At 50.1% G+C, this 69,712-nt stretch overlaps 7 protein-coding genes across 7 annotated transcripts; 5 read left to right on the top strand and 2 right to left on the bottom strand.

The window, feature by feature from the left end:
* Nucleotides 1-24,232: 24,232 nt before the first annotated feature.
* EI90DRAFT_3001258 (uncharacterized protein) lies at nt 24,233-26,902 on the bottom strand. Its single transcript, XM_039056327.1, has 2 exons — nt 25,436-26,902; nt 24,233-25,389 (listed from the first exon to the last, which is right to left on the bottom strand). The coding sequence occupies exons 1-2, from the start codon at nt 26,861-26,863 to the stop codon at nt 24,727-24,729; spliced, it is 2,091 nt and encodes a 696-aa protein (XP_038910825.1). The 5' UTR covers nt 26,864-26,902; the 3' UTR covers nt 24,233-24,726.
* A 1,700-nt stretch (nt 26,903-28,602) lies between these two features.
* EI90DRAFT_3078262 (uncharacterized protein) lies at nt 28,603-29,217 on the top strand (the record flags this gene model as incomplete). The annotated part of the gene is made up of 1 exon (XM_039061766.1): nt 28,603-29,217. A coding segment is annotated over one exon (249 nt), but the record flags the coding sequence as incomplete, so codon positions are not given.
* Nucleotides 29,218-29,936: 719 nt separating this feature from the next.
* Nucleotides 29,937-31,871, bottom strand: EI90DRAFT_3147039 (uncharacterized protein; the record flags this gene model as incomplete). The annotated part of the gene is made up of 11 exons (XM_039065493.1): nt 29,937-30,012; nt 30,067-30,196; nt 30,305-30,483; nt 30,531-30,651; nt 30,713-30,833; nt 30,887-31,204; nt 31,262-31,309; nt 31,334-31,424; nt 31,449-31,556; nt 31,587-31,676; nt 31,804-31,871. 11 exons carry the CDS (start codon nt 31,869-31,871, stop codon nt 29,937-29,939), a joined length of 1,350 nt encoding a protein of 449 aa, XP_038910823.1.
* Nucleotides 31,872-34,313: 2,442 nt separating this feature from the next.
* EI90DRAFT_3078231 (uncharacterized protein) lies at nt 34,314-35,174 on the top strand. The gene is made up of 6 exons (XM_039061765.1): nt 34,314-34,464; nt 34,521-34,559; nt 34,622-34,705; nt 34,759-34,774; nt 34,831-34,934; nt 34,985-35,174. The coding sequence occupies exons 1-6, from the start codon at nt 34,377-34,379 to the stop codon at nt 35,026-35,028; spliced, it is 375 nt and encodes a 124-aa protein (XP_038910822.1). The 5' UTR covers nt 34,314-34,376; the 3' UTR covers nt 35,029-35,174.
* A 32-nt stretch (nt 35,175-35,206) lies between these two features.
* On the top strand, nt 35,207-36,002 carry EI90DRAFT_3078220 (uncharacterized protein). Its single transcript, XM_039061764.1, has 5 exons — nt 35,207-35,514; nt 35,574-35,726; nt 35,785-35,844; nt 35,891-35,906; nt 35,930-36,002. Exons 1-5 carry the CDS (start codon nt 35,485-35,487, stop codon nt 35,953-35,955), a joined length of 285 nt encoding a protein of 94 aa, XP_038910821.1. The 5' UTR covers nt 35,207-35,484; the 3' UTR covers nt 35,956-36,002.
* Nucleotides 36,003-39,220: 3,218 nt separating this feature from the next.
* EI90DRAFT_3078201 (uncharacterized protein) lies at nt 39,221-40,345 on the top strand. Its single transcript, XM_039061763.1, has 3 exons — nt 39,221-39,726; nt 39,896-40,110; nt 40,146-40,345. Exons 1-3 carry the CDS (start codon nt 39,717-39,719, stop codon nt 40,293-40,295), a joined length of 375 nt encoding a protein of 124 aa, XP_038910820.1. The 5' UTR covers nt 39,221-39,716; the 3' UTR covers nt 40,296-40,345.
* A 2,567-nt stretch (nt 40,346-42,912) lies between these two features.
* Nucleotides 42,913-47,226, top strand: EI90DRAFT_3078182 (uncharacterized protein). The gene is made up of 5 exons (XM_039061762.1): nt 42,913-43,287; nt 43,342-43,487; nt 43,542-43,692; nt 43,747-45,402; nt 45,450-47,226. The coding sequence occupies exons 1-5, from the start codon at nt 43,117-43,119 to the stop codon at nt 46,938-46,940; spliced, it is 3,615 nt and encodes a 1,204-aa protein (XP_038910819.1). The 5' UTR covers nt 42,913-43,116; the 3' UTR covers nt 46,941-47,226.
* Nucleotides 47,227-69,712: the final 22,486 nt, after the last annotated feature.

Genomic DNA, 69,712 nt, shown 5'->3' with positions numbered 1-69,712 from the left:
CGCCTTCACCACGCTCTCATCCAGGTCCCTTGCTCCGTGGATCCTCTCAAGGATAGTCATCTCTTCTCCTTCTACAGAGATCGCCTCCGTTGTGCGGGTTTCGAACCAAGTTGGTTGGAGGAGTGTCAGCCCCTCATTGTCATCCTTACCTCTCGGGTGGTCAGCGTGGCGTGAGAGTGCATCCGGTTTCCCCATGAGCTTTCCTGGGCGGTGGATGAGGGTAAAGTGGAACTGAGAGAGGAAGAGTGACCACTGTGCTTGGCGCCGGTTCAGGCGCTGTGCGGTGCGGAAGTACCCTAGATTGCGGTGGTTGGTGTAGACATCAACCTTCTCCTCTGCTCCTTGCAGAAAATGCTGCCATTCCTCGAGGGCACGCACTATTGCGAGCATCTCCCTGTTGTACACCTCATAGTTGCGTTCCACATCTGTGAAGCTTTTTGACATGAAGGCTACCGGGTGGAATTCTCCATCTGTCTGGAGCTGAGAGAGGACAGTGGCGAAGTTGGAAGCGTCGCACTCGAGCTTGAAGTGGCCCGTGTCAGCGGGGAAGGCGAGGATGGGGGCGGAGGTGATGGTGTCTTTGAGGGCGTGGAACGCATGGTCCTCGTCTGATCCCCAGGCCCAAGTCTTTGTCTTGCAGGTTAATGCATGGAGGGGGTGGGCTATCTCTGAGAAATCTTTGATGAACCGGTGGTAGAAGTTGACGAACCCCAGGAAGCACTGCACCTCTTTGACCTTAGTTGGGGTTGGCCAGTTGAGGACTCTGCAGATTTTCACGGGATCCATCGCGACACTGCCCTTGGCGATGATGAGGCCAAGGTATTTGATTCGGGTCCGCTCGAACTTGCACTTCTCTGGCTTCAAGAAGAGCTTCCTTCTTTGCAGCATTTCCAAAACCTCATGGACAACCTTCCAGTGTTCTTCCAGGGTAGCAGTGAAGATCAGGATGTCATCCATGTAACAGATGACAACCTCCCAGTCGATGAAGTCTCGGAGTATGTTGTTCATCATGGTCTGGAACGTTGCTGGGGAGTTGCATAGGCTGAAGAACATGACGGTAGGCTCAAACAGCCCCCGGTTGGTCGAGAACGCCGCTTTCCATTCATCGCCGTCCTTGATGCAGACATTATTGAACCCCCAGCGGAGGTCTAGCGCCGAGAAGTACTTGGCGTTTCGGAGGCGCACAAGGACATCCGAGATGAGGGGGAGGGGATATGAGTTCTTCACCGTGATCTCATTGAGCTTGCGATAGTCCTGGACCAGGCGTTGTTGTGGGGACAACTCCGTGTACCGCAAAAAGTCGGATTCTGCAGAATTTGGTCACCAACATGCAGTACATATCCGCTGACGCTCCCGATACTCATTCTATCACTATCCAACACTCCATACACTCACTCCATATTTTTCCATATTTTCCCCATCATTCCCGACAACCCCAAGCAAAATTCCCACGCCCAACCATGCCGCCAATTTCACCCCCTCTCCAGACCTCCACACCCACACATACAACCCAGCCGTTCTTCTACCCGATAGTGATACTCTACCACCCTTCTTCACCCCCGGAGCATTTCCCAGAATGGCAATCGGATATCCGGATGGTTCAGGACGGAGTATACTCTCACGTGGTCTTGACAGCACCTGTCAATGGCCACATCTCAAGAAGTACTGCACCAAATGGGACGAATAGGGGCTCGTTGGCAAGCTGGAGACGAGGAGGTTGCTGACGGGAGGATAGGCGGGCGCTGTGGCGAACTGTTGCGGAGTTAATTTTCACAATTCCCATTTCGGACCCGTTGTCACATTTCCCCATTCATTCATATTTCTTTTATTGTTTCTTTGTTCCCAATTGGATATTCATCATTTACGGTTGCCTAACGGCCCGTTTACATTCCCCCAGCCCATTCATTTTATTTCAAACTCATATAAAATGGATAATAGCTTGTACATAACAAGTTAGTATTGAATAGACCCGTGAAGGGACAAGCAGAAGTTACATCCAAGTGGCAAAGACGCCATCCACGACCCTAACGCCCCCTCTGAGTTAGTTACCAACGTCTAAGACCCCTCTTATCATAATCCTCAGCCTTGACGTCCAAGAGAGACGTAGGTGAGTGTTTGTTTGAGGTTTTTGCAGACTCAGTAGCACCCACGGACCAAAACCCAGCCCAACAAACCACACCCGCGCACACTACCACCCTCCCCCTTCTCTCTGTCTCGAGTCTAGGCGATAGACCCGTTACAGTGTAACGACCCATCCTTCTTCTTGACGAAGAAGACTGGCGCCCCCATCAGGGACTTGGACAGCCATATGCGTCCGTTCCGCAGGTTCTCACAGAGGAACTTGTCTAGTTCCTTCTGTTCTGGCCTCGACAGGGGGAAGGTCCTCCCTCTCGGAAGTTTGGCCTCTGGTGCCAGGTCTATCGCGTGGTCCCAGGGCTTCCACGGAGGTAGCTGGTCGAAAGCCTCCTTCGAGAATACATCTCGGAAGTCCTGGTACTGCTCTGGCACCAGTGCCTCAAACTGTGCGGGTTCTGCCTCCGGCTTGCGGGCCTCCTGGGCCATCCGCTGCGACGGTGTCGTAGTCGCTCTTAGCTCATGTCCCCACCCCAGGGGAATGATAGCAGCGTTGATCCCATCCCTGGGCTCTATTGCGGGGTCTGAGTCGGCTCACGCTCATATCGACTGGCAGGATGTTGGGCAGCAGGACATGGTGACTTTCTGTCGTGTCCAGTCCACTTCCGGGTTGTGGTGTAGCAGCCACAAGTGTCCTATAATGAGGGACTGCCTCCCAAGGTTCACGATGGCGAAGCGGGCCTGCTCCATGTGTCACCCGAATGTCAAGAGGGCCTCCAGCTCCTCAGTTATGGCTCCGTTCTCATTCGGGGTTCCATCGACGTTGTGGACAGGGATGGGCTGGGGAAGTGGGGTCGTCTCGAGCCTGTGTTTTCTGACAAACTCAGGGCTCACGAAGTTCCCTGTAGCTCCGGAATCTAGGAGTGCTGACACGGAGATGCTGGTGAGGGACATTAAGGCGGTCAGCTTCACGGCGAGGTTGAGGGATCTGGGAGGCTGTTTGGACAACACGTAGATGGCGGGTGGCAGGACCGCTACCTCCGGCACCGTTTCTGGGGCTTCTCTGCCCTTGCTGGTTGAGGACACGTTTTTCCTCTTCTTCTTGGCAATGACTCAGTGGAATTTAGATATCGGCACTGGGTTAGGTGCCTCACAGTATCTACACGAGCTAGTACTATCACCTGCAGGCAGCCGGGGCGCATCCCTCACCAGTTGCCATCCTGAAAATCCTCTTGGGCCTCCACTTCCTGCCCTTCTCCCTCTGTCCCTGGTTCGTCTACCAGCTGTCTCCTCAGCCCCTCCATGAGTGCTCTGAGGTCTTCGGGGTGCATCCGTCTGGCTCAGCGGGTTTTCGGTTGGGGGCAATCCTGTGCGATGTGCCCTGGTGTGTTGCAATTGTAACACAGCCCGTTTCGCCTCTGGTTGATCCTCGAGCGGTCGAGGTCCATGGGTTGTGGCCCTGCTCCTGCTGCAGGGCGTGGCGCAGGGGGCTGGGGTGCCCCAGCGGCAGGTAGGGGGCGTGGCTGCAGGAGAGTGGTAGGGAGTGGGGGTCTCAGGGGCAAGAGTGGGGGCCTGGCAGGGGCTAAGCAGGGTTGCATCACCTGGAAACGCCGCCACTGGTTGTTGAGGAGGGTGGCCTCGCGTTTCCACTCAGCCCAGGTTGTTGGCATGGGGCGGAGGCGGTAAATGCTCTCATGGAGCCGGGAGTTGATCGCCTGTTCAAAGCAATCCACTAGCCCCACATCCCCTAGCCATGAGGTGGGTCCAAGGATCTCAAACTCCTGGATGATCTTATCCACAGAGTTGCTGCCCTGCTGCAGAGTGGCCAGCTTCTGTCTGGCTGTGGCCTCACGGTTCGGGTCCTGGAACATGGTGTCAAGTTCTGTGTTGAACTCGTCCATGGTGAGCTGGGGTGAGCCCATCATCAGTAGCGTGATGGTGCACTGCGTCGCCCACGCCCCCGCAGTCCCTCCCTTCATATAGGACAGGACAAAGAGGATCTGGGAGAGGGCGTTGGGGAATTCCGCTGCTCGGACATGGAAATATGTGCCGCATTCAGTGTCATATCCATACATACTCGATCCCGAACCAACTCCCGGACCTCCATCTTCACCACCTCCGGAGTCCTACCCTACCGCTGTCCGTTCCGATATTCACCTTCGGACCTGACACCACACCTCCCCTCACCCCTCATGCCACCTCCACCCTCCCGTCCCTATCTCCGTTCGCTCCGATACTCATCTCGGACCAAACATCACTCCTCTCGCTCCTCCTCCTACTCCTCCTCACGACACCTCCACCCTTCCGTCACTCTCCTACCCTCCTCCTGTCCGCTCCGACACTCACCTTCGGACCTGACACCTTTCCTCTCCTCTCTCCTCTCTCTTCCCTCTGACTCTCTTCTGCTGGCCCTCCACCAAGTTACAACCTCTCGCCACTGCCCCATACCCTGTACTCAGACACTGCTCGTACCTTCGCTCTGAGACTCTGTCATAGTTCCTACCTCGGACTTTGACTCCACCTCGGCTTTAGTCCATTGCATTGGTGACCTCATACTACATAAACACCATTGCCAATATTCCTCGGACTTTCAACCCCGCCTCCATAACCTCCATAAGCTCCACAACCTCCAAGCTCCACGGATCACCTTCGGCACTTTCGCTGCTTGTAATGTATCTCTCACGTTTTCCCCTCATCCCTATTTGGACTGCTGCTTCTTCCCATTCTAGCCAGTTAGTCATCATCCCCACTTCCCCTCATCCTCCTGCCCCTCTGGGTCTTGCCCTCCTTACCTCCTTTCGGACATACCACAGGTTCTGCCTTATGACCTTCGGTACCGCTCCACTTCAGTCTTCCCTTTGTTCCCGTTCAGACGCCTTCGTTCCGATTCGGATCCCCTTTGTTTCCTTGTGCTTTCACCCTCCCATTATATATATCGGTGCCTGTACATACTTGTTTTAGGCCTTAGTCTAAAATCGACCTGAAATGCCCCCTAGAGACTTCCTGCTCGCCTCCTATGAAATTAAGGACCAAATGGACAAACAGCAATGGCACAGCGCTCCGCTTGAGTCGCTGAGGCCAAGGTCCCTCCTTGCTAAGTCTCCGGTTCCCCTCCGGAATCGTCCACCCTCGCCCAGTTCTAACACCAACCTCAGAGCCTCCAATTTCCACAATCCCCTCTGATGGTCACCACCCCCTCATTTCAATATATTACCTATGCCTCTGTCAGAACCGTGCGAAGGTTCGCCGAGGGTAGCCGTAGGCGACCGAGTGTTGCCCGCTAGTGGTAAAGGCGTCCTACACCCGACCGAGCTTTAGCGAGGAATAAACCCCACCGATCTCGAGGCCGAGGCTACTTAGGCGAGTGAGCCGGGATTTCGGCTTCAACGACTCTAGGAGGAGCGTTGCGCCTCGTTCTCGACGCGGTCCCGATACTTAGAAGGTCAGAGGTCTCGCGGGGACAGAGGTAAGCTCTAGGGGGTAATTCTAGTTGATTTCGAACTACAGTACAGGCATTAGTTACAAGCCATATATAAGCGCTAGGGAACTGAATAAGGAATAAGTCGCCAGATCTCGCGGAGATTGCGGGCGGAGAAAAGAAGGTGGAAAACAAACAAAGAGCACGTGCTCAAGACAACGAAGGTCAAGCGTGACCTTCGCCGCGAGATGACAAGGTGCGGCGAAACATGGAACAACGGGTCGCGGCGCTCTGCGCCGCTAGGTCGTTCAACGACAAAGGGGAAAGGTGTTGTGGAGAGGTGGCGGGGAGTGGTTAGACGGCGACGGGCGGCGAGCGGAGTGTGCGGGGAGTGTTCGGGCGTGGGAGAAGGTCAGGGAGGAGGTCGTCTGGCCCCAGGGAACGCCGGGTCGTGACAGCCTCCCTAAGTACAGGACCCCGAAGGTCTCTGGACAGCTCTGATGTCCACAAGCGCACCCCCACCTCTGCTGGGCAATTTAGTTGCCTGCCCTGCAAGTCTACCTTCGGGCTGATCCCTCCATTCTGCTTCTGGGTTATAACCCATTAGTCCGTTAAACCCCATAACCCGAGTCATCAGTGATACTCAGTCAGCTAACCTGTAACTCCATTAGCTCCGCTCTGCCCGGCCCCTGCCATTTATGGGCCTGCCTTCTAGACTCCCCTTGTAACTATATATACATAACTTGTAGATACGTTACACCTGAGTGATAAAATCAACTAGAGTTTTCCCCCTCTTCTAGAGTTCCTTCTCAGTCAGTAAATCAGGGCACAGACATGTTACTAGGCACTGTCATATCCTGGAATCCCGACCCCGTACGCTCCCACCCCACTCCACCTTCCTAACAACCTCATCATCCCCTACACCATACCTCCCCACTTCCCAATGTCACCTTCCATCCCAACTGTCTCAGCTCCGGCCTGGACTTCAGCACATTAGCCCTTGGTCATCTCCATCCTGGAAGCTCGGTCCTGAGTCAGAACATTTGGAACCTCCGGATTTGCTTGGACCTCCCAATGGATCTCCGACATCTTGTTACATACCTCCAAACCCCTCCCCTCCTCATTTCATTTAGTGGAGTCACCCAACATTCCTCGGATACGTAACTCCGGCTTCGGAGCTACCCACATCCACCATCGAGCCTGATGTCGATTCAGCCTCTGGGCCGTCTGGAAGTAGCCCAGGTTATGGTGGTCAGTGTAGATCTTGACTTTCTCCTCAGCACCTTCCATGAAGTGCTGCCATTCCTCAAGGGCTTGGACAATTTCAAGCATCTTCTTATCGTACACTTCGTAGTTGCGCTCTACGTTGTAACGGGTCTATTGCCTAGACTCGAGACAGAGAGAAGGGGGAGGGTGGTAGTGTGCGTGGGTGTGGTTTGTGGAGCCGGGTTTTGGTCCTGGGGCACTACCGAGTCTGCAAAAACCTCAAACAAACACTCACCTACATCTCTCTTGGACGTCAAGGCTGAGTATTATACGTGAGCAACAATCTCAAGGGGGGCGTTAGGGTCGTGGATGGCATCTTTGCCACTTGGATGCAACTTCTGCTTGTCCCTTCACGGGTCTATTCAATACTAACTTGTTATGTACAAGCTGTTATCTAGTTTATATATGTTGGGAATGGAATGAATGGACTGGGGGAATGTAAACGGGCCGTTAGGCAACCGTAAATGATGAATATCCAATTGGGAACAAAGAAACAATAAAAGAAATATGAATGAATGGGGAAAATGTGACAATGGGTCCGAAATGGGAATTGTGAAAATTAACTCCGCAACAGTTCGCCACAGCGCCCGCCTATCCTCCCGTCAGCAACCTCCTCGTCTCCAGCTTTCCAACGAGCCCTTATTCATCCCAATTGGTGCAGTGGTTCTTGAGATGTGGAGAGGGGGTGAAATTGGCGGCGTGGTTGGGCGTGGGAATTTTGCTTGGGGTTGTCGGGAATGATGGGGAAAATAAGGAAAAATAAGGAATGAGTGTATGTAGTGTTGGATAGTGATAGAATGAGCATCGGGAGCGTCAGCGGGTATGTAGTGGGTGTTTGTGGCCAAATTCCGCAGAATCCGACTTTTTGCGGTACACGGAGTTGTCCCCACAACAACGTCCATGAAACTTTTGGACATGAATGCTACTGGGTGGAATTCTCCATCCAGTTGGAGTTGGGAGAGGACCGCACCGGTTGCAAAGTTGGATGCATCGCACTCGCGCCTGAAGTGGCTGTGGTCAGTGGGGAAAGAGAGGACAGGGGCCATGGTAACAGCTTCCTTGAGGGTGCAGAAGGCATTGTCTTCACTCAGGCCCCAGTTCCAGGCCTGGGTCTTCTGGGTCAGCCTGTGAAGGGGGTGTGCCTTCTCAGAGAAGTCTCTGATGAACCGGCAGTAGAAGTTTACGAATCCTAGGAAGGATTATACCTCCTTCACCTCGGTTGGGGGTGGCCAGTCAAGGACTCCCTGGATCTTTACTGGGTCCATCGTGACATTACCCTCCAAGATAACGAGACCGAGGTACTCGATCCGGGTTCACTTGAACTTACACTTTTCTGGCTTAAGGAAGAGCCTCCTTCTCCTCAGTGTCTCTAGGACTTCTCGGACGACCCTCCGATGTTCCTCCAGGGTGGCCATGAAGATAAGGATATCATCCATGTAACAGATGACAACCTCCCAGTCGATGAAATCCCTGAGGATGTCATTCATCATGGTCTGGAAGGTTGCTGGGGAGTTGCACAGGCCGAAGAACATCACCATGGGCTCGAACAGCCCTCAGTTGGTCACAAACACTGCCTTCCACTCATCTCCATCCTTGATCCGGACGTTGTTGAACCCCCAGCATAGGTCCAAGGCCAAGAAGTACTTGGTGTTGCGGAGGCGGGCAAGGATGTCCGAGATGAGGGGGAGCAGGTTCAAGTTCTTCACTGTGATCTCGTTCAGCTTCCTGTAGTCCTGGACCAGGCATAGTGACCCATCCTTCTTCTTGATGAAGAAGACTGGCGCTCCCATAGGGGATTTGGACAGCCATATGTGCCTGTTCTGCAGGTTCTCATGTAGGAACTTGTCCAGCTCTTTCTGTTCTGGGTGCAAGAGTGGGAAGGTTTTTCCCCTGGGCAGTTTGGCATCCGGTACCAGGTCTATAGCATGGTCCCTGTTAGAACCGGGCGGAAACAGACGACTCCGGAGTGGAATCGGAGACTTAGCGTGGAGGGACCTTGGCCTCAGCGACTCAAGCGGAGCGCTGTGCCATTGCTGTTTGTCCATTTGGTCCTTAATTTCACAGTAGGTGAGCAGGAAGTCTCTAGGGGGCATTTCAGGTCGATTTCGGACTGAACCAAAACGAGTATGTACAAGTGCCGATATATATAATGGAGGGGGCAAAAGCACAAGGAAAACAAAGGGTACCAAATCGGAACGAAGACATCCAAACGGGAACAAAGGGTAGAAGAAGCGGAGCGGTACCGAAGGTCATAAGGCAGGACCTGTGATACATCTGAAAGGAGGTAGGGAGGGCGAGGCCCAGAGGGGCAGGAGGATGAGGAGAAGTGGGGATGATGACTAACTGGCTAGAATGGGAAGAAGCAGTAGTCCAAATAGGGATGGGGGGTAAAGGCGAGAGATACATTACAAGTGGCGAAAGTGCCGAAGGCGATCTGCGAAGCTCGGGGGTTGCGGAGCTTACGGAGGTTACGGAGGCGGGGTTGAAAGTCCGAGGGATATTGGCAATGGTGTTTACGTAGTATGAGGTCACCAATGCAATGGACTAAGACCGAGGTGGAGTCAAAGTCCGAGGTAGGGACTATGACGGAGGCTCGGAGCAAAGGTACGAGAGGTGTCCGAGTACAAAGTACGGGACAGCAGTGGAAGGTCGTAACTTGGCGGGAGGGTGGCGGAGGAGTAACAGAGGGAGGAGAGAGGGGAAAGGTAAGGGAGGAGGAGTGGCAGAAAGGAGAGTTGTCAGGTCCGAAGGTGAGTATCGGAGCGGACGGGGGAAGCATAGGAGGGTGACGGGAGGGTAGAAGGAGGTGTGTTGCCAGGACCGGAGGTGAGTATCGGAATGGCAGCGGTAGGGTATGACTCCGGAGGTGAAGAGGGTGGAGGTCCGGAAGTCGGGTAGGGGTCGGGTATGCACGGATATGACAGTCCCTGTCAAAAACCCGAATCGTAGGGGTAAATGCATGAGTCCGAATGCAGGCAGGGCTCAACTAGAGGGGGATCCGAGAGCTCCGGTGGTGGACTGAAGCTTCTCCAGGAAGCCTGGTTCTGCTGGATGGTACAAGAGGCTCTAAGAAGGACGCGGCCTCAGCGACTCGGAGGGAGCGCTGTGCCTCCGTTACGTCTCAGTTAGTCCTTGTATTTCTTATGTCTGAGGTATCTTGTAGAACGGGAACGGGATTCACTCAGAGGGACTTTGGGTAGCATTTTAGTCGAGATTAGAACTGAGGAACTACAGGTTCTAATCTATGGGTATTTATAAAGGGGAATGGAAAGGACTTAGTCAAAGTCCAAATGACAATGGGACAACACCGAAAGGTCCCGAACGATATCTTTAACGGGGAACCGAGGTGTCAGACCATGGAGGGCAGAGTAAGCGGCCGGAAAATGAATGGGAACGAGAAATGGGTAAGGGGGGGTTAGCCAACTGAATGGTAAGAAGAAGATAGTCATGCTAAGAATGGAAGGTGACTAATAAGTGATGACATGAGTGAGATCACCGAAGGAGGTGGGTAACTCCGAAAGCGGAGTTGCGTATCCGAAGGATGTTGGGTGACTCAAATAAATGAAATGGGTGGAGAAATGGTTTAAGGGTGTGTCATGGGATGTCGGAGGTCTGTCGGGATATCAGAGCAAATCCGGAGTCTCCGAATGTTCCGACTCAGGATCGAGCTTCCGGGATGGGAGTGGGCAAGGTTTGGTGTGCCGCAACCAGACCGGAGCTGAGACAGTCAGGAGGGAAGGTGACTTGGGGAGTGGGGAGGCATGGTGTAGGGGATGGTGAAGTAGTTAGGAAGGTGTGATGTGGTGGGAGTGCGCGGGGTCGGGATTCCGGGATATGACAGTCCCAGGGCTTCCGGGGGGGCAACTGGTCAAAGGCCTCTTTGGAGAACACATCCCGGAAGTCCTGGTAGTGCTCTGGTACCAGCATCTCAAATGATGCGGGCTCAGCCTCTGGGTTGTGGGCCTCCTGGGTGTCAGGGGACGGACCCTGGGTCCCCATGACCCCTCTCTCTATAGCCCACAGCCCAACCCGTAACAGCCTAGTCTCAAGGCAAAGAGCTACTGTGGGTAAGAAAGTGATATAAACAAAGGGGCAAGTAGATACACTTGCCTACTGTGGGTAAGAAAGTGAGAAGAAGGTTAACTTCTCACTTTCCCACAGTGGCCCCAATATGGCGAAAACTTCCGGGGATACCCGGAAGTCACATGAGGTGGGATCCGGGGTCGGATCATGCGGTGCACGGAGCGTGCGGCGCAGGAAGTGCGCGGGAAGTGGAGCAGGTCCGGACGCGGGTCCGGGTCCAGGCTAAGTCAGGGTATGTGCCCTGACATCACCCTCCCTCTAAGCCACTTCGCCCCGAAGTGGCCCTAGTCCCCAGGTAACCCATCCCTCAAGTGGTTAGAACAAAGCAAAACAAAAAATAAAGCGGGTGGGAGCGGGAGCGGGAGATGATGTGGTGGTGGAAATGTAAAACTATTCTAAGTTAAAAAGGCGGCGAAAAAATAAGAGTTAAGTTAAAAAAATTAAACTAGTCGTCCATCGCCGCATATGCGGCGCTCCCCTAAGACTTGCCTGAAAAAAATTTGGGTCCTTCAGCACCCTCCATCATCTGCTCGCGACTCGGCGACCTCCAGCCTGCATCCCTCATCATCTCATGATGCCCCAGCTGCAGTCGTGTCGTCCCCGTGATCGCATCCGGCCTTGGGGCTGCGCCCGCTTCGGGTATGGAGGGTGGTCGTGCAGCACTTGACCTCTGGGCCATCGTCTGCATGCCTGCACTCTGACCTCTGGGCTGCGCTCCTCCGGGTATGCGGGGTCGGGGGTGTGGTAGCGCCGAGGTAGCGGCAATAGTGGGAGAGTCCCAGGGGATCCGGTAGGGTCTACACCCCGCTCCTCACCCTCCCTCTAATGCCACTTCGCCCCGAAGTGGCTAAACCTCAAAAACCCCCTCTCCCCCCTCCTCTGCACATGGTGGTCCGTTGCCTAGGACACTGGGCTCCTCTTCAGGGGTGGATGGGGAAAGTATGGAAAGGAAAAAATTTTTCGGGGTGGGTAGCGGGTATGCGGTAAAGATAGTCGGGCCCGAGACTGGGCCATGCGGGGTCGCGTGTGGAAAACAACTCTCCCCCAAGTGCATCTTGCACACTGGGGAGTCCGGGTGCGTGGACAGTGGGGCTACCTGATGTGGGCTGAGCACCACCCTCCCTCTGTGCCGCATTCCCAAGCGGTCACAGCAGGGGACCTTGGGCTCCTCGTCAGCTCCTATCCTTCCTGTCAGGGCCCGGCCTTTGTCCGGGGGCGGCCCTACCTCAGAACTGGACACTTGCGGTGTCCCAGGCAGCCAGGTGCTGGATCTTACCCCAAGCTCCTCGAACTCAAGTTCGTAACGTGACTAAGGGTAGGAGCCGAGCATGTTCCCGCAATGTGGAAAAGGTGTCACGTGGGTTAAGGCGAGTTGCTCGCCTTGACCCACGTGATTTTTCCTGCGGGTTCGTGTGCGGGCTGTAGTTGCGAAAGGTGTGTGAAGATGGGAGGATCAGGGAAGTGGGGGGAGGTCAGGGAAGGTGGTTCTGGGGTTGTATGGTCAGGTGTGGTTGCCCTGACACTTCCCTTCTCATGTCCATCCTCCATTGAAATTCTAATGTCAAACTCTCTCCTGGGTGCCCGGCACTGCAGGGAGTCGGGTCCATGAGCCATAGCGGGTCCGTGATGCGGCTGGGATACACAACCCTCCCTCTATGCCGCATGCCTAAGCGGCCGTAGCAGGGATCCTGGGCACTCTCACCAGCGGCATCCATTCCCTCTCATGCTCATTCTCCGTCATGAATCCAAAAAATGCGCTTGCGTGTGCATGCGACTCTCAGTCGCAAGTGAAAGCGGGGGTGGGTGGTCTCATCCAGGTTATCTTGGGCATCTGCGGTTACGAGGCTGGCAGCGGGTGGGTGACCCCGTTTCCAGAGTGCTTTTCGGCCAGTTCGTTGGCAGCAGTCGGGCGGCTTTGTCTCCCTAGCGCATTCAGCGAGGTGTCCGGGTAGCGGTGGGATAATGTGGGGGACCGGGTGGGTAGTCTCTAGTGGGTCATCATTCTTGCATCTGCAGTTACGAGGCTGGCAGTGGGTAGGTGACCCCGTTTCCAGAGTGCCTTTCGGCCGGTACGTCGGCAGCAGTCGGGCGGCTATGTCTCCTTAGCACGTTCAGCGAGGTGTCTGGGAAGCGGTGGGATGACCCTCAACTCAACCTCACAGATTGGGACACAATCTGTGGGACAGTGTTGCAAGGGGCTGGGATAGGGAATGAGAGTGTGGTTGTATCGCAGGTAATGAATGTGTAATGGTCTGGGGGAAGTGATGACGTGGCACGGCTGCCACTCGAAAATCGCGTGTTCAGCCCGTGCCCAGCTCCGACTCAGTCCGGGCTCTCATGGCCCATGCGGGACATCCTAGGTGGGCAGGGGCGAAGGTTGAAACCTTCTTCTGCTGTCAGGGGACGGACCCTGGGTCCCCATGACCCCTCTCTCTATAGCCCACAGCCCAACCTGTAACAGCCTAGTCTCAAGGCAAAGAGCTACTGTGGGTAAGAAAGTGATATAAACAAAGGGGCAAGTAGATACACTTGCCTACTGTGGGTAAGAAAGTGAGAAGAAGGTTAACTTCTCACTTTCCCACAGTGGCCCCAATATGGCGAAAACTTCCGGGGATACCCGGAAGTCACATGAGGTGGGATCCGGGGTCGGATCATGCGGTGCACGGAGCGTGCGGCGCAGGAAGTGCGCGGGAAGTGGAGCGGGTCCGGACGCGGGTCCGGGTCCAGGCTAAGTCAGGGTATGTGCCCTGACACTGGGCCATCCACTGCGAGGGGGTCATGGTGGCTCTCAGGTCGTGGCTCCAGCTTGGGGGAATGATCGCAGCATAGATCCCATCCCCAGGCTCCAGTGCAGGGTCCTGGTCATCCTGTATTTGTGGCTGTCTGCAGTAGGATGGGCAGCGGGACATGACAACCTTCTGTCATGCCCAGTCCACCTCCGGGTTGTGGTGCAGCAGCCAGGAGTGTCCTATGATGAGGGACTGTCACCCGAGATTTGCAACTGTGAAGCATGCCCGCTCTGTGTGTCGCCCAAAGGTCAAGAGGGCTTCTAGCTCCTCTGTTAGAACTTGCGGATTCAGACAACTCCGGAGTGGAATCGGAGACTTAGCATGGAAGGACCTTGGCCTCAGCGACTCAAGTGGAGCACTGTGCCATTGCTGGTTGTCCTGGGGGTCCCTAATTTCGGATCTAGCAGAGGGGAAGTCTCTTGGGGGAATTCAAGTCGATTTCGGACTGAGGTTACAAGTTACTAGGTACATTGTATATAAGGAGGGGTCCGGAATCAAAAGGAACAAGGGTAGGACAAAGGGAGATGGAAAGAGGAACAACACCAAGGGTCAAGTGTTTGACTCAATGGTGTTTCCCAAAGGAGGAATGAAGGGCCAAGGCCCAAGGAGGAAGGAAGGAGGATGGGAGTCGGGAATGGCTAGCTGACTGAATAGAAGGAAGCAGCAGCCCAAATAGGAATGAGGGAGAATAGCGGAATTGAAATGGACAATGCAATAGTTGCAAGGTCCGGAGTAAGTCCGGAAAGTCCGAACTCGGAAGTTAAACTCCGGAATATTGGCAAACATAATTAAATGGAATGAGCTAACCAATACAATGGGTATAAGCGGAGGTGGGGTCAAAGTCCGAGGTCGGAGCTAAGACCGGAGGTTCTGGAGACAGAGACGCAAATGGGATTCCGGAGCAGAGGTCCAGAGTCAGGAGCATAGGTGTTGCATACTCGTCTGGAAGGTGTCGAGGTTGGGGTCGGACCCGGAATGTTCCGGAGTCGGACCGAAGGTGGTGTTGGAGCCGGAGGTGGGATAACCTCTTGGGAGTCAGCAAGGAGAAGGTGATGGAAGGGAAGTAGGGCTCCGGAAGTCAGGTTCGGAGTTCCGGGAGCCCGGAGCAGAGGTCGGGATTGTATGGATATGACATCCTCAGTTATAGCTCCATTCTTGTTCAGGGTTCCATTGACATTATGGATGGGAATGGGCTGGGGGAGGGGGGTTGTCTCCAGGTTGTGCTTCTGGATGAACTTGGGGCTTACAAAGTTCCTGGTGGCTCCTGAGTCCAGGAGGGCTGATACAGATACTGATGCAAGGGAGGTCAGGGCAGTCAGTTTCACTGTGAGGTTGAGAGATCTAGGGGACTGTTTGGAAAGGACGTAAATGGCTGGTTGTCAGGGACGCGTCCGGGGTAGAGGGGGCCCGGGTGAGATGCCCGACACTAGAAGTCTCGCGGGGTGCAGAGCGGGCATGCGTACTGGCGGGCCCGGCTCAGGAGACAGTCCCTGGCCACATAGACTGAAGTGGAAAAGGGTGTTATTATTATTAAAAGGGGAATGCTATGCTACTTACCTGAAGTGGAAAAGGGTGAGAAGAAGGCTACTTCTTCGGTTCCCACTTCAGGTATCTTTATATACATGCGGCTTGGGTCACATGATGGGTGCCACGTCATCCTCACATACAGCTGTAGTCACCCGGGTGTCCCCATGGGGGATCCCGAGGGCGTCTGCTGTGGATGCGCGAGCTGGGCATAGCGGGGGGTCGCCCAAGGCGCCTGGGCTGGGCGTGTCGTGAGCACACTGCAGGTGGGTCAATGGTACATTGATAGAAGGAAAGGTCATCCATGTAGAATAAAGAGAAAGTGAAATAAGTGAAGAGGAAGTGAAATGAAGAAAAGAAAGAAGAGGAAGGGGGAGGAGGTAGGAGGAGACTGGGTGGCGGGGTACCGGGTGAAGTGGGGCCGGGTGGGGCCGGGTCAGGCAGGTGTGCCCTGACACTGGTGGGGAGACTGCTACCTCAGGTGTTACTGCCCTTGGGGTCTTCTCGTTCTCACAGATGGAGGATGTGTTTCTCCTCTTTTTCTTTGTGATGACTCAATGAAATTTTGGCATTGGTGTTGGCTTATGTGCGCTGCAGTATTTACACGAGCTATCTTCTACAGGCAGCTGGGATGCATCCCTTACCGGTTGCCTGCCTGAAAATCCCTCTGAGGTTCTGCCTCTGGTTCCTCCTCCACTGTCTCTGTCCCTTTGGTCAGCTGTCTCTTCAGCCCTTCCATCAACGCCCTAAGGTCTTCTGGGTGGAGACATCATACTCAGCTGACCCTGGGGTGTGGGCACTCTCATGTGAGATGCCCCAGGGTGTTACAGTTGTAGCACCACCTCTGGTCAGTCCTCAACCAGTCAAGATCCATCAGCTGGGGGCCTGTCCCTGATGTGGGATGGGCTGCTGGAGTGGGGGGCAGAGGTGCAGGAGCAGGTTGTGGGGGGGTCTGTCATATCCATACAATCCCGACCTCCACTCCAGGCTCCCAGAACTCCAAAACTGACTCCGGAGCCCCACTTCCCTTCCATCACCTTCTCCTTGCCAACTCCCAAGAGGTTATCCCACCTCCAGCTCCGACACCACCTTCGGTCCGACTCCGGAACATTCCAGGTCCGACCTCAACCTCAACACCTTCCAGATGAGCACGCAACACCTATGCTCCCGACTCCAGACCTCCACTCCAGGATCCTGTTTGCATCTCCATCTCCGGAACCTCCGGTCTTAGCTCCGACCTCGGACTTTGACCCCACCTTCACTTATACCCATTGTATTGGCTAGCTCATTCCATTTAATTACTTTGCCAATATTCCGGAGTTTAACCTCCAAGTTCGGACTTTCCGGACTTACTTCGGACCTTGCAACTATTGCATTGCTCCATTCAATTCCGCTATTCTCCCTCATTCCTATTTGGGCTGCTGCTTCCTTTCTATTCAGTCGGCTGGCCATTCCCCACTCCCTTCCTCCTTCCTTCCTCCTTGGGCCTTGGCCCTTCACTCCTCCTTTGGGAAACACCATTGAGTCAAACCCTTGACCCTCAGTGTTGTTCCTCCTTCCATCTCCCTTTGTCTCCTTTCAGAGTACCCTTGCTCCTTTTGATTCCGGACCCCTCCTTATATACAATGTACATAGTAACTTGTAACCTCAGTCCGAAATCGACTTGATTTCCCCCCAAGAGACTTCCCCTCTGCTAGATCCGAAATTGTTAGAACTGGGCAAGGGCGGACAATTCTGGAGGGGAACCAGAGACTTAGCAAGGAGGGACCTTGGCCTCAGCAACTCAAGTGGAGCACTGTGCCATTGCTGTTTGTCCATTTGGTCCTTAATTTCAGAGGTGGCGAGCAGGAAGTCTCTAGGGGGCATTTCAGGTCGATTTTAGACTAAGGGCCTAAAACGAGTATGTACAAGTGCCGGTATATAATGGAGAGGGCAAAAGCACAAGGAAGCAAGGAGGGTCTGAAGCAGAACAAAGGGAAGACAAAAGCGGAGCAGTACCGGAGGTCATAGGGCAGAACCTGTGGTACATCCAAAAGGAGATAGGGAGGGCGAAGCCCAGAGGGGCAGGAGGATGAGGTGAAGTGGGGATGATGACTAGCTGGCTAGAATGGAAAGAAGCAGCAGTCCAAATAAAGATGAGGGGAAAATGCGAAAGATACATTACAAGTGGCGAAAGTGCCAGGTATGATCCGTGGAGCTTGTGGGTTGCGGAGCTTACGGTGTTGTGGGGACAACTCCATGTACCGCAAAAAGTCGGATTCTGCGGAATTTGGCCACAAACACCCACCACATACCCGCTGACGCTCCCGATGCTCATTCTATCACTATCCAACACTCCATACACTCATTCCTTATTTTTCCTTATTTTCCCCATCATTCCCGACAACCCCAAGCAAAATTCCCACGCCCAACCACGCTGCCAATTTCACCCCCTCTCCACATCTCAAGAACCACTGCACCAATTGGGACGAATAAGGGCTCATTGGAAAGCTGGAGACGAGGAGGTTGCTGGCGGGAGGATAGGCGGGCGCTGTGGCGAACTGTTGCGGAGTTAATTTTCACAATTCCCATTTCGGACCCGTTGTCACATTTTCCCCATTCATTCATATTTCTTTTATTGTTTCTTTGTTCCCAATTGGATATTCATCATTTACGGTTGCCTAACGGCCTGTTTACATTCCCCCAGTCCATTCATTCCATTTCAAACATATATAAACTAGATAACAGCTTGTACATAACAAGTTAGTATTGAATAGACCTGTGAAGGGACAAGCAGAAGTTGCATCCAAGTGGCAAAGACGCCATCCACGACCCTAACGCCCCCTCTGAGCTAGTTGCTCACGTCTAAGACCCCTCACATCATAATACTCAGCCTTGACGTCCAAGAGAGACGTAGGTGAGTGTTTGTTTGAGGTTTTTGCAGACTCAGTAGCGCCCACGGACCAAGACCCGGCCTCACGAACCACACCTGCGCACACTACCACCCTCCCCCTTCTCTCTGTCTCGAGTCTAGGCGATAGACCCGTTACAACGGAGGTTACAGAGGCAGGGTTGAAAGTCTGAGGAATGTTGGCACTGGTGTTTACGTAGTATGAGGTCACCAAGGCAATGGACTTAAGCCAAGGTGGAGTCAAAGTCCGAGGTCGGAACTATGACGGAATCTTGGAGTGAAGGTACAAGCGGTGTCCAAGTACAGGGTAAGGGACAGCAGCAGAAGGTCGTAACTTGGTGGAGGGTTGGCGGGAGAGGGTCAGAGGAAGGGGAGAGAAGAGAGGAACAGGGAGTGGAGTGGAGGAGAGGAAAGGTGTCAGGTCCGAAGGTGAGTATCGGAGCGGACGGGAGAAGGGTAGGAGGGTGACAGAAGGGTGGAGGTGTCGTGAGGAGTAAGAGGAGGAGTAAGAGGAGGAGGGTGGCGAGAGGAGTGATGTTTGGTCCGAGGTGAGTATCGGAGCGGACGGAGATAAGGTAGGAGAAGGATGGAAGGGTGGAGGTGGCATGAGGGGTGAGAGGAGGAGTGGTGTCAGGTCCGAAGGTGAATATTGGAACGGATGGCGGTAGGGTAGGACTCCGGAGGTGGTGAAGATGGGGGTCCAGGAGTCGGATCGGGATCGGGTATGTACAGATATGACAGAAATTAGGGACCCCTAGGACAACCAGCAATGGCACAGCGCTATGCATGAGTCGCTGAGGCCAAGGTCCTTCCATGCTAAGTCTCCAATTCCACTCCGGAGTCGTCCGAATCTGCCCAATCTAACAGGGTCTGTGCAGGTCGCATCTGGGATGGGGTTGTGGTTAGCAGGGGTCAAGCTGGCAGAAGTGGGGGTCTGGGTGGGGGTGCATGTGGTTGGGTGGCTTGGAAATGTTGCCACTGGTTGTCCAGAAGTGTGGCTTCACATTTCCACTCAGTCCAAGTGGTGGGCATGGGGTGGAGGCAGTATATGCTCTCCCTGAGCCGGGAGTTAATTGCCTGCTCAAATCGGTCGACCAGCCCGACATTGCCTAGCCTTGAGGTGGGTCCCAATATCTTGAACTCCTGGATAACCTTATCCACAGAATCAGTCCCTTGGCAGATGACTGCCAACTTCTGCCAGGCTGTGGCCTCCCAGTTTGGGTCCTGGGACATGGCATCAAGTTCCGTGTTGAACTCATCCATGGTAATGGTGGGGGAGTGTCAGGGCACACACCCTGACTAGCCCAGACCCGGACCCGCATCCGGACCCGCATCCGCCCACTGCGCTACCTGCACGCCACATGTTCCGGGCCCGGTTCCCACCCCCTCATGTGACTTCTGGGTATCCCCGGAAGTTTGCCTGATATTGTGGCCACTGTGGGAAGATGAGAAGTTAGCTTCCTTCTCATCTTCTTACCCACAGTAGGCAAGTGTATCTACTTGCCTCTTTATCTATACATCTTCTTACCCACAGTAGGTTGTGCCCTGGATAGGGCTGGTTACACCATAGGGCTGTGGACCATAGGGGAGGGTCATGGGGACCCAGGAGTCATCCCCTGACAGGGAGCCAGCTGTTAACAGGGTGATTGTCCGTTGTGTCGCCCATGCCCCTGCAGGTCCTCCCATCATGTAGGAGAAGATGAAGAGGATCTGGGATAGCTCAGTAGGGAACTCAGCTGCATGGACATGGAAGTAGATCCCACACTTGGCCTTGAAATGGTCGAGGTCCTTGCTGGCTCCCGAGAAGGGAGTGGGGGGAGCAACCTTCGGTGGTTTGGGCCTAGGCATGAGTGTGGGTACAGGTGTGGGCGTGGGTGCAGGTGCAGGTGGGGGGGTGGTTGCAGGCTTGGCTCTCCACAATAGCTTGGAGCTCCTGGAAGGGGGCCAGCAGGTCGTCGTACTGCTCTTCTGACACCATGGCTGGGGAGATAGGGGAGGTGGAGGAGATAAGGTTGAAACCTTCTTCTGCTGTCAGGGACGCGTCCAGGTCAAGGGGGCCCAGGTGTAACGCCTGGCACTGAGGCCCTCATGGGGTGTGGAGCAGGCGTGCATACTGACAGGCCCGATGCAGGACGATGGTCCCTGGCCACTCAGACTGAAGTGGGAATCGTGAGAAGAAGGTTACTTCTTCAGTTCCCACCCCAGGTACTTTTATGTACATGCGGCTTGGGTTACATGAGGTTTGCCACATCACCCCGCATACAGCCACAGTCATCCGGGTGTCCCCATGGGGGATCCCGAGGGTGTGTGCTGGGTTGCACCATGAGGCCATCCAGGTCATCTGGGGCTAGGTGTGTCGTGTGCACATCACAGGTGGGTCAATAATACATAGATATGGAGAAAGGTTGTCCATGTAGATAAAGATAGAAGAAAGAACAAAAGAACAAAAGGACAAAAGAAATGAGGAACAGTGATGAGGGGTGAGGAATAAAGGTGAGCAGGATACCGGGTGAGGGTGGGTGGAGCCAGGTCGGGTGGGTGTGCCCTGACAGCATCCCACCTCTCATGGAAAAAATGGAACATGCAACATGCAAGAAAAAGCGAAAAAGCTTCAATCCATCAACCAGGTTGGTGTGCATGATTTTGCCACTGCGAAAACAAGTTGGATCCACAGTCAAGAACAAGAACTGGAGGGATTCATCAGTGACAACAAACCAAACAAATGATACAAAGGGTACAATCATTTGCAGTGGCTTGGGTCAAGCTAGAAGACCAACCAAATCACCATCACATACCCTACACAAGACTGAACAAGAAATAAATGCTCAACTTTGCCCATGTGCCTGCAAAAACTTTCCACAAAAATAAACTTGGCTGCCTTGCTCATATCCTCTCCCCCATAGTACTGCAGAAAGATACTCTAAACGGCTCCCTCAAACCCCTCACACTTGGCTCACTTGGACCCACATTGGACCTTCATACCCTCCACACACCCACTCTGCCACCTTCTTGCACCCACCACCATGCCCCTCCATTAAGCCTTCCCCGCAATTTCTCCATAAACACATCCTGTCAGGGTCATGTGTACTCGCAACAAAGGAAGCCCCAGAAACCTAGTTGATAGCAAAGCTGGGGGACATGCCCTCACCAGCACATGGTCTTATGTACACGGTAGAGATGGTAACAAGTCAACTAACTAATAACCAGTGGTATCGGATCAAAGAAGATAGAAGGTCATGCAGCATCATAACTGACAGCCACAGACCGGACCAAACCGGAGATGAAGAAGCAAAAAAGAAGCAGAAGCTGATGGGAATACAGGCCATGTGGTAATGTGCTACTTACGCTGCCAACCTGAAGACATGCCCTGACACATCCTTGATCAGAAAAAGGATGATACTTGTTGAAAAGAACCACCTTGGATTCACCACAGATGCAATCCTGAGCAGGATCCTCCATCAATGGTTGATCTTATTCTGATTAGGCTATGCTGAAAGATGATAGAGGTGATGGATTCAAAACAGTAATCTACTGTTCACACTTAGGACGTTGACCGCCTACGTTGAATATGCCGAAGTGGTGCTAATGAAGTGTGAACGATGGCATGGAGGGAGGTGATGAGGGGGACCAGATGATGAAGAGGATGGAGGTGGGGGAGGGACGATTTGTCCATCAACAATTGCTTTGATGGATGGATCAGACCAGAGAAAAGCAATAGTTCTCCTAAAAGGAGTGGTTGGGACAAGATGGGTGTCTTTGAAGGATAGGATTGATATATTCTAGCAGTTGGGGTTCAATCATAGATGTTGGCAGGTTATGGCAGTTGGTTGCCGAAGGTCCAGGCCTGTGAAGTTGGTGGTATGTAGGTAGTTTGAATAGAAATGATTAGTTTGAGGGGATCATGGAGATGCAGGGAATGTGCTGAATTTGCTCAAGCCTGCCATCCATTGATGTCACCACAACTGACACACTTCCAACTTCATGCACCATTCAGACACAATATTGGCAGTGATTCGACAGGCATGTGTACATACTGCTTATCAAGATAACAGTATCAAGTCAGAGCTCGTTTTATATGTTGGAGTTGGACATACCTGTGCATGCCCTTCCTGGTTCTTGACTTTCATTCCCCTGACCTGATACACCAAACAGTGTTGACCTGCTGATTTTGTCTTTCCATTGCACCAACATTCATCATCAGCCATCCAGACCCCAATGGCATGTCATCACTTATGGTGACATGCAGAAACATAGTCCAGTAGCATCAGCAATGAGTGATGGGAGGAAGAAATAAGTATTCTTGATCATAAAATTGTAACTATCAGACCATGATGCACTTGTGATTTGTGGCCAGTAAACCCCGTAAATATTTTACCAATAGTTTGCAATCGAAGAAATTAAGGTTGGATTTATTGGTGTTCTCCAGTCAAATATCCAATTCAAGCTTGCTGTCATATCCCAGAATCCCAACCCCATGCTCTCCCACCTCATCACACCTTCCTAACAACTTCATCATCCCCTACACCATAACTCCCCACTCCCCAAGTCACCTTCCCCCCCAACTGTCTCAGCTCTGGCCTGGTTTGCAGCACACCTCACCTTGGCCACTCCCATCCCAGAAGCTCGGTCCTGAGTCGGAACATTTGGAGACTCTGGATTTGGTCCGACCTCCTGATGGATCTCTGACATCCCATGACATACCTCTAAACCATTCCCCCTTCCATTTCATTTATTGGAGTCACCCAACATCCTTCAGATACATAACTCCGCCTTCGGAGCTACCCGCATCCTCCAGTGATCCCACTCACGTCATCACAAATTAGTCACCTTCCATTTATAGTACAACTGTTGTCTTCTTTCCATTCAGTCAGCTAACTTCCTCTTACCCATTTCTCGTTCCCATTCATCCCCCAGCCTTTTACTCTGCCCTTCTTGACCCGACACCTCGGTTCCCCGTTAAGGATATCGTTTGGGACCTTTCAGTACCTTTCAGTATCATTCAGCACCTTTCGGTGTTTTCCATTATCACTCAGACTTTGACTAAAGTCCTTCCTGTTAGAACGCGGGGATTCAGACGACTCCAGAATGGAATCGGAGACTTAGCATGGAAGGACCTTGGCCTCAGCGACTCAGGCGGAGTGCTGTGCCATTGCTGGTTGTCCTAGGGGTCCCTAATTTCGGATCTAGCAGAGGGAAAGTCTCTTGGGGGGAATTCAAGTCGATTTCGGACTGAGGTTACAAGTTACTAGGTACATTGTATATAAGGAGGGGTCCGGAATCAAAAGGAACAAGGGTAGGACAAAAGGAGACAAAGGGAGATGGAAAGAGGAACAACACCGAGGGTCAAGTGTTTGACTCAATGGTGTTTCCCAAGGGAGGAATGAAGGGCCAAGGCCCAAGAAGGAAGGAAGGAGGATGGGAGTCGGGAATGGCTAGCTGACTGAATAGAAAGGAAGCAGCAGCCCAAATAGGAATGAGGGAGAATAGCGGAATTGAAATGGACAATGCAATAGTTGCAAGGTCCGGAGTAAGTCCGGAAAGTCCGAACTCGGAGGTTAAACTCCGGAATATTGGCAAAGGTAATTAAATGGAATGAGCTAACCAATACAATGGGTATAAGCGGAGGTGGGGTCAAAGTCCGAGGTCGGAGCTAAGACCGGAGGTTCCGGAGACGAGACATGAACAGGATACCGGAGCGGAGGTCCGGAGTCGGGAGCATAGGTTTTGCGTACTCGTCTGGAAGGTGTCAAGGTTGGGGTCGGACCCAGAATGTTCCGGAGTCGGACCGAAGGTGGTGTCCGAGCCGGAGGTGGGATAACCTCTTGGGAGCCGGCAAGGAGAAGGTGATGGAAGGGAAGTAGGGCTCCAGAAGTCGGAGTTCGGAGTTCCAGGAGCCCGGAGTGGAGGTTGGGATTGTATGGATATGACACTTCCCCTTCCTCCATATATAAATACTTGTAGATTAGAACCCATTGTACACCAGTTCTAATCTCAACTAAAAGTTACCCCAAGTCCCTCTATGAGTGAATCCCGACCCCTTCCTACAAGATACCTCAGACACATGAAATATAAGGACTAACTGAGATGTAACAGAGGCACAGCGCTCCCTCCGAGTCGCTGAGGCCACATCCTTCTTAGAGCCTCTTGTACCACCTATTAGAATAGTGACTATGTCACATTAGACTCAGACTCGAATAAGAGTTCTATATTGTAAATACCTATGTCGCGTTAGACTGCGACAAGGATTATACATGAGTCATAAGATAAAATACTGAGAAATAGTTCTCACCTCAGACTCGAATAAGAGTTCTGAGGGAGAAAGTCTAAGAAATTCCTCCCTTATATACACGACATTCCTGAGTGGCAACGTCATCGTACAAAGGGAGTTTTAAGTTGAATAAGAAAGGGCAAAATGCCCCCAACACCTCATAGCACCCCAGAATAACCGCTACGAATAACCACCACACAACTTCCTGATGTAAACAAAGTTGGTGTTCTAATACCACCCAGCAGACCCGGGCTTCCTGGAGAAGCTCCAGTCCACTACCAAAGCTCTCAGATCCCCTCTAGTTGAGCCTGCCTGCATTCGGACTCACACACTTTCCCCTTCATTTGGGATTTTTGACACTTGCCCATCATGTGCAAGCACCAATGTGGAGAATATAATGATGAGGAGAACATCCTTAAATGTGGACCATTTGTGCCTCGGAATGATGTCCAAGATTGGTAAGAGTATGATGTAGATTGCTGAGTGAGTTGGCCAATTTGGGGGTGTATGCTCCTGGGTTAACAACAACTAGCTGGCACCGGATTTTGACACATTCTTCGATGAATGGTAGTGCCTCTGAGTGCCATCCGAGATAGGAAAGAGCATTATGTAGATTGTTGAGTGACATGGCCAAATCCGGGGTGTATGATCCTGGGTTAACAGCAACTAGCTGGCAATAGAGTTTGACACTTTCTTCAATGAATGGGAGTGCCTCCGAGTGCTGTCCGAGATTGGAAAGAGCATTGTGTAGATTGTTGAGTGACATGGCCAAATCCGGGGTGTATGACCCTGGGTTAATGGCAACTAGCTGGCGATAGAGTTTGACACTTTCTTCAATGGATGGGAGTGCCTCCGAGTGCCGTCCGAGTCCAGAAAGAGCAACATACAGACTGTTGAGTGACTCAGCCAAAGGAGGGGTGTAGGAACTTGAGTCCACAGAAAAAAGGTAACGGCAGAGTACAACAGAATCGTTTGCTGCCTCATATGCCTCCTGGAATCTTGAAAAAAATCCCAGGTTCCATGGAAGCTGGGTAAGCACTTCAGCCAGTGTGCTAACAGCCCTATGGTCAACAGCCAACTGGAAGACCATGAGCTAGTTTCTTTAACACAATCCATAACCATACCTTAGCCCACTCAGGGAGTAACGAGATACTGATGTAGTTTTCCATTCGCACACAGATTTCCACCCACCGAGTTGCTTCCTGACTCAGAAACACACTAACTGGTCCAGCAAGCTCTTCAGGCTGTTCTTGGACTCCACTGAGGTGATGGACGATGTGGTGACATGCATAACGAAAATGCTCAGATAATTCCTTTGGAGGAATGCGCAGCATTTCATCTTTTTCGGACAAGTTTTCAATCAGTCCTAAGCCATTCACAGAGCAGAGATCCTTGTTTAAAATCTCGGTACATCTCAGGGCGACCCTGGCATTCTCCACCCCCACCGTTATCGGAGTAAAATGAGAGCTGATCGTTTGGGGATTGATCCGATCGACAATAAAATCGCGGAAAAATTGGTGTAAGATGCGAACCGGAATGTGGGAATCCTCAACTCCTGAGAGCAGAGGTGCAAGTTCGGCCAAAGCATATTCAACAGAAGAATTGAGGAAAGGTGATAGAATTGCATCCCAGGCTGTGATGGACAGAGGCTGCTGAGCAACGAAGATCGCTCCCATCACAATCGGGTAGTCGTGCGCAAAATCTTCATCCTCCCAATCAAACTTCTTCAAAATCCTCGTATATAGGTCGTCCATCATCTTCTCAGTGGACACCTTTGACCGTTTGGTCCCGGTGTCGAGCAGGCTCTCCAGTGTTCTCATAGGATTCTTCCTAGGCTTCTTCATATAGCGAAAGATGGTGCTGATCCAAATGAACAAACCACCTGCTCGTTCCCGGATCTCTTGCACCGCACTATCTTCGTCTTGGAGTTTATGCGATAAGTCGGGATGCCATTTCTTAAGCTCTTGTAGCTGGAATTCGATGTATGCAGCACAATCATGCATATTTGTGTCATCCAGGAGATCAATGGTGAGGTGATCGATAGGAAAATGGCGTGAGAGGGACCGATTAACAAGATCAACATGTCTTGAAGTAACGAAAAACTTTATGGAAGACGGTAACTTGGGTACTTCCTCGCAAAGAATCTTAGCAAGGGGTTGATACGCTTCTTCATCACATTCGTCTAAAGCATCGATAATGACCACCATAGGACGGCTTGGACGCCAACGCATATGAAGGAGAGGTGAAGCCACCAATTCCTGGAACTGCATCGTGAATGGAGCTGTTGAGAGGGTGGGGTCTTTTCGAAGGGCAGAGATAATGAAGGTACGGTAATCTGTGTCACGGCTTGCTAGAGCTCGTGCAATGCCGCTGAATAAACAATCCGGCCGTGGCTGTTCGCCTGCTCTGAAGCAAAAACATAGCAATAGGACAGCCTCCCTGTTACATCTATCTGCAATCGTGTGCACAATCGAAGTCTTTCCAGCGCCAGCGACGGAGGTCAGTAGCATCAGCCGGTTCTCGTTATCCCCGGTGTTACGACACCAGTTCATAATACGCTCCGTGAGATCGACCCTGGTGCCTTCTAGGCACGCCTCTGTTGAATCATGATGGGCGATTTGAGGATATCGGAGATCATCAAGGATTGGGTCACTCTCCAGACGGTCTAAGCTGTCCTCCATGGTCGACAATTTGACGCCAATCGCACCCTCCATATGGTCTAGGCTGCCCTCTATGGTCGACACTTTAACTTCAATCGTACCCTCCAGACGGTCTAAGCTGTCCTCTATGGTCGATAATTTGACACCAATTGTTAAATTCGTCCTAAGCTGCACCGTCCGAAGATTAGAATGATTAGGGGACAATGCCATGAGGAAAGCTACCTGAAATAATGCCAACGCTTTGTCAAAATCTTTCTTTAGGCCCTCAATTCTTCCAGGGTCTCGATAGTGGGACAGTGCATTCCTTACAGCTGACCGTTCCTCCAATTTTGTAAGTCTTTGTTGGATTTTAGACTGGATCTCCTGTAGCGCGCTGGTACTGGACATAAGTATAATATCGGAAACCACCAAAACCAATACAACGTACCTCCCAAGCTCCGCGACACCCTCTACCCATGACCCTGCCTCCCCCGCTGACATATCATAAGACTTTATGGCTGAAACTACCTTCGCCGTAGCGCTAGCCACGTATTCACCAAAACCAATCCATTGCTCCTTGTCCTCCTTGAACTTCTACGTGGGGTAAACTAGCGTGAGTTTTCATTCATAATCAAGCTTGAATCAATACCAACTTTAACCTCGTCGAAGATGGAGAGTGCACCGCCAGTCGCCATCTTTAGAGGGGGACACCAATCAGCGGTAGCATTGACGACCCTGAGAATTGGAACCGCCATGTCAACTCCCACCACGAGGAGATTATCGATCGTTTTCCTGAGATCTTCAGCCTTTTCCCGCAGCGACATGGTTGATAGCGCCCGAGTGGATGGCGGAGAGAGACCTTGGGCGCGCAACGCACGTGCAAGCCCCTAAAGGCCCCAGAACTAGAACCACGAGGCGTCCGTCTGATTATGGAAGTTTGCGGAAGGATATGATATATGTATTGACTATTTGGTCGATCCAGTGCTATCAGTGGCGAATTCTAGCGGTGGCATGACCCGGACTAGCTAGGCAATTGGTGCGGATGATGACATTACTGTAAGTCTACTGCACGAGAGCCAGTATTATAGCGCTGACTGGAACTGGAAGCAGGATGAATGTGATTAGGAATGAGAATTAGATAAAGGACTGTGGGGCGTCATACCGAGGCACTGGTCACGGCGTTCGCTTCGTACAGAGAGCCGGCGGTTAAGCGGTGCCAGGGCACGCGTTCGCGACGTATGTGCGTCAGTGGAGCATTCCATCTGGGTCCAAGAGCGCAGCCATGAGCTTTCACATAAGCTATGCTAGTAGGATGCCAGTAAGTGGCCGGGCGCTGGCATTGTGCACGTTGATTAAAAAAACGGGCCCTGGACAAGTATACAGGCCTTTTTGTTCAAGTCCGGCTAAAATCGTTCTCCGCAACCAATTTCCTTTCCCTTTTGGTTAGGGGCCAACGTTCTAGATAGCGCCTTATAAGGTCCACAGCATCACAGCAGTAGTGACGGTTCTTACATGTCCCACGGTCACTGGTTCCAGAGCTGTAGCGTCACCTTGAACACCACCGTGGCCGCACGGCGTCCCACACCCGTGCACTAGTTAATTATAATTGGCACTTGGAAACTAGCTCGGGACTCCAAGCCTGATTCGCGGCGTTCCCTATCCAGCACAGTATGTGGCCGCACTGGACCTGAATTCGCACTCAGCTCTCGACTTGATGTAAAACCGACAAAGGACTGTTATCGATACACAATGATCGCCAAGCCAGTTGTAAAGAAAGATGGCACCCAACGGTTAGCGCCAGCACCATCATCTCCTAAATGCGGGACGGAACCAAGGAAAGATAATGGATCGTATGAAGCTCACGACTGCAAGGCTTGAAAAAATGAAAATGGAAAAATGAAGATTGTCTATTGATGTACGACCTGGTAATGAGCAAGAGTTAATATGAAGTAGTGGTGTTGGACGACATGCCACGACGACGCGCCGGTATATATATGCCCATTACGTTACAGTATACCATTTCTACCATGTCTTTATCTCCACGCAACGCTACAGTGTTTCACGTATAGCAGCGCGTACCATGTCTCGTTCACTATTCCCTTCTCTGGTATTTCGTTATTACCTTGGCTACTTATACTGCCGCGCGGTTACATGTTATCAATCAATCTTTCCCCTTCGTACGAGCATCATGAGTGCTACGTAACGGGAAGGTACGTAGTGCGTGAGCCCATAGTAGGAGATGAGAGTACTGAAAAGGAAGGGCCAAGAGTGGATGAAATGATGTCATAAGCACCGCTACATAACGCATATCCGAATCGAGTCGAACATCATTCAAGTGGCGGAATCCGGCTATTCGGCAAGAAAAGAGACTTTGTCAAATTTGGAGACTGGTTATTTACATAAGAGTAGACGGCAAAGTGGGGTTCCACGTGAATATGGCCTGCAATGAGCAGCGCAATGCCTACTTCCAGGCACCACCCACAAGAAGTCGCTCCTAACTCTCGGTACTAGGGTTCGGACGTCGCCATCATTAGAAAGTAATAATACAATGATGTCCGAAGGCCCGCAATGTAGCACTGATTGATCCTACCATCAATTATGGTGAGTAGGTGATGTGGCCCGACAGTACGGTGATAGCATTGGAATCTGGACTTGATACCACAAGGGGCGACAGAGATCGGTACAGTGCTGAATAGGAACGTATCGAGAGAGGTTGTGGCTGAGAAGGACACTGAGCGCTGTTGAACAATCAGGCTAATTCGGCACATCGACTCGATGATCCCAACGTTTCGAGCCGGAGTAGGAAAACTCAACCTATATAGCCAGGACATCAAGGCTTCCAGAGTTCCATCGCCCATACAGTATGAGCCGTTGCGATTGGTCCGTTCGGGATGCAGTGTCGCGTTTAGTTTAGGCCGGATGGCCAGCGCACGTTTAATAAGAAATTACAATGGGTTAGAGTAACCACACTCGGAGAACCACGTCATCACTTTGAGCGATCGGCGAGCTTCCCGATCTCCTCTCCGTTGAAGGCAATGATATCTAATGAATGGTCCATCGATCTGACCTAGAAAACATTCCACATCAGTCATTCTGGGGATATTGTATGAATTAACAGTGGATTCTGACTCCACTGAGCTTTCAGCACCGTCAACCAACGTTCAGTTTGACAGTTATGAGCTTTTTGTATTGGTTGGGGAAACTTTAATTTCTCCCCGGCTGAGAGCCAAGCATTTAGATTCCAAACTTATTCCGCGCAGGTTAGTGAGAAATGGTGGCTCCGGATATGAATAAATCAAATTATCATCATAGCACGTTGTCACTATTTTCCTCCCTCCAAAAAGCTGAGCTGACACTGCTCAAACTGCCCGAGGATGCAGCCCCGACCAGATTTTGATGAAAGGAAATCTGCGACAGCCTCGTGATCTGCTTCTAGGGGAGGCGGTTTCACTTTAAGCGAGCTGGAGCCGTCATCATCACCCTCAACAAGTGCACCAGTTTCAATTAACATAAGCTTTCGAACGTCCCATATTCTACCGTAAGTTAAGTCCAAAGCACTAGCAGCATTGCTGACGCTTACTTCAGGGAAAGATCGTTGCTCGCGGTGCACAAAAGATGACTCCTTCTCCTTCCAGCAGCAGGACTGATGCTGACACAATCAATCTTCAATTTAGCGTTCACTTGTCTCCGCAATCGGCTGCCTTCCCGAGGTCCAAAAGCTTAGTCCGCCATCAGCGTCGGAAATCCATATTTCATTCCCACGTGGCGCGATATCAAAGGATGTGAAAAGTGTCGAAGTTGAGGCAAGAGAAAAAAGCTCAGTAGATTGCCCAGATGTAAAGGAGGTCACACGCAGCGTGGAATCATAGGATGTCGTCAAAACCTATGTAACTGAATAAGCCGAGCGATTCCCATCCACATGCGCTTTTAACTCACACTATGTGCATCGGTCGGGCTGAATTTGATGCAAGATATCGAGGTCTTTGGAGATCTTGGCCAATGAGGCTGTAAACGCCAATATCTTCCTCCTCGGGTATCATCATATTTATCCTCTTCGTTCTCTTCGGATGGCGCCAGCGCATCCCAAATACCAAGCCGGCCATGCTTATCCCCAACAAAAATGAGATCTTTTGTTTTCTCTGGGTGGTAAGCCATGGAATAAATTCTCTCCCTCGAAACCTTGGCTCGCGATCGCACGACCATGCCTCCAAGTCTTTTCCTAAGATCATTGATATCAGGATCGCTGCCCCGTAGCTGAGACCTCTCCGCAATATTGCGGGAGTTCCGTAGTCGTGTTTCGACAGAATGCACGTCATTGCAGGGAGTTTCGAGAGTATCCCTTAATGATGAGATTGATTCCTTTGTATCGTCCTCGTCGCCGACAAGATCATCCAGAGACAGATTTCCATGGCGCGGACGCCTCGCTACGCGTTCGAGCTCTAGCACGGCAAGTCTCTCCTCTTCGTCGCGTTTCCTCTTTGTTTCCAGCTTTTCCTACAAGAAAGATAAGCGACGTTGAGAAATACACGCGCTTGACGCGGTCATTCCAGTAAGTCGCGAGCGTGCGACGACACTGACCAGCCTTTGTATGGGAATATCATCCGGGCTTGCGTGCAGATGGGCAAGTCTGGAGGACTGCCTTCGGGGAACAGATGTGTTCTCCTTTCTCGCTTTCTCCACCTTCCGAGGCCGGACTGGACGAGCCCGATCGATCTTCTCTGAAGTCCTGCTCTTTGCAGACTTAACGGGCAACACGTGTCACTCAAGCACAGATCGCTAAACGCGTAAGACGCGAACTCACTAGTCAATGTCCTCCATAATGAGAGCTTAGTATCCGACCAAACTTCACGTACATGCGCAAGTGGACATAGACAGCTTCAAGTGCCCGCTCCTTCCAGCTGTCTTCTCTAGTGCTCTTCATTCTTCATGTTCTTTAGCCGTGGCAAGACTGTTAAATTCGGACGTGAAGGCTGGCAGTTGGACTGCATCCACATTGCTGCCACACATGCATGGATCCGTGCCGTCCAGCGAAATTCATTCAAACCGAAGAGGAGTGTCACAAGCGTGGTGAGTAATGGGAGTATCGTGTTCCCAGGACGATCTGGGGGTTAGATAGGCTGCTTGAAAGGCATTAGCACCTCGTTGACAGCAGCTTCATACAGCCTTGCATTAGTAACGCATGGTGCCTGCAAGCGCCCATGCTCTCACGCTTTTGGCATGACTCACAGTATCATTGTATTCTTGCATTCGTTTCTGGACTAGCTTCAATAGTACACCGGAACGGCTTTGGGTTTCACTTGGGGGAAGTGACATCACTTAAAGAAAACATACTCGGCCGAAGAAAGATAGATCCCGCGGGTGTATGTATAAGCTAGCGAAAAGCATTACCAAACAGTGTATATCGTTACGCTGAATGAGCGACTAACCAGTGGAGGAACGACCATGGTAAACTGAATGGCGACATCCAATCACATCCAACTAGACGGGGAAAAGGACACATAATTAGAGCACCAAGCCGCAAGACGCAGAAGGCAGAATCCAGTGTGGTTAACGTATGAGCTCAAAATCGAAGTCTCGGACTGGGAGAATCACCAAGGTGAGCAAGTTTAAGTGGTGCATCAGTAGTGCTGCACATGCATCGTTCGATCCAACGAAATTTTTCATACAAGCATGCGGCATGCATCAGTGTGGAACTGCACCGAAGACCTTCTGACAAGCGTTCATGTGATAAAAATTAAAATGCCGACGCAAGTTTAGAGGATGTTGATCTGTTAGGCAAGAGGACACAGTGTTGTGCAACAACAACGAAGATTCGACAGCAAGAGCCATGAGCAGCCCAGCGAAACGACTGCAAGGATGCGTGCCAGCAAGGCACAAGGGGTGGCCGCACGCTGATGGATTAGGAACAAAATCTGAAAGACGGCATTCGCCGAATGCCGTGCGACGGGTAGTAACTGTTCTGTCATGCCTGATTAGCTCTGCGGATTTTAAAGGTCCTGTCAGTTAGAATGATGAGAGAAAGCTCGCTTCACATTCAAAATATTGCCAATGACTTATCTGTTTGTTTTGAAGTGGTGGCCCTCCCCTAGACTAAACATCCGCTGGCAATCCGGCCTAAACTACGCGCATCCCGAACGGACCAATTGCAGCAGCTCATACTGTATGCACCATGGAACTCCAGAAACCTCGATGTCCTGGCTATGTAGGCTGAGTTTTCCCTACTCCGGCTTGAAACGTTGGGATCATCGAGCCGATGTGTCGAATTACTTAGCCTGATTGTTCAACAGCGCTCAGTGTCCTTCTTAGCCACAACCTCTCTCGAGTCATTCCCGTATACTGTTTCCATCCCGCATATTAGACGTCTGTACCGATCTCTGTCGCCCATTGTAGTATCAAGTCCAGACTCCAATGTTATCACCGTACTGTTTGGCCACATCACCTACTCACCATAATTGATGGTAGGATCAATCAGAGCCAGATTGCGCGCCTTCGGCCGAGGATTGGATCGCCCTCTAACGCTGTCGATGTCTGAATCTTGCCAACAAACTAAGAGTTAGCAGCATCTTCTTGTGGGTGGCGCCTCGAAGTCGGCATTGCGTCTACTTACCTCTTCAGCTGACGTTGTTCGAGATGTACATTAACGCGAACCTTGATTTCTCCGAGCACACCGATGCCTGACGATACGCGCTGAAACGCACACGAAATCTTGAGGGTATCAATCCAAATACTAAACGATGGAGGAAATACATACCTTGTGAATGTTTTCATCGATTCTCCTATTCAACATCACATCTTTGGGCTCATGAATACCGCTTTTCCGTGACCGTTGATGGGAGACCTACAGACAGCCTGATATGAACTCCCGCTCTACCACAGCTTCATCGGCGGAGGAAATTCAACAAACGAAGGCATTTCGGCAAAGCGAATCCCGTTTGTTCTCGCGTAATCCCTTTACTTCACAGACTTGGAACGCCCAGTCCCGATTTTTCCCGGATTATCCAGTGGCAGAAATAACCATCCTGGCGTTTGTGATCCGCGCAATTAAACCCATCTGAGCAGCATGCCACACGCCGCGTGCCAGTGCGGTGAAAAAGAAGAAATTGTACAATGAGTTGGGAAGGATGTCGACCTAGCCACTCGTAGTTAGCTCGCCGAAGGATGGCTTGACTTACGAGAATTTGCATCCGAGGACTCAACACTCTGCTCACCGCGTTTGTCCTGCCGGTTCATTCTTGCTGCTCCCCCTCCACTTTCCTGAGTGAGATATACCCTTCCTGATGACATTTACGGCGCTCCGGTGTGTCATACGCGTTCAAATACGATGATCAATTGATTTGATGTGCACGTTTTTAGAATGACACTCTGCATCGCAGGGGTTGTGCTCGTTACTTCTATATTTAGTGCCTCATCAGCCCTGCTGGGGGCGATGTGGTTCTCTTCAAAGCATCGTCCCTCCCTGCGGGGCATGTTTATATTATCTATTATACTTGTGCCGCTACATTCCATGCAACTCGGTGAGTGCAAAGACCAGAATCACGCCAGTTAATATTCATTCATTCTCACACCATAGTCACTGGGATTCTCCTCCTGTTCCAGTACATCAGTTCTTGTTAGTATGCTGTTGTACCAGAATATTGAGGTTTTCAATCACCATCTTGACCTATGTTCTAGGCAATCCGATCAATGAAGCGACTGAAAAGATATTACGAAGTTGCCACCATCTAGTCTCTGTTCCGATTATCAGCGTGTTTCACTGTGAGTAGTGCAATTCTGACAATTGACTGTGTTCCCATTCTGATTACCTTCAGTATTCCTGAGCTTCAGGCAAGGTTTTCACCATTCCATCAACCATTCTAGAGTCTAATGCCATCGATGGTCAGAGCCCTACGGTTGGCCTGTGAATGCTTCAGCTGCCGGCGAATAATGCGCCCAATTTTGCTGTTCTGTTGGGTGATCACAATTTTTCTCTGTGCAGCTGAGTCCGGTGAGCGCTATTGTGTCTCACACGTTTCCTTCGCTTAACATCCTCAACAGCACTATCAATTTACGGAGAAATTTTAGTGGAGCAGGGGCCGTAAGTTCTTGCTGCTTTTGCTTATCGTGGCAATCTTATACTGCAGTTTCCGTTTCCCCCCATCAGATCACACGGTCTCTTTCGAAATCGCATACTGGCGACGGCCATGTTTGCAAACACCATCTGCTTGGTCCTGGGTTTCACAACGAGTCTTATCGGCCTATGGCATGTAGAACAACGTCGAATTCTCAGCAGAGGGCTGCGAGAATCATTTTGTGATGACATGCTTAGGCAGGTATCATTCAAATGGAGGAAACGTTGTGTATGTAAAGGCTCATACTTGTCCAACGCCACATTGTATTAAACAACAACAACTCTCAAGATTCTTGCTTTCCTCCTCGTTCTCCCAGTACAACTTCCAAGAGGATTCCTTCTCCTCTTTTGGGTGAGAGACATCCTCTGATGAGAGCTCGCGGACCAGTTTATTTTCATCCTTTGCCGCTAGCCCAATCCACTTGTCATGGATTTGACGTCGGTTTTATCGGGGCCAGTTAGTTTTCCTTTACGTTTGATCTTAATATGCGCGGAAATCTGATGTTTTCTGTGAAGGCACATTATTTATCGTTTTTGATATTGGCTCTCCGGATCACATCGTGGGGAAGTGTTGATGAGGGCATAGCCCTCAGTCCAATATTACCACAAAGTGAGGATGTTGCCCTCAATGATGATTCTCCCGTTCCGGCAACTGTTGATGCGTCCAACGTACGTTTTCTACTTGATGACTACCACTGGAGGGGCAACGACTGACTTGGATGCTCAGGATGACGAAATCCTCGTAATTGGATTTCCACCGATGGAGAATCGGTTCGGTAAGCCTTGTGTCACGAACCCCGCACTCCCACATGGTCTCATCATCTCACCGCTAGACTTCCGAACCGTTGAGTAACTCGAAAATAGCAGGCAAGGACACCAGTGCGTGTGCAGCCAGTGATGGCTTGAACCGGCTCCTCGAGCCCCAATCGGCACGGAGCAGAGCAGCGGACTAACGAGCCACTCAGCACAGGTTCAATTCCGTCAAGGGGATATAACGCACTGTACTCTTCCTGCATACTGTATTTATACCGTGGAAGGGGCATTATCCATGAAATATGCCCCCATAAACTTCCCACTGCGCCGTTTTCGCGGCATACATTTGTTTATCAAATCTCATTTTCTTGTAGTCTCACGCATGAAACCAATATTTAGTTCTCACCCGTTTGATTCCTGTTGCGAAACGCCTTGTTCACCGCTAAGCATCCAGGTGTAGAACTTACCCGAACGATGAAACCCGGAACTGCCACGCACTGCGCACTCGTGGATTCCTTTGGTTCATTTAAGAGTCGCTAGCGTTCTTCCAAGTACGGCCGGCACGACGGGGGAAATTCGGCAACAGTCCGCCTCGCAAATGTCATCAGTGACCGCCAATTGATAGCATATCAGCAAGCCAGCGAGGTGGATTGATTGCGATCGGCGTCTCGTCCGATCGTTGGATACACAAGAAGCATGTGAAACTACCAGGAATACTAGTGAGACACTAGCCAGTGACGCCACTCGATACGGACTTGAACCCAATGTGCTTGCGTCATCAATAGTTTGTTGCCTCGTGGCTCACCTCATTGTTCCATACGGCTTCAAGTGCTTCCTTACCTGAAGAAGAGTGTTTTGCCGAGATGGCTGACCTCCTTACACCCATGCCTATGGGTCACACCTAGTGTTGTTGCTCGCTCTACGTCGCCAGAGTTAACCCGGATTCAGGGGAAGCGCCTCTCGGGGGAATGAGAAGGTCCTTATGGTGAGCACATTTCAACCTGTATTATATTCGTCGCACTCGCGGAAACAGCATACTCTTGGAATACTCACGAACTTGCCCCAACCGGCGATAGTTGTTACACAACATCCTGAATGTCTGTCTTCAAATCACTGATTGTCAACCGACCAGGAGTGCACTCTTCCACAGAAGATTGCGCACGCTGACCCGGGTACCGGGTGGAGTGGCATTATATTCTCAAGACTTTACGGCAATAAGATGGAAGCGCTAATTTCGTGCAAAATGCAGGATCTCCCTTTCAGAACTACTGAAGCCACTCCAGGATGAACGTTTCCCAGACGATCAAGGAGAATTACACTCTGGCCTTCACACACAAGGAACAATTAACTACATTGTTTGGGCTGGGCTTCAGCGCTCCAGTCTTTAAGTAATTTGATTCACGGAGCCAAATCGATCGAATATCCTCTCGATAGCCGCAGTATAGGACACAATTATTGGGAAGTCACCTTCGAAACACATATGTAGAGTCGTTTATACCAGGCCATTTGCGTTCTTCCTTAGCAGTACCACGTCGTCCGAGTGCCGCCCCAGCCATATGTAGGACAACTTGACTAGCACCAGGTTCTGCTAGCTGGGAAGCATTGCCCTGAGTAGTGACCTATAAATGAGTAATAGCTAGAGTGAGGGGTCGGCTGGCGCGGCAAGCGCCCGCTGCTCTCACACTTTCGGGGCTGTTTTGTTACATCGCGATATTAGCATACTCCCATCATTTTCTTTTCTTCAATTCAACAGTGCGACTAAATAGCCCCGGGTTCCACTTCAGCGTACTCGGAGATAGTCACCTTAGGCAAAACGTGTCGAAAGCCGCAGAAAGATAGAACTTGAGGATACATGAGCTAATTAGTGCTGAAGCATTACGCCACTAACGTTCTACCCGATGGGCGACTAGATAAACAGTGTGGGACGCGACCGACAATGACTATTACAACCTGTTTGATGAACCCGACGGTGATGTTTGACATTCGACTGGAAGTGCGGATCGTGCTCGTAGAGCATTGGACATCACAATACAGGGTTAAGGCATACATAATTCAAGCACAGAGACGCAAGATACAGGGGGCAGAATCCAGTATGGTTGATACACGAACGCAGAGACGAAGTCGGCGATCGGGAGAATCACTGGGGGTGAAAGAGTGATGCATCAGCAGTCCTACCCGCGTTATCGCTTGATTCGATGGATATTCCATGCAAGCATTCAAGGTTGCTACAAGGTGGCCCACCACCGCCATGAAAGTCTGGTACCTCCTCATCGATCACGAAAACAGGCCTCCCTTCAAAGTTGGAGTATCTGCCAATACCAATATCGCTATGTGGCCTGAAGAAGACAGTCAAGGATAAGGCGCCATCCACCCTTGCCAAGATTGCTGCAGCGGAACTCGAAGTGTGGAAATGCACGGATTCGACAACTAATTTCCTTGATGTAGGTCCTGAAGAGCGCAAGGAGCGACTCAGAATGGCATTTCCGATACGAGGGTCAAAAACGTCAGCGTGAGGCAGGAGCAAGTCTGACCATTTCAGGTGGAGAGGCATTGCTTGTGCATTTGCCCGGTGCATCGTGACTTTTCTCAAGAAAGCAGTGATCCACGAGGCTACGGGACTGGGAAGCTGTCACAGGCGGTAGACGATGGCGAGGATTCGATACATTCGTATCTCTATCTTTCAATTTTCCGCTCGAGGGGCGGGATATTGCACTTGCTCACCCGACTCCCCTTCGTCCGCCGCGCAAATGCCAACATTCAGGACTGAACAAGAGCGACGTCCGGTCGTGAATATGAACACAGGGGTCCTCCCATTTGTCTTTTCCACCCCGTCTTCAACTCTTTTCATGAGGCCTTTGTCTGCAGACGCAAAGACATACTCTTTAGTCAGAAGGCGTCTGCTTGAGAAGGAGAAGGGACGAGTTGCTGCGATCGACGAGTATTTGTTCCCCTTCTCGGCGACACATTTATGTCCGTCGACTAGGCAGCCTCTATGATTTCGTCTGTCGACGTACCCGGGGTCAAGCCTGATGGAGTTTTATTCGAATAGCACATGTGGCAATGCGGGGAGTAAAAAATGGAATTGGAACAGGCAGCATAGGCCCTTACGATGTCCAAGTGTTGTGAGGGTAGAGAATGCTAAGCGCGCGAGTGTGATCCATGATGTGGAATTATGCATTTTCCCACGGTGCTTTCCCCCTTGTGTGAACCCTGTCCGCCTGTCTTGTTATCCCGCGACCTCATTGATGATGGCTCTCCCTACTCTATACACCGTGCATACAAAAGGGAACTCTGGAAACAAAAGCCTCAAGCTCGGCCAACCACCTGACCTCCTACGTGTTTTTTATATTTCTGCTGAGGTCCGACACACAAAGCAGGCGGATACTGTTATCTCCCAAAGCTCCCTTGGGTCATTTTGGAGGAGGACATCGACTAGTGAGCTCACATCTTATTTGTTCAGCGATCTATGCTTGAGCGACACGACAAAGCGAGGAAATCCGCCGAAGAAATATCGCAGAGAATGAAGCACTCTTGGCGTCCCTGGACTTGAAAGATGCTTCTTATTCCTTTGGGATGTTGCCCGTTAAGCTTGAAAAATCAAAACTTCAAGGAAAACCGAACGGGCCCGTCCAGTCCGGCCTCGGAAGGCGGAGAAAGCGAAAAAGGAGAACATGTCTGTTCCTTGAAGTCAGTCCTCCAGACTTGCCCATCCGCACGCCAGCCCGGATGACACTCGCACACAAAGGCTGGTTAATACGTCGTACGCTCGCCACTCACTCGAGTGATCGCGTCAGGCGCGTATCTGGCGTGCCATTGCTTCTCTCTTTGTTGTGGCCCAAGCTGGAAACAAAGAGGAAGAGAGGCTTGCGGTGTTAGAGCTCGGCCGCGTAGTGAAACATCCGCGCCATGGCAATCCGTCTCTGGACGATCTTGTCAGTGACGAGGACGACACAAAGGAATCAATCTCGTCATTAAGGGATACACTCGAAGCTGCTTGCAAGGACGTACATTCTGTCGAAGCACGAATAAAGAATCTCGAAATATTCTCAGCTACGGGGCAGCGATCCTGATATCAATGATCTTAGGAAAAGACTCACTCGCATGGTCGTGCGATCGCGAGCCAAGGATACGAGGGAGAGGGTTTATTCCATGGCTTACCACCTGGAGAAAACGAAAGATCTCAATGTCTTGCATCAAATTCGGCCCGACCGATGCTCTTGGTGTAAAGGCGCGTGCGGATGGGAATCACTCAGCTTATTCAGTTACACAGGTTTTTAGCCATCGTATGATTCCACGCTGCGTGTGACCTCCTTTACATCTGGGCAATCTACTGAGCTCTTTTCTCTTGCCTCGACTTCGACACTGGTCACATCCTTTGATATCGCGCCATGTGGGAATGAAATATGGATCTCCGACAGTGATGGTGGACTAAGCTTGTTTGGACCTCCGGGAAGGCAGCCGATTACGGGGACAAGTGAATGCTAAATTGAAGATTGGTTGTGTCAGCATCAATCCTGCTGCTGGAAGGAGAAGGAGTCATCCTTTGTGCACCGCGAGCAACGATCTTTCCCTGAAGTAAGCGTCAGCAATGCTGCTGTGCTTTGGACTTAACTTACGGCAGAATATGGGACGTTTGAAAGCTTATGTTAATTGAAACTGGAGCACTTGTTGGGGGTGATGATGACGGCTCCAGCTCGCTTAAAGTGAAACCGCCTCCCGTCCTGGAAGCAGATCACGAAGCCGTCACAGATTTCCTTTCATCAAAACCTGGGCTGTGTACTCGGGCAATTTGAGCATAAATACAGTGTCAGCTCAGCTTTTTGGGACCCTCGAGTAGTGACAACGTGCTATGATGATAATTTGAGAAGTTAGTCGCATTCATATCCGGAGCCACCACTTCTCACTGACCTGCGCGGAATAAGTTTGGAATCTAGATGCTTGGCTCTCATCGGGGGAGAAATTAAAGTTTCCCGGACCAATACAAAAAGCTCATAACTGTCAAACTGGACGTTGGTTGACGGTGCTGAAAGCTCAGTGGAGTCAGGATCCATCCCACTTCACTGTTAATTCACACAATATCCCCAGAATGACTGATGTCGAACGTTTTCCAGGTTGGATGGATGGACCATTCATTAGATATCATTGCGTACAACGGAGAGGAGATCGCTCAAAGTGATGACGTGGTTCTCCGAGTGTGGTACTCTAACCAATTGTAATTTCTTATTAAAGGTATGCTGGCCATCAGGCCTAAACTAAACGCAACACTGCATCCCGAACGGACCAATCGCGGCGGCTCATACTGTATGCGCGATGGAACTCTGGAAGCCTTGATGTCCTGGCTATATAGGTTGAGTTTTCCTACTCCGGCTCGAACTTGAAACGTTGGGATCATCGAGTCGATGTGCCGAATTAGGCTGATTGTTCAACAGCGCTCAGTGTCCTTCTCAGCCACAACCTCTCTCGATACGTTCCTATTCAGCACTGTACCGATCTCTGTCGGTATCAAGTCCAGATTCCAATGCTATCACCGTACTGTTGGGCCACATCACCTACTCACCATAATTGATGGTAGGATCAATCAGGGCCACATTGCGCGCCTTCGGACATCATTGTATTATTACCTTCTAACGCTGTCGACGTCCGAATCCTACTGAGAGTTAGGAGCGTCTTCTTGTGGGTGGTGCCTGGAAGTAGGCATTGCGCTGCTCATTGCAGGCCATATTCACATGGATCCCCACTTTGCCGTCTACCCTTATGTAAATAACCAGTCTCCAAATTTGACAAAGTCTCTTTTCTTGCCGAATAGCCGGATTCCGCCACTTGAATGATGTTCGACTCGATTCGGATATGCGTTATGTAGCGGTGCTTATGACATCATTTCATCCACTCTTGGCCCTTCCTTTTCAGTACTCTCATCTCCTACTATGGGCTCACGCACTACGTACCTTCTCGTTACGTAGCACTCATGATGCTCGTACGAAGGGGGAAGATTGATTGATAACATGTAACCGCGCGGCAGTATAAGTAGCCAAGGTAATAACGAAATACCAGAGAAGGGAATAGTGAACGAGACATGGTACGCGCTGCTATACGTGAAACACTGTAGCGTTGCGTGGAGATAAAGACATGGTAGAAATGGTATACTGTAACGTAATGGGCGTATATATACCGGCGCGTCGTGGCATGCATGTCGTCCAACACCACTACCTCATATTAACTCTTGCTCATTACCGGGTCGTACACCAATAGACAATCTTCATTTTTCCATTTTCATTTTTTCAAGCGTTGCAGTCGTGAGCTTCACACGTTTCATTATCTTTCCTTGGTTCTGTCCCGCGTTTAGGAGATGATGGTGCTGGCGCCAACCGTTGGGTGCCATCTTTCTTTACAACTGGCTTGGCGATCATTGTGTATCGATAACAGTCCTTTGTCGGTTTTACATGCATCAAGTCGAGAGCTGAGTGTGAATTCAGGTCCAGTGCGGCCACATACTGTGCTGGATAGGGAACGCCGCGAATCAGGCTTCGGAGTCCCGAGCTACTTTCCAGGTGCCAATTATAATTAACTAGTGCACGGGTGTGGGACGCCGTGCGCCCGCGGTGGTGTTCTAGTTGACGCTACAGCTCCACGAGCCTGGAACCAGTGACCGTGGGACATGTACGAACCGTCACTACTGCTGTGATGCTGTGGACCTTATAAGGCGCTATCTAGAACGTTGGCCCCTAACCAAAAGGGAAAGGAAATTGGTTGCGGAGAACGATTTTAGCCGGACTTGAACAAAAAGGCCTGTATACTTGTCCAGGGCCCGTTTTTTTAATCAACGTGCACAATGCCAGCGCCCGGCCACTTACTGGCATCCTACTAACATGGCTTATGTGAAAGCTCATGGCTGCGCTCTTGGACCCAGATGGAATGCTCCACTGACGCACATACGTCGCGAACGCGTGCCCTGGCACCGCTTACCGCCGGCTCTCTGTACGAAGCGACCGCCGTGACCAGTGCCTCGGTATGACGCCCCACAGTCCTTTATCTTCCTAATCACATTCATCCTGCTTCCAGTTCCAGTCAGCGCTATAATACTGGCTCTCGTGCAGTAGACTTACAGTAATGTCATCATCCGCACCAATTGCCTAGCTTGTCCGGGTCATGCCACCGCTAGAATTCGCCACTGATAGCACTGGATCGACCAAATAGTCAATACATATATCATAATCAGACGGACGCCTAGCTTTTGGGCCTTTAGGGGCTTGCACGTGCGTTGCGCGCTCAAGCTCTCTCTCCTCCATCCACTCGTCCGCTATCAACCATGTCGCTGCAGGAAAAGGCTGAAGATCTCAGGAAAACGATCGATAATCTCCTCGTGGTGGGAGTTGACATGGCGGTTCCAATTCTCAGGGTCGTCAATGCTACCGCTGATTGGTGTCCCCCTCTAAAGATGGCGACTGGCGGTGCACTCTCCATCTTCGACGAGGTTAAAGTTGGTGATTCCAGCTTGATTACGAATGAAAGCTCACGCTAGTGTGCCACGTAGAAGTTCAAGGAGAACAAGAAGGAATGGGCTGATTTTGGTGAATACGTAGCTAGCACTATGGCCAAGGTAGTTTCAGCCATAAAGTCTTATGATGTGTCAGCGGGGGAGGCAGGGTCATGGGTGGAGGGTGTCGCGGAGCTTGGGAGGTACGTTGTATTGGTTTTGGTAGTTTCCGATACCATACTTACGTCCAGTACCAGCGCGCTGCAAGGCATCCAGTCCAAAATCAAACAAAGACTCAGAGAACTAGAGGAACGGTCAGGTGCAAGAAATGCACTGTCTCACTATCGAGACCCTGGAAAATTCGAGGGCCTAAAGAAAGATTTTGACAAAGCGCTGGCATTGTTTCAGGTAGCTCTCCTCATGGCATTGTTCCCTAATCATTCTGATCTTCGGACGGTGCAGCTTAAGACGAATTTAACGATCGGTGTCAAATTATCGACTATAGAGGACAGCTTAGACCGTCTGGAGGGTGCGATTGGCGTCAAATTATCGACCATGGAGGACAGCTTAGACCGTCTGGAGAGTGACCCAATCCTCGATAATCTCCGATATCCTCAAATCGCCCACCATGATTCGACAGAGGCGTGCCTAGAAGGTACCAGGGTCGATCTCACGGAGCGTATTATGAACTGGTGTCGTAACACCGGGGATAACGAGAACCGGCTGATGCTGTTGACCTCTGTCGCTGGCGCTGGCAAGACTTCGATTGTGCACACGGTTGCAGATAAATGTAAAAGGGAGGCTATCTTGTTGCTGTGCTTTTTCTTCACAGTTGGCGAACAGCCACGGCCGGACCGTTTATTTAGCGGCATTGCTCAAGCTCTAGCAAAGCGTGACGCAGATTACCGCGCCTTCATTATCTCTGCCCTTCGAAAAGACCCCACCCTCTCAACAGCTCCATTCACGATGCAGTTCAAGGAATTGGTTTCTTCGCCCCTGCTTCATAAACCTCCTCCTTCCGATCGTCCTATGGTGGTCATCATTGACGCTTTGGATGAATGTGACAAAGAAGTGTTCGAATCCCTTGCCGAAATTCTTGGGGACGAAGTGCCCAGGCTACCGTCTTCTGTCAAATTCTTCATCACATCGAGACAATTCGATCTCGTGAATCGCTACCTCTCCCCCGATTACCCTTTCAATCGTCTTAGTATTGATCTCTCGGATGAGGCAAATGTGCAGGACTGTGCTAAGTACATACGCTTCCAGCTCCAAAAACTGAAGAAGGTACATCGGGATTTACGGCGTCATCTTCAGGACGAGGATAAAATGGTACAGGAGATCTCGGAACGAGCAAATGGCTTGTTTATCTGGATCAGCACCATCTTTCGCTACATGAAGATGGCGAACAAGGATCCTATGAAGACACTAGAAAGTCTACTCGACACTGGTGCCAAACGACCTGAGATCCCTGCCGAGAAGATGATGGAAGACTTGTATACCAGCATTTTGAAGAAGTGTGCTTGGGAGGATGAAGATTTTGCGCACGATTACCCAATCGTGATGGGAGCAATCTTCGTTGCCCAGCAGCCTCTGTCCATCACAGCCTGGGATGCAATTTTGTCACCTTTCCTCAGGTCTCCCGAGTCTGTCCGATATGCATTGGCTGAACTTGCTCCTCTGCTCTCAGGAGTTGAGGATTCCCACATTCCGGTTCGCGTCTTACACCAATCTTTCCGCGATTTTATTGTTGATCGGATCGATCCCCAAACAATCAGCTCTCGTTGCACTCTCGTAGCTCTGGGGGTGGAGAATGCCAGGGTTGCCCTGCGATGTACCGAGATTTTGAACAAGGATCTCCACTCTGTAAAGGGCCTAGGACAGATTGAAAACTTGTCCAAAGAAGATGAAATGCCGCGCATTTCTCCAAAGGAGGTATCTGAGCACTTCCATTATGCATGTCGCTACATCATCCACCACCTCGGTGGAGTCCAGGAACGTTCTGAGGAGCTTGCTGGGCCAGTTAGTATGTTTCTGAGTGAGGTGGTGACTCGGTGGGTGGAAGTCTGTGTGAGAATGGAAAACTACGTCAGTATCTCATTACTCCCTGAATGGGCTAAGGTATGGGTTATCATTTGTGTTAAAGAAAGTACCTCATGGTCTTCCAGTTGGCTGTTGACCACAGGGCTGTTAGCACACTCGCTAATGTGCTTTCCAAGCTTCCATGGAATTTGAAATTTTTTTCAAGATTCCAGGAGGCATATGAGGCAGCAAATGATTCTGTTGTACTTTGCCGTTACCTTTTTTCTGTGGACACAAGATACTACACCCCGCATTTGGCTAAGTCACTCAACAGTCTGTATGTCGCTCTTTACAGACTCGGACAGCACTCGGAGGCACTCCCATTCATCGAAGAAAGTGTCAAACTCCATCGCCAGCTAGTTGCCGTTAACCCAGGATCATACATCCCAGATTTGGCTAAGTCACTCGACAATCGATGTACCGCTCTTTCCAAACTCGGACAGCACTCGGAGGCACTCCCATTCATCGAAGAAAGTGTCAAACTCTATCGCCATCTAGTTGATGTTAACCCAGGATCATACACCCCGGATTTGGCCATGTCACTCAACAATCTATATATTGCTCTTTCAGATCTCGGACAGCACTCGGAGGCACTCCCATTTGTGGAAGAAAGCATCAAACTCTATCGCCAGCTAGTTGCTGTTCACCCAGGATCATACACCCCGCATTTGTCCATGTCACTCAACAATCTATGTACTGCTCTTTCCAAACTCGGACAGCACTCGGAGGCACTCCCATTCATTGAAGAAAGTGTCATACTCCACCGCCAGCTAGTTGTTGTTAACCCAGGATATCACACACCGGATTTGGCCAGCTCACTCAACAATCTATATATTGCTCTTTCGGATCTCGGACAGCACCCGGAGGCGCTCCCATTCATTGAAGAAAGCGTCAAACTCAGGCGCCAGCTAGTTGCTGTTAACCCAAGATCATACACCCCAGATTTGGCCACCTCACTCCACAATCTATGTAATGCTCTTTCCAACCTCGGACGGCACAAGGAGGCACTCCCACTCATCGAGGAAAGTGTCAAACTCTACCGCCAGCTAGTTGCTGTTAACCCAAGATCATACACCCTGGATTTGGCCATGTCACTCAACAATCTACATTATGCTCTTTCCAAACTCGGACAGCACTCGGAGGCACTCCCATTCATCGAAGAATGTGTCAAACTCTATCGCCATCTAGTTGATGTTAACCCAGGATCATACACCCCAGATTTGGCCATGTCACTCCACAATCTATCTGCCGCTCTTTCTAATCTTGGACAGCACTCGGAAATGCTCCCATTCATCAAAGAATGTGTCAAAATCCGGCACCAGCTAGTTGCTGTTAACCCAGGAGCATACACCCCAAAATTGGCTAACTCACTCAACACTCTATGTAATGCTCTTTCCTATCTCGGACAACACTCGGAGGCGCTCCCATTCATCGAAGAATGTGTCAAACTCTATTGCCAGCTAGTTGCCATTAACCCAGGATCATACACCCCAGATTTGGCCATGTCACTCAATGATCTATGTAATACTCTTAACAATCTTGAACGTCATTCCAAGGCACAAATGGTCCACATTTGAGCATGTTTTCCTCATTGCATTACTGCTAGCACATGATGGGCAAGCTCAAATTGGATATTTGACTGGAGAACACCAATAAATCCAACCTCAATTTCTTTGATTGCAAACTATTGATAAAATATTTACAGAGTTCACTGACTGCTACACATAATGATTCACAGACACATCATGATCAGATAACTATCAGGACTACTCATTTCTTCCTCTAACACATTTTCCTCCCATTGCTCATTGCTGATGTACTTGTCCATGTTTCTACATGCCACTGTCATATCCATACTGTCAGGACACAGTGAGGATGTCAGAACCGTGCGAATCTTCGCCGAGGGTAGCTGTAGGCGACCGAGTGTTGCCCGCTAGTGGTAAAGGCGTCCTACACTCGACCGAGCTTTAGCGAGGGATAAACCCCACTGATCTCGAGGCTGAGGCTACTTAGGTGAGTGAGCCGGGATTTCGGCTTCAACGACTCTAGGGGAGCGTTGCGCCTCGTTCTCGACGCGGTCCCGATACTTCAGAAGGTTGGAGGTCTCACAGGGACAGAGGTAAGCTTTAGGGGGTAATTCTAGTTGATTTCGAACTACAGTACAAGCATTAGTTACAAGCCGTATATAAGCGCTAGGGAACTGAATAGGGAATAAGTCACCAGATCTCGCGGAGATTGCGGGCAGAGAAAAGAAGCAGGAAAACAAACAAAGAGCACGTGTTCAAGACAGCAAAGGTCAAGCGTGACCTTCGCCACAAGATAACAAGGTGTGGCGAAACATGGAACAACGGGTCACGGCGCTCTGCGCTGCTAGGTCATTCAATGACAAAGAGGAAAGGTGTTGTGGAGAGGTGGTGGGAAGTGGTTAGCCGGCGATGGGCGGCGAGCGGAGTGTGTGGGGAGTGTTCGGGCGTGGGAGAAGGTGTCAGGGACCGACCCGGGGTCGAGAGCGCCCGGGTGTATCGCCCGAGGCTGAGGGTCCGGTAGGTATGACGCGGGCACGCGTAACAACGGGCCCGAAGCAGACGAGGGTCCCTGGCCACTGAGACTAAAGTGGGAAATGTGTTATTGTTATTATCAGGGGAAGTGTAAGCTACTTGCCTAAAGTGGGAAATGTGAGAAGAAGGTTGCTTCTCAGTTCCCACTTAGGCTGTGTTTATATACATGTGGTTGAAGGCCACGTGGGAAGCGCCATGTCATCCAAGCACACAGCCACCTCCATCCGGGTACCTCCGTAAGAGGTCCTAGGAGCATCCAGTATGCAGGGGGTCATCTGGTGTGTCCGGGTTCGGGTGCGTTACACTGCAGCCGGGTCAATGGTACATTGATACAAAGGAAGTCATCCGTGTGATAAGAAAGGAATAAAGAGGAGAGAGAATAGAAAAGAAGGGGAAGAAGAAAGGGAAGGGAAAAGAGGGGGAGGTCGGGAGGAGCGGATGGTGGGGCACCAGGTTAGGTGGGGCCGGGTCAGGCGGGTGTGCCCTGACAGAAGGTCAGGGAGGAGGTCGTCTAGCCCCGGGGAATGCCGGGTCGTGACAGAGGAGGGAGCAGCATGCCTGGACCTTTCCTGGAAGGGAGGCCAGAGATAGAGGACAGGTGGAGGGACCATGGCCTCAGTGACTCAGAGGGGAGTGCTGTGCCTATGTTCGGTAATGCTTTGTGTCTTGGTCCTTAACTTCAGAATGAGGGGGGGTGCGAACTCTGGGGGAATAGTCATTATTGTCGATTTTGCACTGAGGTGCCATCAACTACAGTACATGACTTGTATACATAATACAAGACAAATTGGAACAAAGGGAAACCCCAAGAGGGACTTACCCACTTGCTGGGTTGGTGAGCTCATGAGAGAATCGCCTTATCAAGCATTGTGGAGTGGGTAGGTGAAGGGTGGAATTAGCAATGGCTATTGGAAAGTGGGAAAACCTTTGTGGGGTTGGCAGAGGTCCTAGGAGGTCTGTAGTAATATTGGGTAGGTAGAAATATTAATAAACATTTAAGGTGAGGATAAGAGGTACTGGAGAAGGTACCAGTGTCAGGGTCATGCATGCTCGCACTAAAGGATGCCCCCAAAACCAAGTTGATAGCAAAGCTGGGGGACATGCCCATGCCAGCAAAGGATATATATACATAGTAGAGATGGTACATAACTAGTCAACTAACTAGAAGTGGATCAAAGATGATAGAAGATCACATGGCATCATAACTGATACCATGTGAATGGATCAAATAGAAGATCAGAAGTGGAAAAGAAGAAGAACCTGATGGGGATATGGGCCATGTGGCGCTGTGCTACTTATGCTAGCGACCTGAAGATGTGCCCTGACAACCAGAGGTGGAGGTGGACCAGAGGTATACCAGAGGGTATGGCAGAGGTGCAGGGGGAGGACGGACTGGAGGTGGACTGGAACAGTGGTGGAGTAGAATGGAGGTTAGGTGGAGTTGGTATGGATATGACACATACCAACTCCACCTAACCTCTGACCTTGTCATATCCATCCCCGGCCATCGACTTCCGGTCCCTCCGATTCCTCCGTTCCAACTCCGCTCCTCCCTCACTAACCTTGGAGCCCCCATTATTCCGCAATCCTCTTGGTACCCCTCGATGGTCACCACCCCCCCATTCCAATTTATTACCTACGCCTCCCTAAGTACGGAGCCCCGAAGACTTCCGGACAGCTCCGACGTCCGCTAGCGCACCCCCACCTCCGCTGAGCAATACACTCGCCTGCCCTGCAGAGTCCACCTTCGGGCTTATCCCTCCTTTCCGTTTCTGGGTTATCGCCTGCCTTTCCGCTAACCCTGTGAACCGACTCGTCGGTAATATTCAGTCGGCTAATGGTTAAACCCCGTTAGCTCCGCTCCGTTCGGCTCCGCCAATTGCGGAACCGTCTCCGCTGTAACCATATATATATCCCACTTGTACATAGGTTACGCCCCAGTAGAAAAATCAACTAGAGTTCCCCCCTAGGTTCTAATTGCCAGTCAGTAAGTTAGGGCACGGACGTGTCACTAGGCACAGCGCTCCTGGCAGAAGTCGCTGAGGCCGAAGCCCTCCGTTACGGAGACATTCTTTCGTCTCAAGTCTGGTCTTTGACAGACCTACTCTGCCACCATTCCAGTTCACCTCCAGTTTGTCCTCTCCCTCACCTCCACCATATCCTCCAGAATACCTCTGGTCCACCTCCACCTCCAATCTCTGGTACCTTCTCTGGTACCTCTTATCCTCATCTTAGACATTTAACAATATTTCTACCTACCCAATATTACTACAGACCTCCTAGGACCTCTGCCAACCTTGCAAAGGTTTTCCCACTTTCCAATAGCTGTCACTAATTCCACCCTTCACCTACCCACTTGTCAGAGTTGGAAAGATGGACTGAAGACAGATTGGGTTTCTGTCTGAGTTGAGGTCAGAGGTGATGCAGAGGTCTGTTGGAGCACATGCGTGGATATGTGGGCAGAAATATGCGGCACATCCAGAAGCGCTGTTCAGAGTTAGCAGAATGGGATCGTGGCCTCAGCAACTCAAGTGGAGCGCTGTGCCCTGAGCTTGACGTTTGGGGGAGATCCCTTATTTACGGACTCACATTTACAGCGGACTTCAAACAAGACTTGTGGGCGGAGTGGACCTGTAGGAGGAGCGCAGACTCCACGAGCACGGACTCAGAAGGGGGGAAGCCCCTTTGCAGAAGGAGGGACTCAGACCAGACAGGGGGGGGGGGTACTCTAGTTGATTTCAGACTAAGGTCCCCAAAAGTATTTACAAGGTATATAAATAGGCAAGAGGGAATATAGAAAGGCCGGTCAGTCCAGTGCGGTCTGGCATGGAAATAAGCAGGGATTGTCAAACTAAATAAAGGACAAGAGCCCAGGAACTGGAAGTGGCGAGGGTTATTGATGAATAACTGAATGAGATCAATAACCTAGTGCCAATAAAGAGGGGATCAAATGCCAATATTGGCAGGGAAGCAAACAAATAAATGGCACTCAGCAAGGAATGAATGATAAGCTGCCAAGTGACAAATGGCCAGAGGAAAAGTGGAGGTCAGTATGCGGCACTGATACAAGTCTGCAAAGGGATGCAGAAATCAGCACAGTGCTGATAATTGACCTGACCATAGGTGTCAATGTTACGGGGATGGGGAGAAATCCCCTTTCCTTGATCTGTTCTTATAGAGGGATGACGAACGTTGAATCTAGTCTGTACCATAATGGGATGTGTAATCGATGAGTGATCCCAGTCTTGCATGGGAGTGGATGATTGAATTCCCATCGATTGTGGTTGGTGATGTAGTGAGCTATTAAGGAATTGATGGTAGGTAGTCAGAGACGTCAGGATGGACGGGTCAGCCATGGGTACTTGGCGCTCCTCGATGGACCGTACCGTGTGTGTGGTCGTGACTTGTGAGGTGGGTAAGAACTTTGTATAACTGCCATTGGTTACTTGGTGTTCGCAACACGAATGTACCGGTAGTGGGTTGATATCATGGGCGTTATAGGCGGGCACAGCTGGTACTGCACAAATGAACCGAATATCGCGATTTCCCCATCCCTGCACATCCCCACTTCACGAAACACATCACATATACCATTCCTACTCTTCCATGATTTCTTTCCATTTTTCCAGACACATTCCCAGTCCCCACAGACCAAATTCCCACGCCCACCCAGCAGCGCGGCCACACTCAGACTGGATTTCACTTATCTCAGCAACCACTGCACCGATTTGGACGATATTGGTACCGTTGGAAACGCGTCATTTAGGAGTATTAGGATCCGTGATTAGTGGGAGTTCATTGGCGATGGATAGAGTTGGGTATTTTTTTGGCTGGAAATCATTTATTGCTTTATTGTTTTCTTGATTATTGTTTTCCCTTCTTTTTTCCGATATTGTTTGTTGCCCATATGATCCACCTAAGCACATGGGGCACATCGGATATTTTTTTATCATTTTTATTTGATCATTTCTCATATATACCTGTACATGAGGATGTATCTACTTTTCCCCTTGGATTAGAAACCACCGAGTTTGCCCCTCCCAAGCTAGTAGGGAGTAGTACGACATAGAAGACGACCAAGAAGCCTCTAGATTAGTCCTTGCCTTAGTGTCACCCAGAGAGGTGGGGTAAGAGATTGATTAGAGTACACCACGCACCGTAACACACTGGACCATCACCATTACCCCTTTTTTCCCTGACCTGTTGGATACCAATCCGGTCCCCATCCTTTCCTGTTTTCCTAGTGGGTTAGATCCCTAGCCCGCTTACAGCGTGCCATGAGGATTGACTAGCAGGGCCTTTGGTGACTTGGCGTTTCCAAAGGGAACGTACCGTTGGCAGGGGAATATGATGACTGACGAGGGAGGGAACAGATGATGGATGGATGGCTACTTGGTGCTTGTGTCATATCCGTGCATACCCGACCCCGACCCGACTTCCGGACCTCCACCCTCTTCACCTCCGGAGTCATAACCTACCGCTGCCGTTCCGATACTCACCTTCGGTCCTGGCAACACACCTCCTCCTTACCTCTCCGACCCTATCTCCGTCCGCTCCGATACTCATCTCGGACCGAACACCGCCCCTCTCGCCACCCTCCTACTCCTATGCTTCCCCCGTCCACTCTGATACTCACCTTCGGACCTGACTACTCTCCTTTCTGCCACTCCTTCTCCCTTACCTTTCCCCTCTCTCCTCCCTCTGTTACTCCTCCACCACCCTTCCGCCAAGTTACGACCTTCCACCACTGTCCCGTACTTCGCACTCGGGCACCGCTCGTACCTTGCTCTGAGCCTCCGTCATAGTCCCTACCTCGGACTTTGACTCCACCTCGGTCTTAGTCCATTGCATTGGTGACCTCATACTACGTAAACACCATTGCCAATATCCCTCGGACTTTCAACCCCGCCTCCGTAACCTCCGTAAGCTCTGCAACCCCCAAGCTTCGCGGATCGCCTTCAGCACTCTCGCCGCTTGTAATGTATTTCTCGCGTTTTCCCCTCATCCCTATTTGGACTACTGCTTCTTCCTATTCTAGCCAGTTAGTCATCATCCCCACTTCCCCTCATCCTCCTGCCCCTCTGGGCCTCGCCCTCCCTACCTCCTTTCGGACGTATCACAGGTCCTGCCTTATGACCTTCGGTACCGCTCCGCTCCCTCTACCCTTTGTTCCCGTTTGGACATCTTCATTCCGATTCGGTTACCCTTTGTTTTCCTTGTGCTTTTGCCCCTTCCATTATATATATTGGCACTTGTACATACTCGTTTTAGGTTTAGTCCGAAATCGACCTGAAATGCCCCCTAGAGACTTCCTGCTCACCTACTGTGAAATTAAGGACCAAATGGACAAACAGCAATGGCACAGCGCTCCGCTTGAGTCGCTGAGGCCAAGGTCCCTCCACGCTAAGTCTCCGATTCCACTCCGGAGTCGTCTGTTTCCGCCCCGTTCTAACAGCTTGCATAGCAAGCATACTGGCATCACGGGAATGTGGGCCTCAGAGTATTCACGATCTCCAAGATTGTGATATGATGTCATCCGTCGAGCACTGGGGGAGAGCTGAGTGATGAAGTCCTGAAGGGTACAGGTTCCATAGGGTGATATACATGTCGAGAGTCTTCGACTTGCAACCTTGAGTTCTCACAGCAAGGACCGCTAGAGGACTCAACATAACCAGACTTATAAGACATGTTGCAAGTTGTACAGTCACACAGGTTCAGTTGAGTCACAAGAAGGGTTGTTACAAGGGGGACGACACACAAGACAGTTGTAGAGAGTAGTAGTAGTTGGTGGGAACTGTCAGAGACCAGATTCGAGATGAGGGAGAGTCTCCATGGCGGAGGGCTTTGGCCTCAGTGACTTATGCCAAGAGCGCTGTGCCTAGTGACACGTCCGTGCCCTAACTTACTGACTGGCAATCAGAACTGAAGGGGGGTAACTCTAGTCGATTTTATTACTGGAGTGTAACCTATGTACAAGTTGGATATATATATGGTTACAGCAAAGATGGGTCCGCAATTGGTGGAGCCGAATGGAGCGGAGCTAATGGGGTTAAACATTAGCCGACTGAATATTACCGACAAGTTGGGTCACGGGGTTAGCGGAAAGGCAGGCGATAACCCAGAAACGGAAAGGAGGGATAGGCCCGAAGGTGGGCTCTGCAGGGCAGGCGAGTGTATTGCCCAGCAGAGGCGGGAGTGCGCTAGCAGACGTTGGAGCTGTCCGGAAGTCTTCAGGGCTCCGTACTTAGGGAGGCGTTGGTAATAAATTGAAAGGAGGGGGTGGTGACCATCGAGGGGTACCGAGAGGATTGCGGAATACGGGAGCTCCGAGGTTAGTGAGGAAGGAGCGGAGGTAGACTGGAGGGATCGGAGGGAACGGAAGTCGATGGCCGGGGATGGATATGACAGGAACCACCTTCGGCGGTTTCCGTACAAGATGTGTGACTATCTACAAATGGAAGGGTCGCGGGAAATCCCATGAAACACAAGTAACCTCGGCCAGCACCAAAACCCCAATGGGGAAAGCTTTGCATGAGGGGGGAAAGGGGTAGAACGAGTAAGGAGGGTAGGGTATTGGGATAGAGGGCAGAAGAGAGAGAGAGGGGGAGCGATAGAGAGGGGAAGTCTTTGAATATGTGATGGATATGGTTGTTGGAGACTCTGTATCCGTAACAGTCAAGGACAACCAGAAATGGACAGAGGTTGTGGAAGGTGCAGAAGCGGTGCATGGCTGTGACCATGTAGTGGAGTGGTGGGTGTGGTTCAGATGGAGACAAGGTGAGAGGAGACCAAGTCTCACTTGATAGAACAGACATTGGGTTGGGGCTGGTTAGGATGGGTTTCGGGTCAGTGGAATTGCCTATCGGCATTAATTTGCCACTGATGGAGCCCTGGGATTTGTCAGTCATGACATCCTATTCCTTCTTCCCCTTTACTCTCTTTCTGTTTACTCTCTCTATTTATACAGACTGCTTTCCCTTGTATTGTTGTACTATTGACCCATCCAGCCCAGGCACCTTGCTGCTGCCTAGCACATGTGCCTGCAGCAGACACTCTCAGGATCCCCCACAGGGACACCTGGATGGCTGTGGCTGTGTCCAAGGATGACGTGGCACCCATCATGTGACCCAAGCTGCATGTATATAAATGTACCTGAAGTGGGTACCTGTCATATCCTGGAATCCTGGCCCTGCACTCTCCCACCTCACCACACCTTCCTAACAACCTCACCATCCCCTACACCATACCTTCCCACTTCTCAATGTCACTTCCTCCCCAACTGTCTCAGCTCCGGCTTGGATTTCGGCACACTCGCCCTTGGCCACTCCCATCCCGGAAGCTTGGTCCCAAGTCAGAACATTCAGAGCCTCTGGATTTGCTCCAACCTCCCAATAGATCTCTGACATCTTGTGACTTACCTCTAAACCATTCCCACTCCCATTTCATTTAGTGGAGTCACCCAACATCCTTTGGATATGTACTCTGGCTTTGGAGCTAACCACATCCTCCAGTGATCCTGCTCATGTCATCATAAATTAGTCACCTCCCATTTATATTACGACTGTTGTCTTCTTTCCATTCAGTTGGTTAACTTCCCCTTACCCATTTCTCATCCCCATTTATCCTCCGGCCTTCTACTCTGCCCTCCTTGACCCAACACCTCAGTTCCCCATTAAGGATATCATTTGGGACCTTTCAGTACCTTTCAGTACCTTTCAGTATCATTCAGTACCTTTTGGTGTTTGTCAGTATCACTCAGACTTTGACTAAAGTCCTTCTCCTCCCCCCTCTGTATATACCTGTAGATTAGAACCTGTTGTACCTCAGTTCTAATCTCAACTAAAACATACCCCAAGTCCCTCTATGAGTGAATCCTGACCTCCTCCTACAAGATACAGTACCTCAGACATATGAAATAAAAGGACTGAGACATAATGGAGGCATGGCACTCCCTCCAAGTCGCTGAGACCACATCCTTCTTAGAGCCTCTTGTACCACCCAGCAGACTTGGGCTTCCTGGAGAAGCTTTGGTTCACTACTGGAGCTCTTGGAACCCCTCTAGTTGAGCCCCACCTGCATTCAGACTCACACATGTTACCTTCATTCAGGGTTTTTGACACTACTTGAGGGAGTACTTGGTCTGTTGGCTGGATTGTACCTATTTTTCTTAACAGTCTTGTCCAATTTGACTACTTCAAATGCATTGACTTCCTCAAGTTTATCGTCCACTGCCATCACTTGAACAAGGATTCCCCATTTTCTACAAGCTCTAGGTGGGCAACTGAGTTGGCTGGAGCCTTTGTCTTGGACTTTTCGCTATTCCAGATCAACTTAGCCATTCCACCCTCAACTAATTTATTGGGCATATCTGTTCCATTTGTACTCATTAGAATCCCATCACCGCTATACCAGATTAATCCAGCTCTTATTAAGGCAAGAGTCTCTGGACATGCTCGGAGTCCTCCTCTATGGGTGTTCTCCAAACTGTACATCCAGCAATTCCTAGGCCAAGATTCTGGACATGTTGGAGCTTTGTTTTTCAGATCAGCAAGCTCAATCTTCAGCTGTCATAACTGATCTGTCAAACTCTCAACCTCTTCTTTCATAATTTCTGATGGTTTTGGTGACATTCTTTCTCTGCTCTCCTTCTCTTCCTTATCTCTAGTCCGATTAGACGATCTGGTCTCTTGATTGGTCTTGATTTCCTTACTGGCCTTGATCCTGGCCAGCCTTCTTGAAATTTCTGACTCAAGTTCCAACTTGTCCTCTTTGTCATTACTCATATAATACTCGTCTCCTGAATCTGGGTCATCTCCCTCCTCATCTGAATATTCCTCTTGATATGCATCTTCTTTTAACAGTAATCTAGCCACTCTGATTACCTCTTGCTGTTCTGGAGGATGTCAGAGTCAGACAGACTGTCTGAAGATGGATTGGTTTCTGTCTGAGTCGAGGTTGGAGGTTGTGGCAGAGGTCTGTTGGAGCACGCATACATGGAGGTGCAGGCGGAAAATGCGGTGTATCCGGAAGCACTGTTCAAGGTTAGCAGAATGGGATCGCAGCTTCAGCGATTCAAGTGGAGCACTGTGCCCTGAGCTTGACACTTGGGGGAGATCCTGTATTTACAAACTGACACTTACAGCGGACTTCAAACAAGACTTGCGGGCAGAGTGGACCTGTAGGGGGAGCATGGACTTGGAAGGGGGGAAGCCCCTTTGCAGAAGGAGGACTCAGACCAGGACAGGGGGGGTACTCTAGTTGATTTCAGACTGAGGTCCCTGAAAGTATTTACAAAGTATAAGTAGGTAAGAGAAATCAAAAGAGGGATCAGTTGGTCCGGTGTGGAAATAAGCGGAAATGAGCGGGGACTTGTCAAACTAAACCAAGGACAAGAACCCGGGAAATGGGAGGCAAGGAATGAATAAGATCAAGTACCAATATTGACAGATTAAATGAATGAATGGGAAAGTGCAATAGCACATGGATCAAGTGCCAATATTGGCAAGTTAAGCAAATGAAATGGGTGAACATAATAGGCACTCAGCAAGGAATGAATGAATGCTGCTGAGTGGCAAAAGGCCAAAGGAAAAGTGGGGTCAGCATGCAGCACCAACACAAGTCCCCAAAATGGGATGCGGGAATCAGCATGGTGCTGATAAGTCCGCAACAGAGGGTGGTCTGTCAGTGCTGTCACAAATGAGGACAGCATGATGGCCAGCAAAGGTACAGAGGGGTGTGTTGACCTGACTACAGGGTGTGGAGGTCAACCAGGAGTGGCAGGGGTGCAGAGGGTGCAGAGGTGGGCAGAGGTCCAGATGTGGAAGATGCATGGAATATGGAAGATGCAAAATATGTGGAGGATGCAGAGGCAGGGATGTGAGACTGAGTTGTGCTATAGGCCTAGGAGGAACCAGAGGACTGGATGCCAGGAGCCCAAGGCTCGGGAACTGGAAGTGAAGTCGGAATGCTGGTGGGGTCCAGGGTCTGATTGTTGGCAAAGTCTCACTCGATAGGGCAGGGGACCAGATGTCAGATTGAGGGCTGGTTGGATCAGGTTTCAGGTCGGCAGATTTGCCTATCGGCTTTGATTTGCTGCTGACAGAGCCCCAGGATTTGTTGGTCATGACAGAGGACAATAATATTTCCAAATCCTGTTAACTTTCAGAGCTTCCTTTATGAGATTTCATAATGATGCTGGTAATCCTTTGAAGAACCTATGGTCTCTTTCCTTAACTGTGATTAGATTACGTTTCTGTAGAGACTGTGCAATAACTAGAAATGATCTGTGATATGCATCAAATTCTGCACGTCTGTTCATGACATGCTTCCTATGACTGAAATTTACCAAAGATTGTGCTGTATATCTCTTCTGTCATATCTGTACAAACATGAACCCAAACCAACTCCCGGACCCTCCACTTCACCACCTCTGGAGTCCTACCTTATCCCCATTCGCTCTGATATTCACCTTTGGACCGAACATCACCCCTCTCACCACTCTCGCCCTCTTACTCCTCCTCACTCCTCATGTCACCTCCACCCTTCCATCCCTCTCCTACCCTACCTCTGTCCACTCCAATACTCACCTCCAGACCTGACACCATTCCACCTTCAGTCCTCCTACCCACTCTTCTCATCACTCTCCTCCCTCCAACACTCTTCTGCCAAACCTCTGCCAAGTTATGACCTTCTGCTGCCATCCCATACTTTGTACTCGGACACCACTCGTGCCTTCGCTCCGAGACTCTGTCATGGTCCCAACCTTGGACTTTGACTCCACCTTGGCTTAAGTCCATTGCATTGGTGACCTCATACTACGTAAACACCATTGCCAACATTCCTTGGACTTTCAACCCTGCCTCCATAATCTCTGTAAGCTCTGCAACCTCTGAGCTCCATGGATCATACCCGGCACTTTTGCCACTTGTAATGTATCTTTCGTGTTTCCCCCTCATCCATATTTGGACTGCTGCTTCTCTCCATTCTAGCCAGTTAGTCATCATCCCCACATCCCCACATCTCCTCATCCTCCTGCCCCTTTGGGCTTTGCCCTCCCTATCCCCTTTTGGATGTACCACAGGTTCTAACCTATGACCTTTGGTGCTGATCCGCTTCCATCATCCCTTTGTCCCCATTCAGACACCTTTGTTCCGATTCGGACCCCCTTTGATTTCCTTGTGCTTTCGTCTCCCTATTATATATAGGCACTTGTCCATACTTGTTTTGGACCTTCAGTCTAAAATCGACCTGAAATGGTCCTAGAGACTTCCTGCTCACTGCCTCTGAAATTAAGGACCAAATGGACAAACAGCAATGGCACAGTGCTCTGCATGAGTCGCTGAGGCCAAGGTCCCTCCTTGCTAAGTCTCCAGTTCCCCTCCAGAATTGTCTGCCCTCACCCAGTTCTAACATCTTCTTAGAATCCTTAGACTTGAATAGATCCAGGAGCATTCCCTTAATTGTATTCCAGTTCTCAGATTCTTCTTCAGTTAAAGCTTGAATGACTTCCCATGCAGGATTTTGTGAACACTGAAGAAGCCATCTACACTTCTCAGTGTCATTCAGCTGAGCATTCACTGCTAGTGCTTCAAATTCCAACAAAAAGTCTTCTATTCTAGATCCATCGAATGCTGGTGCATCCTTCGATAGTCTCCTGGGCATTGACCTGGGTGGACTCATCCTAGGTATGCTTACTAGAGACTCAGAATCCGAGTCTTCATGTGTTTGTCTATGTGAATGAATGATTGTAACTTGAAAATGTAAATTTAACAATAATTTTGGTGTGGGGCAATGTGGATATTTACACTACCCCTGTAAGGACCACCAATCTGAAGGAGTGGAGCTGGATCACCTTATGTAACCAGTTTCCTACATCCAATAATGATATTAGAGTTTTTGCTGATTGGCATACTGACCATGTTTTGGTTGCCAAATATATAATTGTTCACTGTCTAAACAACAATAAACACCCCCCAACGATCTCACCTGATGTATAGATCGTCTATGGAAAAAATTTTATATTGACTTTACTATAATTTCTAGTCAATATTATACCTAGATATACCACTTTTCAGTAGGACATGATTTTCCTGATAATTTACTGAAGAAAAACTACTAATAAAATAATTCTGTAATAAATGTTACTCAATACAGGAGTGACCAAACTGCTCTTTCTATCGCTTAGAGTGCGTGCTAGTTATCTAGCAGGTTCAGGATCGCTCACTTTTCTCCTGTGGTGTGATAACCAAATATTACTAAGAGATTATTCAATTAAGAAGTCCCTCACCAAATTCTCACTAATTCTCACTATGACACTTTTTTTCAGCTGTGTCTAACTGACCCTAACTCACGCTTAGAGTGACATGTTAGTTTTATATTAGCTAACAACTAATATTTGCTTTTATCTTTTGGAGCAAACAAACCAACCACTGGTGAGGAGAATTAAACCTATATTTCTACCTGAGGTTTGAGAGGGGGCAGAAGCGGCAGCCTTTTATGCTTTTCAGAGGCCTCTCTACTCCCACCCCTCGCACTAGTTACATGTGCTACATTCATATTATAGATAGTTCTAGAATGATATAGGGGCTTGGGCTGTGTAAGCCTAATAATGGACTTAGGACATGACTCAGCAATAAGTAATTCAGTTCTTTGTCTTTTGGGCCGATCTCAGTGGGGTCTTGTAGTGCTAAAGCTATTCTCTACACTGCCCTAATTACGAGTTATCTTTAGAAATGACTCAGCTATAAAGGAACTTTCTAGACTGTTCTCTAATTCACCCCTTTTGTGAAGCCACACCATTACCAATGTTCTAGAGCTTTTCCAATTAATTAACTGATCCGTGGACTTCTGAATCACTTTATGCTTATGATCCGAGATCCAGATCATCAATCATTCCTTTGTTCCGATTTATTTGAGCTTAAAATCAAAAAGCTTTAATGAATCATGGGAAAATATACAAGATCCAGTTGTTTAGCATTTTCTCCTCTTCTGATGCGATCAAAACTGTCCGCTTGCGCCAGGGGATACTCTGTCATATGGTATTTGGTCTGCCAAACTTCCGGGTGCCAATATATTTCCCTTGAGTCACATTACTTTTTGTAAGAATTAGCAAATAAATATATATGAATTATAAGGTGTTTTGCCGTTTGAGCGATATCTCCATTAGTTTTGAATGAAACAAAAGCATGGATAAAGTTAAGAAACTGTCCTTTCAGATGGTAAAAAGATTACAGTCAAAGGTTCTTTGGTTCCCGAGATATTCACATTTCTTTCCCAATGTTCCCTCTTATTCTGCTGTCTATGTGCTTTTTTCTTTTTGTAGGGATATATTATATTCTCCTACACCTATGCCAGGTTCTAGGCATGCTTGTAGTAGCTTAAATCTTATGCTACATGGGTGTGGATAATTATAATGATCCACTGCTACCCCTGCCTCTTCAGAGCCATCCCTGACAATGAGGCAGCTAGGCAAATCATGTTGGGGATTTATAGGGCCAAGGGGTGGGTGCAAAAGTGTCAGGGGATGCACCCTGGGTCCCCATGACCCCTCTCTATGGCCCACAGCCTAACCTGTGAATAGCCCTGTCCAGGGCACAACTCCACTGTCGGTAAGAAAGTGAGAAGAGGGTTAACTTCTCACTTTCCCACAGTGGCCCAATATGGCGAAAACTTCTGGGGATACTCGGAAGTCACATGAGAAGTGGACCTGGGCCCAGAGCATGCAGCACACAGAGCATGCAGGGCAGAGCACACATGCAGGTCTGGGTCTGGGCTAGTCAGGGTGTGTGCCCTGACAGAAAGCGAAAACAATCATCCAGCTAGGGAAGAGTGCAAGAATGATGACCTGCCTTACTGAATTACCCCAGTCATGGGTCATGTTGAACACTTGATGTTTCTCCACTCTCAGTTCAGTATTCAACACCCCAATCACTTTGGGTTCAAGCCTTGCCAGGGTCCAGATACCATGATAACACCACATCACAGCCTTTGCATGCAGAATCTGCCAAAGCAGTCTTATAAGAATTGTTCATGTAACCTGCACTGGGTTGCTAATTCAATTTCTTGCTTGCTACCAGCCTTCCCAGTAGGACAGCCAATTGCAGGTTCCTTTTCTGGTGGGGCACCACAGTCAGGGACGCATCCAGGGTAGAGGGGGTCCAGGTGTAGTGCCTGGCAGAGGGACCTCCTGGGGTGCGAAGCGGGCATGTGTGCTGGCAGGCCTGAGGTGGGACAGCAGTCCCTGGCCACTTAGACTGAAGTGGAAAAGGTGAGAAGATGGTTACTTCTTTGGTACTGTCAAAAACCCCAAATGAAGGTAATGTGCATGAGTCCGAATGCAGGTGGGGCTCAACTAGAGGGGTTCCAAGAGCTCCGGTAGTGAACTGAAGCTTCTCCAGGAAGCCAAAGTCTGCTGGGTGGTACAAGAGGCTCTAAGAAGGATGTGGCCTCAGCAACTTGGAGGGAGTGCCATGCCTCCATTACATCTCAGTTAGTTCTTTTATTTCATATGTCTGAGGTATCTTGTAGGAGGAGGTCAGGATTCACTCATAGAGGGACTTGGGGTATGTTTTAGTCAAGATTAGAACTGAGGTACAATGGGTTCTAATCTACAGGTATATATGTATAGAGGGGGGAGGAGAAGGACTTTAGTCAAAGTCCAAGTGATACTGACAAACACTGAAAGGTACCAAAAGGTCCCAAACGATATCCTTAATGGGGAACTGAGGTGTCAGGTTGAGGAGGGTGGAGTAGAAGGCCAGAGGATAACGTCATGACCTGGCATTGTTGTGGAGACAACTCTGTGTACTGCAAAAAGTCGGATTCTGCAGAATTTGGCCACCAACACACACTACATACCCGCTGAGGCTCCTGATGCTCATTGTATCACTATCCAACACTCCATAAACTCATTCCTTATTTTTCCTTATTTTCCCCATCATTCACAACAACCCCAAGCAAAATTCCCATGCCCAACCATGCTGCCAATTTCACCCCCCTCTCCAGACCTCCATACCCACACACACAACCCAGCTGTTTTTCCACCCGATAGTGATGCTCTACCTTCCTTCTTCACCCCCAGAGCATTTCCCAGAATGGCAACCCCACACTCGGATGGTTCAGCATGGTGTAGAGTCTCACATGGTCTTGACAGCACCTGTCAATGGCCACATCTCAAGAACTACTGCACCAAATGGGATGAATAAGGGCTCGTTGGAAAGCTGGAGACGAGGAGGTTGCTGACGGGAGGATAGGCGGGCGCTGTGGCGAGGTGTTGCGGAGTTAACTTTCACAATTCCCATTTCGGACCCGTTATCATATTTTCCCCATTCATTCATATTTCTTTTATTGTTTCTTTGTTCCCAATTGCACATTCCTTATTTACGGTTGCCTAATGGCCTGTTTACATCTCCCCAGTCCATTCATTCATTTCCAATCCATATAAAATAGATAATAACTTGTACATAACAAGTTAGTACTGAATAGACCCATGAAAGCGAAAGCAGAAGTTACATCCAATTGGCAAAGATGCCATCCACGACCCTAACGCCCCTATTGAGCTAGTTGCTTACGTCTAAGACCCCTCTCATCATAATACTCAGCCTTGATGTCCAAGAGAGAGGTAGGTGAGTGTTTGTTTGAGGTTTTTGCAGACTCAGTAGCGCCCACGGACCAAGACCCAGCCCCACAAACCACACCCATGCACACTACAACCCTCCCCCTCTTCTCTGTCTCGAGTCAAGGTGATTGATCCATTACAGTGCCATGACCTTTTGTCCCATGTTTTGCTGCACCTTGTTATCTCATGGCGAAGGTCATGTTTGGCCTTTGCTGTCTTAACCACATGCTTCTTGTTTGTTTTCCTTTCTCTTTTCTCCACCCACAATCTCCAAGAGATCTGGCGACTTATTTTCTATTCAGTTCCCTAGTGCTTATATACAGCTTGTAGATGGCAAGCTCATGAAGGAAGAGCACCAATGCCGCTTCGACAATAAGCTTTGCATGTTCAGCAGAAAGGCTGGTCATGTAGCTAAGGACTGCTACAAGGCTGGATCTAGCTCTTCCAAGGCTAGAGCAGCCAAGGTGGCAACACCTGAACCGGAGTCAGACTCATTGTCTGACCCAAAAAATTAGCTGGCAACCATCTGGACCACACATGATCGGATGGTTGTGGTCAACCAGTTTGTGCGCAGAGGGAGGTATGATTAAACATGTCTGCCCTCTCCAGCCCCAATTCTTTCTCTGTCCCAGTTTCTTTTTGTTCCATTGATGGTCGATTTCCTAGTTCAAGGGGGAATGCCCCTGGCTTTCCTTTGTTTTCCACTCCTGGGACTTCTGTCTCCCATTCAGATTTGTTTTCTCCTGATGGTCTACTTTCTCCAGACAAATGTGATCCCTCCATTGTTTTTTCTGCTCTCATAGATTCTGGTTCCTCTGACTGTTTTATTGATACCAAGCTGATTAATAAAATGAAGATCCTGACCTATACCATGACATCAATGCAGCTCCGCTTATTTTATGGCACCACAAACAATGTGATAACCTGCACTGTTGTTGCAGGGACAAGTCCGTGCATGGTAAAAAGTCAGATTTTGCGGAATTTCCCCACCAACATGCACTACATATCTGCTGATGCTCCCGATGCTCATTATATCACTATCCAACACTCCATACACTCACTCCGTATTTTTCCATATTTTCCCCATCATTCCCAACAGCCCCAAGCCAAATTCCCACGCCTGACCATGCTGCCAATTTCACCCCCTCTCCAGATCTCCATAACCACACATACAACCCAGCCATTTTTCTACCTGTTGGTGATGCTATACCTTTCTCCTTTACCCACGGAGCACTTCCCAGAATGGCAACCCCATATTTGGATGGCTCAGCATGGTGTATAGCCTCATGTGGTCTTGACAGCACCTGTCAATGGCCACATCTCAAGAACTACTGCACCAAATGGGACAAATAAGGGCTCGTTGGAAAGCTGGAGACGAGGGGGTTGCTGACGGGAGGATAGGCGGGCGCTGTGGCGAGGTGTTGCGGAGTTAACCTTCACAATTCCCATTTCAGACCTGTTGTCACATTTTCCCCATTCATTCATATTTCTTTTATTGTTATTGTTTCTTTGTTCCCAATTAGATATTCATCATTTACGGTTGCCTAATGGCCCGTTTACATTCCCCCATGCCATTCATTTCATTTACAACTCATATAAACTAGATAATAGCTTGTACATAGCAGGTAAGTACTGAATAGACCTGTGAAGGGAAAAGAAAGAGTTACATCTAAGTGGCAAAGACACCATCCACGACCCTAACGCCCCCTCTGAGCTAGTTGCTCACGTCTAAGACCCCTCTCATCATAATACTCAGCCTTGACATCCAAGAGAGATGTAGGTGAGTGTTTGTTTGAGGTTTTTGCAGACTCAGTAGCGCCCACAGACCAAACCCCCCTGGCCCCATGAACCACACCCATGCACACTACCACCCTCCCCCTTCTCTCTGTCTCGAGTCTAGGCGATAGACCCATTACACCGTCGATCTCCCTATCCATTTTATTACCAGTGATGTTACCCCAATGACATTCTTTGTCACCCCATTGGATGGCTCTTGCACTATCGTCCTTGGACATAACTGGCTTGCCCAATACAATTGGTTGATTGACTGGGTAAATGTCAGGGTTCAGCACCCTGCCTTAGGGTGCCCCGGACTCCCCACCTACTTTACCCCCTTTTATTCTTTGACTGTTGCCTCGTTGTTGCCTTTGTGTGTTGTGTACACGCGCACGCACGGGATAGCGTGGGAACTTTCTGAGCAAGCAGCTCGCCCAGAATGTTCCCACGGGTCACAGCCACAGTTCTGGGTGAGCAACTCGCCCAGAACGTTCCCACGCTTACTGGGCACTGCCACCTGGATGTTCCCTCCGGGTCACACTACACAACTCTAGGAGCTGTATAGTTGTGGGCATGTGACCCATTCCTTTATATAGCAACCATGCGGGGAGATGAGACCTTTACCCTTCTTCTCATCTCATGCCCCGCATAGGCAAGTGTATATATTATCTTTCCTTTTACTATACATCTCATGCCCTGCATAGTGTGAGGACAGGTCAGATAGGGGTTGAGGTCAGGGAGCCTCCGAGTCCGAGGCCGGGCCCTGACAGTAAAGAGCAGTTCTTTCCAGACATCTGAACAATCCAGTCTGATTCCCCAGAGCTCTCCTGAACCATTGCCGAATGCTGTTCCTCCAGTGGACACATTGGTTCCCATATCCAAGACACACTGAGTAATCCCGACTGCCAGGCTCCTTTGATCAAGTTAGTCAGCCCTGCAGCATTTGTCCACACAGCCCGACTTGAAGGTTCTGTAACCTTCAGCCTGAGCATCCTGTCCCAAGTGAGTGAGCTGCACTGATCCACCTTGTCCGAGCCCACCAACCTTGACTGTCAGGGCAATAGCCCTGAACCCTGAGCCACATGTAATTAGATACATATAGTCATGTGGGTAAGTGGGAACCTCTGGGTAACTGCTTACACACCACCGTAAAATACACATACTTGTATCACTTATGGCCTTGTGTGCTGAGCTACCCAAAGACCTTGCACTTTTTTAAGTGTATGAGGTGTGTTTTACAACACAACCCACAACAACTTTCAAATCTTAACATCTGACTCGGTAGCGCCTCTGGCGCCTAAACACGCCCACAAGGGCAAGGTCACATCTGCAGCGACACTAAAAAGAAACGAGCGGTTTATTAAGAAACCGCAATCTCCCATCATGGGAGATTCAAACCAAAAGCTGTCATCAGATGATGATGAGGATTAACACGATCCAGCATTAGCAACCACCTCAGGGCTGGCCCCTGAAGGTTTTAGAAACTTACATGGAATAAGCGTGGGGCCTAATACCCTCAGAACTCCATGACATACCGATCTAACCCAAGCTGGGGAAGATCCCTCACCTCCTCATGAGGTGATCGACTTGCGCGAAAAACGTGTAAGCGCCGAATGATCAGCCCAAAAAGCTGATTGGATAGAGTCGCAGGAAACTCCAGGGCCCAACTATCCCCTGGAGTCCCCCCTCATGTCCCCAAGTCAAGCCCCAAAGGCAGACAAAGGAAAACAAAGGGAGGAGCCCCCACGTCGGCTATCCGAAAAACTACTGGACTTGTTCCAGGTTCCGTCCAAATGGAGGACGGAAAGCGAAGACCAACTTCCTCTCAGGCTTTCAGCCTGAGAAGGTGCAAAGATACGCCCGGAGAGGATCTCCCAGAGTGCAGAAGCTCCAAAAGAACTTCTGCTGTTTACACTCCCACACGCCATGCCAGACAAGGCAAGGTCGCCAACCTCAGAGGAGGTCTCCGAGATAATGGAGAGGGGGCGAACTGAAATGAGGGAGTTCGCTGAGGAAGCCTTATGGAAAAGTAAGGAAAAACCAGTGAACAGACCCCTCTATGAAAGGGAAGCACCCTCCACAACGGCCTCGCCTAAACAAAGCGAGTGTGGAGTGTTCACTCCAAGAACCCCTTCTGGAACCCCCAGAAGCGGAAATGTCAACTGGGGAGAGTCTCTGCTCGCCCAACCAAACTTCCTCCTGGAAAACCAGGAATCACACATAATAAACACGATAAACTCGATCCAAAAAAAGATTGAGGAAACGAACCATAATAGTATGGCTCGTCTAGAGATAACTCTAGAAAGAATGGCCAACGCAATTGACGTGTTGACTGAAAAAATCAGCGAACAGACAGACTTGCTGAAGGAAATAAATTTCTCACAAAAAAGTGAGGAAACAAATAAACACCCCTGGACCATGGTCCAGGACATAAATAGAACTCGTGAAAAATTCACGAAAAGAACCACCAGTGAAAGCACACTGGAATACCATCAGCGACTCAACAGAGATGCTAAGGAGATCCTTCTTGAGAAGACGATGCTGAAAGAAGGCATCGTTCAGAGATTAGGAGAAGAATTGGCATGTACCAAAGGTTTGGCCAAACGTCCACTTACGACAGACCTCTCAAACAGAGAGGTAACTCAAACACACTCTCTCAAAACAATGAGAGAATCCAAATACAACTTCAGGCGAATTCACCTGAAACCAAAGAAACGCTGCGAGGAAGATTTCCCCCAGCGAAAACCCCCCCAAAGGAGAGATCTCCATTGGATAGCAACCCTGTGAAGGCAGGGGAGCAAGAGGAGTACCTGGAGAAATGGTACGAAAAGGCCATAAGAATGGCTGAAGTGAGGATACTCACTCCCTACCCAGAAGGAGTGAAGCCTGAAGCCCTAAAAAATGGGCCGGCATTCCCTGACAAGAAATGGTCAGGGGAGAATGACATGGAATCGTTCTGGCAGTGGTTCACAGAACTACTGGGATTCCTCACTTCGTGAGGATGCAAAGGTCCCCAATTCGACGAAGTCCATCTGGACTGCTTGATTCATGGATTAGGGGGACCCGCATTCAACCTCGGAATAAGACTCCGAGATGAAACTCTCCTCAGAGGAGATGAGGGCATGTTCCTCGAAGTTCTCAACATATTGATGAGAACTTTCATTAAAGCCTCTGCCATGTTGAACGCGACAAAGAAGTACCGCAACGTCAAATACAAAGCAGAGAAAGGCCTAAAACAGCCCCACCTAGAACTGTCCAAAGCAGCGTCCCAGATGGTGATGCCGCCAGACCAGGCGTCCTTCAATGCCAGGTTCCTAAACTACATTCCCCTCGAATGGAAGAGGGAAATGATTGCTCATGATAGAATCAGAGCAGACTTCTCCTCAAACGAGGAGATGTCAAAAGCAATATTGTCATATCCATCCCCGGCCATCGACTTCCGGTCCCTCCGATCCCTCCGTTCTAACCCCGCTCCTCCCTCACTAACCTCGGAGCCCCCGTATTCCGCAATCCTCTCGGTACCCCTCGATGGTCACCACCCCCTCATTTCAATTTATTACCTACGCCTCCCTAAGTACGGAGCCCCGAAGACTTCTGGACAGCTCTGACGTCCGCTAGCGCACCCCCGCCTCTGCTGGGCAATACACTCGCCTGCCCTGCAGAGCCCACCTTCGGGCCTATCCCTCCTTTCCGTTTCTGGGTTATCGCCTGCCTTTCCGCTAACCCCGCGAACCGACTCGTCGGTAATATTCAGTCGGCTAATGTTTAAACCCCATTAGCTCCACTCCGTTTGGCTCCGCCAATTGCGGACCCATCCCTGCTGTAACCATATATATATCCCACTTGTACATAGGTTACACCCCAGTAGTAAAATCAACTATAGTTACCCCCCTAGGTTCTAATTGCCAGTCAGTAAGTTAGGGCACGGACGTGTCACTAGGCACAGCGCTCTTGGCAGAAGTCGCTGAGGCTGAAGCCCTCCGCTACGGAGACATTCCTTCGTCTCGAATCTGGTCTCTGACAAATATCTCGTGTAGATGAGATAATCGACGGGCTGAAGATGTCTTCAGCCTACAAATCAGGTTACTATACCCAAACAACTACCACGGCAACCACAAGCTGCGGTAGAGCCCTCCCATCAGGAAAGAAGGCTGAAGAGCTGAAACCCAGATGGAAAGAGGATACATCCTCGAAAAACTCGAGGAAAACTGACCAAAAGTCAGTTCCAATTTGCGGCAAATGCGGCAAAATAGGGCAAACGAAAGATTGCCCAAGACACAATGTAATGAGCAATGAAAAACCAAGGCACATAGCTGCCATGGAGATTGCGATCTCAACGGAAGAAGAGTCGAAAGACTCATCAGATGAGAAACCAGAGAACAACTCTGGTAACTCTGAA

The sequence above is a fragment of the Cantharellus anzutake genome (genome assembly GCF_015039405.1).
Source record: "Cantharellus anzutake strain C23 chromosome Unknown EI90scaffold_73, whole genome shotgun sequence".
In the NCBI taxonomy this organism is placed as follows: domain Eukaryota; kingdom Fungi; phylum Basidiomycota; class Agaricomycetes; order Cantharellales; family Hydnaceae; genus Cantharellus; species Cantharellus anzutake.
This window is presented reverse-complemented; position numbering and strand designations above follow the sequence as displayed.

Bases quoted from the DNA above. Each gene is read 5' to 3' on its own strand.
- EI90DRAFT_3001258 (XM_039056327.1), bottom strand. From the start codon at position 26,863: ATGAACTGGTGTCGTAACACCGGGGATAACGAGAACCGGCTGATGCTA. The intron at 25,390-25,435 runs GTATGGTTATGG...ATGGTCTTCCAG, and splicing joins TACTCCCTGAGTGGGCTAAG to TTGGCTGTTGACCATAGGGC.
- EI90DRAFT_3078231 (XM_039061765.1), top strand. From the start codon at position 34,377: ATGTGGTTCTCTTCAAAGCATCGTCCCTCCCTGCGGGGCATGTTTATA. The intron at 34,560-34,621 runs GTTAGTATGCTG...CCTATGTTCTAG, and splicing joins GTTCCAGTACATCAGTTCTT to GCAATCCGATCAATGAAGCG. The intron at 34,935-34,984 runs GTGAGCGCTATT...CATCCTCAACAG, and splicing joins TCTCTGTGCAGCTGAGTCCG to CACTATCAATTTACGGAGAA.
- EI90DRAFT_3078220 (XM_039061764.1), top strand. From the start codon at position 35,485: ATGGATTTGACGTCGGTTTTATCGGGGCCA. The intron at 35,515-35,573 runs GTTAGTTTTCCT...TTTTCTGTGAAG, and splicing joins CGTCGGTTTTATCGGGGCCA to GCACATTATTTATCGTTTTT. The intron at 35,727-35,784 runs GTACGTTTTCTA...TTGGATGCTCAG, and splicing joins CAACTGTTGATGCGTCCAAC to GATGACGAAATCCTCGTAAT.
- EI90DRAFT_3078201 (XM_039061763.1), top strand. The intron at 40,111-40,145 runs GTGTGACCTCCT...CAATCTACTGAG, and splicing joins ATCGTATGATTCCACGCTGC to CTCTTTTCTCTTGCCTCGAC.
- EI90DRAFT_3078182 (XM_039061762.1), top strand. From the start codon at position 43,117: ATGTCGCTGCAGGAAAAGGCTGAAGATCTCAGGAAAACGATCGATAAT. The intron at 43,488-43,541 runs GTACGTTGTATT...GTCCAGTACCAG, and splicing joins GGTGTCGCGGAGCTTGGGAG to CGCGCTGCAAGGCATCCAGT. The intron at 45,403-45,449 runs GTATGGGTTATC...ATGGTCTTCCAG, and splicing joins TACTCCCTGAATGGGCTAAG to TTGGCTGTTGACCACAGGGC.